This window comes from Desmodus rotundus, chromosome 6 (genome assembly GCF_022682495.2).
Source record: "Desmodus rotundus isolate HL8 chromosome 6, HLdesRot8A.1, whole genome shotgun sequence".
Classification (NCBI taxonomy): Eukaryota; Metazoa; Chordata; class Mammalia; order Chiroptera; family Phyllostomidae; genus Desmodus; species Desmodus rotundus.
This window is the reverse complement of record NC_071392.1, coordinates 71,002,427-71,063,374: the sequence shown is the minus strand read 5'-3', so window position 1 is coordinate 71,063,374 and position 60,948 is coordinate 71,002,427. Positions and strand designations below refer to the sequence as shown.

Sequence of the window (60,948 nt, the reverse complement as noted above, 5' to 3'; positions counted from 1 at the left end):
TATCCTAAATGTCTTCATTATTTTGATGATCAAGAGAATATAGTTGAAGATTATAAACATATACTAAGAGCCAAAGTATGCATGGGATGTGTTATTCCATTTACTCCTCAGAATAATTCACTGAGATAGAAATTATATTACCAAATTTTAGATAGTGGGAGAAAAGTGGGTATATAAAGAACTTGTCTAAGGTCACATAACCAGATGGGTAGTGAGTGAATCCATCATTCAAATTAGATTCAAAATGACTGTAAACCGCACTCAGAGTTCATAGATGTAGGCCAAAAATATGGAATATTGCTTGGTAGACCCCTTTCCCAATAGTGCTTCTAGGTCCCTTAAATGTGCTTGTACTTATTAAGTATTCTTTAAACAATGTTTTTTGCTTGCAAAAGACACCAACTGCATTTTTATTATCATGGCTCCAGCTTCTGCATCTAGAGCAATGTCAGCGTGGGCAAGCACGAATATTATCCTGAAGCCTTTCACAGGATTTAAATTGCTGGGGTCTGTGACGGAAGGACTTGGTGGCTGAGAGGGGCTCCATATTGGAGGAGATGCTTTTGCAATGAATTGGGAACAGCTCCCCTTTGCCTCAGTCCCTGCACCCTTGTGAGAAGCCACATCAGGAAATGTTCTTTGCTCAATGAGCCCCAGCAGGCAGCAGAAGCCCAGTTTGAACCTAATTTAGGGTGGAAACAGGAACTCTTCATTTGATGCTCTTCTGTGGGCCTGATAGCCGGGTCATATCCGAAGATGACCCTGTCTGTTGTATCGGATGATTACTTAGTAATCTGGCCTTAACTAATGGCTAGCTCAAACACTAGTGTTTGAAATCAACAATTTGATATTTATATGGATACTTTTATGTATATACTATATTTATATAAAGAATAAAATATATTAGTTCTAGTTTTAAAACACCTTAAAAATTCCAGGAAGGAAAAGGAGTGCATTGATTTTAGTTGTGGACCTGGGATCTTAGCTAAATTGAAGCTGAAGAAAGTGTTATGTTTCTATTTATGCTGAGTGACATACATAATGTCTACTTATAATACCTCTCAGTGGATTCCACAAAAGAAAAAATGTCATGTTTATCTCTTTCTTAATTGACTGCTCTAGAGACTACACAAGTCCCTTTGAACTCAATTACCTCACAACCGAATGCCCTGATAACCTGCTAAAACCATCAGGCACAGTGTTGTGAGAAAGCCAGAGAAAGAGGAAACCCCCGAGCAGCCATCAGCTGTCCTCATTTCTCCGCAGTCAGCCCCTTCGTATCCCTGATAACAATGACAGGAAAATTTCTCTGCCATCACTGCCAGGTCTGTATCAGACGCTCCTCCTTTCACATTAAATTCTCCGTCCCCCGAGACCTCTATGTGGTAACTTGCAGGGTTCAGGTGAAGGTAATCCGGAGCATTCCACATCTTCCTCGTGCATCTCCCATTGTTCCTGCAGAGGTGAAGGCTGCACATCTCAGCGGCTCTGGTCACGTTGATTATGTAGCTCCCTAAATCGGTACTCACAAACTGCTTCACCTTTGTGCAGTTGCCCTAGACATGTAGAAACAAAGGGCTTTTAGCGTTTTTTTCTGCTACTGATAGGGTTAGAGCGTTCTAGGCCCACAATACAGCAACTCTTTGGACTTGATTGAGACCTGACTGCCTGGTTCCAGATGGTGAACTCAGGCTCAGGGATTATAGCCCAGGGGACCTAAACCAGAAAGGACGAGAAGTCCAAGAGATGGGAGACAGAGAATATGCTATGGTGGAGCCAAAGAACTGAAATTGTAAATAGGTCCCAGAGTCAGCATTATGTAGCCTTGACTTCTCTCAAATTACATCCTTTTTCTTCCTCCTAGTTCCCAAGTTAACATGTGTGAAAGAAAGAAGAACAGATCTAGATTAGAAACCATGCCAGACTGCTGTTTCTCTGCCCCCTTTCAGGTCTGTGGTAGCTTTCGTGGTTGTGTTAGAACCTGAATCACCATATTCTACCAACTTATTGTTGACTGTCAATGTGTAGCCTTCTGGATTTTCCTATTAATTATGTTCAAATATCAGTTGCCCTGGGTTCTAGTTGTCTGTACACAATTGAAACAGAGAAAAGCCTGGAAGGCTGACTGGGTCTTTTATGTGTGTGGTTCCTATATGTGTTCTCAATAGAGCCACCTGGTTTTGCACTCAGCTGCCTGACCAAGCTCTTCTCGTGAGCCACGTGGGCCGGAGGGGAAATGTCACACCTGGAAAGAAAGGAATTCTCTCAGTTTCTACCCAATTCTCATTTGTGGACAGAGGAGAATTTTAACCTTATATTGTCACAAATTGTTTCACAAATGACATCTTGGTAGAAACAAGTTGAGACTGTGAAATTCTAAGAATATCAGATCATCGTGAGCTTGCCAAAAGAAATTCAATTTAACAAAAAGTGTTGAGGATACAAGTCAAGGCAAAATATGTCACACTATAGTGACATAAGCAAACAGCATCTGGAAATACAAAAGAGATTGTGATTAATATGCATTAGTAAAAACTAGGAAGACTTCTTAGAGTAATAGTATCTGAGCTGGGAGAAATTTGAAGAGACATATAAATCTTATTTTAAATGCTATTAATTTTCAGCTAGTTTCTTCATAGAGGACAAATAAATTCAATGTGAAGATGCAAGTTACCATCTGTCTACCTCTCAAAATAGGATATGACACATTTTATGTAGTGGTTGGATGCAAGGGCTCCAGAGTGAAACTGTGGATAATGCCAGCTCCACCGCTAACTAGCGTAACTAGCCGTTACTGCAGTTAGATTTCTCCTCTTCTTCCCTCAGCTGGGAATACGGATGGTGCTCCCTACAGGTCATTATGAAAAGTAAGTGAGCAAATCCAAAACAAAAAAGCACTTAGCACAATCCTAGCACATAATAAATGTTCCACAAATGTCCATGTTTTTATCATTCTCTTAATAAAAGACTGTATGTATTGAGTTCCTTCTATGTATCAGGCATTGATATGGACTTTTTTCTAAAGCTAGTTTACTGTGGAAGCCATGAGACCTCTGATTAGTGAACTCTATAGGAAAACAGAGCAAATTCTTTAAACAATATTAACTAAAGCTTCAAGGTGCTATCTTACCTTAGATGAAGTTAAATTCATGTCTCCCCAAATAACAATGCCTGCAGCTCCCAAGGCAGCACTTTCTCCAATGGTGCTGATTAGATCTTGCTAGATAGAAGAGAGTGGAGTTTATTATTCATTTGAATATAAAACAACATGCCAGGAATTAAGATTAGAGGTTGAGTTAAATCAATTAGAATAAAATTATTTTCTACTTTCTTAGAATAATGAAAATGTTGAGTGACCCAAGACTCAGAAATTACACTCTATAATATACTCTATAAGGCTCAGAAATTACACTCTATATGGGAAAACCTATTAAATATGTTTAAAGAAAAACTTAACATTTAGCCAAATAACATATTCTTTTGAAGACAGTTAGCCTGTAAATAGCCACCAAAAGTTGTTTATATATACATGATCCAGAAACAGAAATCAAACGTTTTCCTTCTCCAAATGTGAGGAATGGCTCATGCCCCTCTTAGCTCCCTTACTTTTTTGGTTTGCAACAACCCCCTGAGAACTTGGACTCTGCAGTGACTCGGAGGGTTTTGTGTCATTTGGATCCCAAGTCCAGGCAAAGGAACACAGTGTTAAAGACCTGAAGGCTCTGATTTGGTCTAGCCCTTATAGTTGGTCCCTGAAATTATTTGTGTTTGATTTCAAAGTACCTGACTCAATGAACTTTATGACTCATCAAGATGTGGTAAGGCTGCCCAAGTTTTTGTCAATACAGGTAACATAGGTGAGAATGGAATTTCAGCAGGGGGAATTTGGTTTTGTAATCCTAAAAGATGATTGTTTTAGTGTTTAAGGATTAACATGGATTGAGGCCGTTTCAGAGGAAACTAAGAGTCGAATATATGCAGTTCATTTCCTAAATTAACTTCCTACAGTAGGTTTCCTAAATAAATTTGTTAAGTTATAACACATTCCCCCACTGTTTGGGATGTTAAGCATTCACCTTTTACTCCAGGGATGAATTTCCATCAATTATATGCTAGAAAACATAATTGGGTGATTTGGTGGCAAATAAAAGCAAAATTTTAGACTGTGTTTTTGCCTGGGGCATTTTATATAAATATCAATACTTGAGAGATATTTCCTTATCTGACAATTTTATAGTCCACTCAAATTAATGGTTTTGTGAACTCAGTTTTTAAGGTTTTCTGGAAATTTTCAAAAAGGGAAGAGATTTTGGGTTAAACTAATTTCCTTTTCAGGCTCACATCCACTTCCATTTTCAATGACCAGAGTGTTTGCTGAATAGGTCAGAGCTAACATGACAGGAAGCAGAGATTTTGTGAGGCTCAAATGATACAGTGTGACTGCCCAGAATGAAGATGGGCTGGGTCCATGGCCATTTCTGGCAAAGACATAAGGGAGCAGAGCTCCTCCCTCCACTCACTTTGAAACTTCCCCGAATGCAGTGATGCCATATTCACATGATGTCACGGTGTTATCAGAGGGCCAAAATCCCCTAATGGCCTTTTACGAATTCGTATTAAGTGTATGTTACACCTTTTCAGGTATCTCAGCTCTCTCGGACATTCTATTCTGTTTATTTTTGTTACTGTTGTTTTGTTTTGTCTTGTTTTAGATTTATTTTCTTTTTCCTTTTTAGTTTTGGAGGTTTCTATTGAGCTATCCTGAAGTTCAAAAATTCTTAATCATGTGCAATCTAGTACGTTCATCAAAGACATTCTTTATTTCTGTTACAGCCTTTTTGATCTCTAACATTTCTTTCTGTTTCTTTCTTAGAATTTCCTTCTTCCTGCTTACCTTATCCATCCGTTCTTGCACGTAGCCTACTTTATCTGATAGAATCTTTACCATATTCATCATAGTTACTTTAAATTCATAGTCCGATCATTGCAACATCGCTGCCATACCTGTCTGTTTCTGCTCTGTCTCTTCAGACTGTGCTTTTTGCCTTGTCATGTTTTTCTTGTTAGCTAGACATGATTCAATTTTTCTTGATGGTCAGATAGCTCATACCAGGTTAAAGGAGCTCCTACAAATAGGCCTTTAGTTATGTGCTAGTAAAGTGGGGGGGAAATGGAAAGGTTTTATTAGGTCTGTCTTTAGTGAGACTTTGTCTCTAGACTGTGAACTTCGTAAATGCTCCTCAGTTGTTTTTTACCCTCTCTTAGGTGGGACAGGCTAGCTAGATGGGGCTAGAGTTTCGTATTTCCCTTCTTCTAAGTGGAATACTAGAGCCAGCTGGAGTTGAGTATTTCCCTTCCCCCAGGTCAGTTAGGCTCTGATAAGACCCCAGTAGGTCTGGCTCTGGTTAGTTTTTCTTGAGAGTACACTTGGTTAAGAACAGAAAGCACTGAACTCTTCAAAATGGCTCCATTTGTCACCCTGGCTTGTGTGGCTCAGTGGATTGAGTGCTGGCCTATAAACCCAAAGGTTGCTGGTTTGATTCCCAGTCAGAGCACATACCTGGGTTGCCAGCCAGGCCCCTAGGAGGGGGTGTGCTCAAGAGGCAGCCACACATTGATGTTTCTCTCCCTCTCTAAAAATAAGTAACATCTTTAAAAATATATATTTTTTAAAAGTGGTTCCATTTTTCCTCTGCCTACTAGACAACCACACCGCTACCCATGACTGAGTCCCTAGAGTTTTTAATCTCTCAGGCCTGTCCACACTGAGCATCCAGCAACTATCAATTAGAGTTCAGGTCTCCCTTCTCCATCCAGCAGTGGTGCCTCCAGAAGTTTCTCCTCCTGTCTGTCTCTCCAATTTTGAGGACAGCAATCTGCCCTGTGTCCTCACTTCTCTAAGACTCTAAGAAGAGTTGAGTTTTCAGTTTGTTTAGCTTTATAATTTTTAAGATCAAGTGGCAACTTTCAAACTTCCTACATGCTGGACTAGAAACCAGAAACCTCTCGTAAATTCCTTTGGGTTATGGCATTGTCATTACAGGGAGGAAGGAGACACAGCATTTACATTTTGTATTTATAGTTTATTGATTCATATTCAGTAAGAAAGCTACAGATGTTTGTCATGAAAGCCGTGTCTTGTGAGGTTGATATCAGGGGGCATGTTAGTTTCTTTTCAATGTGTCCTTTAGTGTCATTATCAAAGAAAGTTTATTGGGGCTGATTCAAAATGTCAAGCCTTCATGCACATGTTGCCTGGAGGTAAGGAGTAAGGAGCAGACGTTAATGCAAATTTCTGTACCAAATTAGCTCACAGTCACCCAGCAAAGAACAGAGTGCTGAATGAATCACAGAGCAGCTATGTTTGGGGACCAAAAAAGTAAGAGCACTACTCGGGGAAGTCACAGGTAAGGTGCCTCTGAAAGTAGATTGGGACTACCTGAAAGCCACATGGTGACATCACATGAAAGGAGAAATAAAGAAAAAGCAAAGCCCTGGTTGGGAAGTTCGCTTGGTTAGAGCATCATCCAAATATGCCAAGGACTGTGGGTTTGATCCCAGTTAGGGAGCATGTAAGAAGCAACCAATGAATACATAAATAAGTGGAACAACAAATAAATGATTCTTTGTTTCTCTCTCTCTCTCTCTCTCTCTCCCTTCCTCTTATTTTTCTATATCCCTTCTCTCTCTCCTATCCCCCCTCTCTCCCTTCATCTCTCTCTCCTATCTTCTCTCTCCCCCTTCCTCTCTCTCTCTCTCACTCTCTTTCTCTCTCATATCAATAAATTTAAAAAAGAGAAAGCAAAGTATCTAATAGCAACAAACCTTCCCATTGCTAGCATGGTATAGAATGGCCTTGCCCTACCCACAATCCTGGCTCAAATCAAGGTCTCATTCTCCACACTTGGGTTTCAGTCCCTGGTAAACCACAGAGCATGTAAGTAAGGTACCCACTGTGGGGAGCTGGAGCATCACTAATAAGCTTCCTTTGTGTGTTACCAGAGGGAGAGTTGATTCATTGCACACAAAAACATCTTCAAATCTACAGTCAAGAGAATTTCTTACATTTTTAAAGCAGACATCAAGTTATATCTAGGTTGTATTTATGTGTAACTAGTGTGACATGAAGTGTTATTGTCCCATATCATTCCCGCAAGCTATGCCTGCTGGAATACTGACAGAGACTCCATTTAGATATTCCCCTCCCAAATTTAAGGCTTTAATGCCTGATAAAAAGCAATAGCTTTTCCACATGTAGTAGTGTTTCACATTTTCATATATATTTTTTCATTTGACTTTCATAATACTTCTGCTGTGTAGGTAGGGCAGGTAATACTGTCCCATTTTGTTGATTAAGGAAATGAGGCACTGAGATCTGGAGAAGTTAAGAGATTTGCTACTTATTGGTAAATTATTTTTCTAATCCTAACTGCATGCGTACACACACATGCACACATTTTATAAAATGCGGACATCTTTGGAAAGTTTAGCTATGGAAGCCATTACTAGTCACTTATGGGTTTATATAAATAAATATGAGGTTTCTAAAAATTTGTGGGCAGGTATTCATAGAGGATAAAGTAAAATAGTAGTTTAACGGATGGCTTAAAACATTTGAAAATATCTTGCTGTCCAGAAGGTTTTCAGATGATACAGAATGACATTTTGGGGCTGCCAAAGAAAACTCTTTCTAAATAAGACCCATTGTTTCTTTCTTCTTTCCTTCAAGAGAACAGATGCGTCTCTGAGGCTGTAGCTCCTCATGACTTAGCTTACCCTAGGTTGGAAGAAAGTGCAGAATGTACCAGTAAAGTAATCTAGTTGAAATGAACACTTTGTCCCTTAAAGTTTATTGTCTCTTTCAAAAGTAAATTTATTATCTCTAAAAAAAGAAACTTATTTAAGTCAAACATAGAAAAGGAAAGTAAGTTTCATAAAAGAAGGTGGTATTTAACTTTCAATACCAAAGTTAACACTATTTTGTAAAGACTTAGATAATTTTTTAAAACCTTCCAGATAGTACTGATTTCCTATCATCCTCAATCATTTGTTGCTAATTTTTCTGCTTATTTTTCTGGGTAATATAAGTATCAGTTCACAATAGAGGTTTTTTCTTCCTCATCTCTTTAAGAGTGTCAAAGGCATAGCATTTACTAAATCTTCAAACATTTGTGGCATTTCTCCCTTTGAGAAGCTCTATTTTGTTTTACACTTCAATTAAAATTTTATTTTTTATTATTTTTTAATATATTTATTGATTATGCTATTACAGTTGTCACATTCCCCCCCCTCACTCCACTCCATCCTGCCCACCCCCTCCCTCCCACATTCCCCCCCTATAGTTCATGTCCATGGGACATACTTATAAGTTCTTTGGCTTCTACCTTTCCTACACTATTCTTACCCTCCCCCTGTCTATTTTCACCTATCATCTATGCTACTTGTTCTCTGTACCTTCCCCCCCTCTCCCCCTCCCACTCCCCTATTGGAAACCCTCCATGTCATCTCCATCTCTATGGTTCTGTTCCTGTTCTAGTTGTTTGCCTAGTTTGCTCTTGTTTTTGTTTTAGGTGTGGTCATTAATAACTGTGAGTTTGCTGTCATTTTTACTGTTCATCTTTTTTATCTTCTTTTTCTTGGGTAAGTCCCTTTAACATTTCATATAATAAGGGCTTGGTGATGATGAACTCCTTTAACTTGACCTTATCTGAGAAGCACTTTATCTTCCCTTCCATTCTAAATGATAGCTTTGCTGGATAGAGCAATCTTGGATGTAGATCCTTGCCTTTCATGACTTTGAATACTTCTTGCCAGTCCCTTCTTGCCTGTAAGGTCTCTTTGGAGAAATCAGCTGACAGTCTTATGGGAAGTCCTTTGTAGGTAACTGTGTCCTTTTCTCTTGCTGCTTCTAAGATTCTCTCCTTCTGCTTAATCTTAGGTAATGTAATTATGATGTGCCTTGGTGTGTTCCTCCTTGGGTCCAGCTTCTTTGGGACTCTCTGAGCTTCCTGGACTTCCTGGAAGTCTATTTCCTTTGCCAGATGAGGGACGTTCTCCTTCATAGTTTGTTCAAATAAGTTTTCAATTTTTTGCTCTTCCTCTTCTCCTTCGGGCACCCCTATAGTTCAGATGTTGGAACGTTTCAAGATGTCCTGGAGGTTCCTAAGCCTCTCCTCATTTTTCCGAATTCTTGTTTCTTCATTCTTTTCTGGTTGGATGTTTCTTTCTTCCTTCTGGTCCACACCGTTGATTTGAGTCCTAGTTTCCTTCGCATCAGTATTGGTTCCCTGTACATTTTCCTTTGTTTCTCTTAGCACAGGCTTCATTTTTTCATCTGGTTTTCGAAGAGATTCGACCAATTCGGTGAGCGTCTTGATAACTAGTGTTTTGAACTGTGCATCCGATAGGTTGGCTATCTCTTCCTCGCTTAGTTGTATTTTTTCTGGAGCTTTGAAGTGTTCTGTCATTTGGGCCTTTTTTTTTTTTTTTTTTTTGTCTTGGCGAGGCTGTTACTTAAAGGGGCCTTAGGTGTTCACCAGGGCGGGGTAACACTAGTCTGGTCACTGCGCTGTGATGCTGTACGTGGGGGAGGGGCCGAGAGGGAGCAATGGTGCCCGCTCCCCTCTCCACCGGGTTTCAGTCTTTCACTCCACTACCCACAATCAAACTGGGCCCCTCTGTGCTTGTTCCTGAGTGGGTGGGCTTGTACACGCCCTAGGCCCCTGTGGGTCTCTCCAACGAACTCTCCTGTGAGGTTGGGAGTTTCTCCTGCTGCTGCCTCAACCCCCATGGGTGTTTTCACTCAGAGGTTTGAGGCTTTATTTCCCTGCGCTGGAGCCCTGGGTTGTGTGGTCTTCTTTGCTCCCCCTCGCTGTTCCTCCCAGTTTATCTATGCGCGAATGTGGGGCCACAGGGTCTGCTAGTGGTCACACTGCCTGCCCTATTCATTCCACAATGTGCCAGGCCATGGCAATGCAAGTCCTGTCTGCCCTGGCTGCCTGTCTCTGCCCCTCCTACCGGTCTGGATGAATGTTTCTTTTTTATTTCCTTGGTGTCGGACTTCCTTGCTGTTCAATTATCTGTCAGTTATGGTTGTGCAAGGAGGCGCAGTGTGTCTACCTATGCCGCCATCTTGGTTCTCTTAAGCTCTACTTTTCTATGTGCTTGACAGATACCTACCAGTTATGGTAGAACCCGCACATGGGTGTTTCCTGAGCCTCTGTCTTTGGATACCTAACACATGGAACATCTTTATACACTTATGCACTTAATACATGCTAGAGAATTGAAACTTGTAATGGGAGACAAAGGAGAAATGTGATAAACCCATAGGACCCAGTAATGTCTTAAAACACCACTGTATCACAAATGGGAAGACATAAGCAAGTCTCAGGTCTTCTCATTATAGGAAGGTTACATATAATTACTCAAGTCCAAAGGTTAGCGTATCAATTACTTTTAAATTTTTATCTCTAGATTTTTCCATTTAGGCATCTAGAATAGCAAAGGAAGAAAAAGTGAGGGGAAATTGGGCTGAAAGTTTATCTGTTTTAAAAGTTAACCTCATGGTTTGTGTGAGGTCTTTGGCTACATGTATGACTTAAGTAAAATAAACAGAATAAAACTTTTATTGTAAGATGGTTACAAAGCCATCTACTAGTGATGAATTTATTGAATTTAGAAACTCATACCACTCTTACCGACTTTCCATTAGTTGTGGTCATAAAGTCAAGAATAAACCAGATGGCTAAATCTATAAATTCACCTACTTTTAGCAGATTTGCAGTTTCCTTATACCTTCATATTAAAAAAATAATTGTGGTTAAAAAAACACTTACATAAAATTTAGTATCTTAGCCATTTCCAGATATATAGTTCAGTAGTGATAAGTATATTCACATTGTGCCTCCTTTATATCTTTTATCAGCCTGTATTATACATTAAAAGGAAAAGATTGTTCTTTTGACATTTTAGATGGTGAGGTCAGAAGGACAAATGCCACCCATTTCACTTCCACATGTATGAGCAAACTACTCCTCTGTGATTTCAAACATCCTCTGTGATCTTCCAACCTGCTTACCACCAACTGCTTCAATAACCTTTCCAAAGGGCCACTTGTAAGGGAGCACAAAGTTGGGGGGCAGGAAGTAGTACTAGTGGCTGATGTTGCACTTTAACCTCCTCCCTCCTTATTTCATTCCTTAAAAGAATAATAATAAATAAGACAATCAAAATTCATTTTGCTTAAATGAAAATTTAATCTAACAGACCACTAATTGGGAATTCTTTCAAGAACATAATTAACAAAGAAATGTTTCTTTTAGCGATAGGCAGGAAATCTCCCTTTCTTTGGCAATGGGTATCTTACCTTGGAAAGAAAAAGTAAAGGTTCACCTCTGTAGCCTAGCCTCGTGTAGACAAACACAGGCAGAGCATGATCGCGGGATGTCATGGTGGAGATCCTCATGGATTCACGCACCTGAAATTGTGAGAAGCGCAAAATGTTTTCTCCATCTCCAAGAGATTTCCTGACGCCAATAGAAGGATATAAAGCAGTGCTGCTGTTCCAGAGCCAAAAGAGCTCATTGTTCCTCAAAACTTCCTTTTCTGGGCATGACCCAGTGTAGTTGGGGGCATAAACATTGTAATTGTGGCAATCAGGATATAAATAATAACCCCAAAGACCTTTGGGTCTGCTCTTAATTCCCAGTTCGATGGTTTCCTTCATGAAAGCTTTTGCACTTTTTTCAAAGGTTGCTTTGGCTAAACATTCAATGTCAGTAGCTGATACATTCTTCAGCATATCAGAAATAAGTTTTCTTGACTTCTGTCTGTAGACATCTTTTTTGTTCCAGTTCCTGGCCCACTGAGGTCGCCAATGTTCCCAGTCTATAACAGCAAGTCCACTGAAATCTTTAGCAGGTATATAATAACTAATATCTTGGTCAGTTTTTTTTAGATGTTCTTGCAAACTTGTGTTCTGGGGGAGACCCCCATTAATGGGAACCCCCTGTGATGTATACCACGGAAAGTATCCTAATCTGTTGATATAAAATATAGTGACATTTTGCCCCCTGGCTCTGGCAAGTGGGCTTCCAATCATCTGAAACATTTTCAAATTCAGTCTTATATTATATTTTATCAAACACTTATCGATTGGAGCATTCCAAGCAGCTATAAAAGGTTTCCTTTGATAAATTGGAAGTCGGGCAGGTTTTAGAGAAGAAATAGACTTCAGAAAGAAAAATATAAGCAGCCATGACATGAGGTGTATTGGTTGGACACAAAATTTTAATTGTCCTTCAGATAATAGTTTCATGATAAGAAAAAAATTTTATCTTCTGCTTTTTGCAATCTAGAAGACCTGTGGAGAGATTTAATTGTCTATTAGTAGTAATTTTGAAGAAAAATACTCAAATATTGGATGGATATTATTGTTACATATTTATATTTTTAAAGCATATTTTATTTAAAGACCTTAAAGAGGCCTATACATAAACTGAGCTATAGAAGCAAGTGTAGTAACCTAGTTTCAATTCAGGGGCAAGCAACACAATTCAACAAACACTTATAAAGATTCACACCCTGTATACAGAATATAAAATGGGTAAAATGTGGTCCTTGCCCTCAAAAAAGGTCATGATTAAATAAAAATGTAAAATAATGACAACTATCATTCTGGAAAACTCATCAAATCCTAGGCACTGTGGCTTAAGTACCTTGTAAATATTTATCTCATTTAATCTTGGAATAACTTTTTATTATTTCCTTAAATAAGCCAAAGGTCCAGCTGTTCTCCAGCCTTCCGTGCAGCCAGGGTGCTGATAGGTGACCGTGGGCAGGCCATTACATGCATCCCATCCTGGACTTTGAATTGAAATCTTGGGAGTCAAAGGATCTGACAGGCGGTGGTACCAGTGGTGAAGGCAAGTCCAATGCTCAGGAGTGTCAGTGCCTGCCCCGGAACCCAGAGCCGGATATCCGTGGTGTTAAAGTTAAAGGGCATCATTGTCCTCAAGGGACAGCACTTTTCTGCTGAAGTCAGGGAAGTTTTGTTTTGGTTGCTTAAAATCAGGAACTCTGATTCACAGAAGATCTTTCCCTGGAATCTGTGCCTTTTGAGTATTTCCTTTAGCAACGCAGATATCCTGTTATGCTGCATGTTATACATAATTACTATTCTATACCACCAGGTGTCACCAGCCAAACCTCATAGCATTCTCAGGCCTAGGACACTGAGGTAAACAAAAATTTGAAATAATTTATGAGGCTGAGCAGGCAGAGGCTGGGGCGGCCTGGGGACGCACGAATTGGGCTGCTGCGATGCGGGCTGGTCATGGCCCCGTCACCCCTGAAGTGCGTGGCGGGCTTGGGGAGCTGTTGACGCCGGGGGGTTCCAGATGGTGGCCACAGAGGTGGGTCTTGCATTCACCTCCTCCCAGAACCAAACTGGAAATTCAACTAAATTGGGGGTGGGGAACCACCCTGAACGACCAACTGAAGACTGACTGAGGAGGAAATTTACAACCAAGGAGCTGTAAAAGAAGCCATGTCAAGACTGGTAGGAAGGGCAGAGAAGCAAAAGGGGCTGGCCCTGGTCCCCGGACCAGTGGCTCAGGCCCCAGAGGAATATCTCAGCTTTGGGAGGTTCCCTCTGAGAGGTTCTGGGCCTAAACCCCAGCTCACGCTCCCCAGCCCAGAGCACTAGAGCTGGGAAGAGATACCCAGGAAGCATCTGGCAGTAAAAAAGTGAGGGGGGAGGGTTGTTTCTGTCTGCCAAGGAGAGGCAGAGCTGCGGGAGACACAGGCATTCTCTTAAAGGGCCAACACATAAAACTGTGTTTGCTGCTATGTACCCTGGGCCCTGAAGGAAGGAGGGCAGTATGGACTGGAGTCTCCTGAGGAGAGACTGGGGCTTGTGGCTCTGGGGAGATAGGTGGGGGGGACACCTGCCAGGATCCCAGTGCTGGGTCAGTCTCCAATAATGGCAGCAGACATCTTTTCTAGATGGAGCAGCCCCCTCCCAGGAGGGTCAGCCTGGAGGAAGGCAATTAATTACCTTCCCCTTAGGACCTTCTCTTCTTAGGGAAATTCCCACTTAGGAATTTCTCTCACCCCATGGGAGAAGCCCGTGGCATAGGCCTAGACAGGCATAGTAGTCTAGGCGAATCAGGCATTTGTGACTGGCTGTGAGGAGAGGCCATCCCCTCCCCCCACTTTCCCATGAATCTGACTGGTTCCCCCGCATTGGAGATCCCATAGAAACACCCTCCTGGCTTCTAACAAACCCAATTTCTGGGCTCCAGAGGCCCCAAATGCCTGAATACTAGGAGCTCTGCCCAGCCAAGGTCAGGGCAAAATCCAGGACAGACTCAGTAGCTCTGGGGCAGGGGCCACACCACCACCTTCACTGAAGATTGAACAGCACCTCCCCCTCATTGGAGACCCATTAGCTCCATCCTCTCCATTCTTCCAGAGGCCCTTTCAGTGACAAATTGTAGCAGGCAACTGGTGGGCTCATGGAGGCAGACAGGAGAAGATCTTGGGGTGTCTTGGGACACTTGCTGGCCCATCCTCTGGGCCCAATGCTGGTAAAAGCTAGCGTTGGAAAGCAGCTTGGTCCTTCCTAGGCATAGCCAGAACAGCAGAGGCAGCAACAAGTTGTGGATTGCTTGTAGCTTCATTAAGCAGGTTGCAGAGGGCAAGACACAGACAGTGAATCTGACATTGCCCTGAGCCAGAGTCCTTCCCTAGTGGCCCTCACCCATCAGGCCAAGTGGCCAGTGTCAGACGTCAATGGAGCAAAATCCAACAAACTCCAAAAATAGCATATCCAAAGGGAGATCAAAGTAGGCACCAAACACTACAGAGAATCCCATTTTTTTCTTTTTTTAATTTTTATTTTTTTTAATATTTTGCTTCTTTTCTATTTCTTAATTTTTTCTTCTGTTTTTTTTTCTTTTTCTTTTCTATTTGTTTTCTGGTTTTTCCTTTCTGCTTTTCTTATTCTTTCCTCCTTTTTATTTTTTAAAATTTTATATTTTATTTTTATTTTTAAATATATGGGTTTTTATATATACTATTATTTCTTATCATATATTTTTGTTTCTTTATTTTCTTTTTTGTTTTCTCTTTTCTTTTTTTGGTTGGCAGCCAGAACACAGTGATCTCACAGGCAGCTAACCTGAGGACTGATCCCACATATGAATAGGCCAACAACAATCAAGACTCAATTACAACAGGAGGGCCCTCAAAATCCAAAAAAGAAATATACTTAGAGTACTATCTCAGGAGATCAAGGAGATTGGACTACTGGGTCCCAGAGAATACCGACTACATAAGGCCACCCCACAAAGACTTGGAGTCATAGCAGATCCATCTACTGCATAGAAACAAAGAGACAGCCAACATGGGGAGACAGAAAATAGGCCCCCAATGAAAGAACAGGAGAAAACTTCAGAAAAAAAGCTAAGTGAAATAGAGGCAAGCAATTTGTCAGATGTAGAGTTCAAAGTAATGGTAACAAGGATGCTCAAGAAACTTGGGGAGGACTAAAGCAGCATGAAAATAGATATAGAAACCATGAAAAAGGACCATTCAGGAAGGAAGAATATCTGACATCAAGAATACACTGGAAGAAATAAAAATAAGTTTGGATGAAGTAGAAAATTGAATCAGCAATTTGAAAGACAATGTAGAAAAAAACAACCAAGCAAAAAGAAAAAGATTTAAAGTGAATGAGAATAGTTTAAGGTAACTCTAGGACAATGTCAAGCATACCAACATTTGTATCATACATGTACCAGAAGAAGAGAGAGAGCAAGGGATTAGAAACCTACTTGACGAAATAAACATTAAAAATGTTCCTGCCCTGGTAAAGGAAATAGACATACAAGTCTAGGAAATACAGAGAATACCAAAAAAGATGAACCCACAAAGGCCAGTACCAAGACACATTATAATTAAAATGCCAAAGGTTAAAGACCAAGAATCTTAACAGCAGTAAGAGAAAAGCAGTTAGTTGTCCGCAAGGGAGCTCTCATAAGACTGGGAGCTGATTTCTCAACAAAACCTTTTTAGGATTGAAGGAATTAGCACAAAATATTTAAGGTGATTAAAATCAAGGACATACAACCAAGATTACTCTAATCAGCAAAGCTATCATTTAAAATTTAAGGAGTGGTAAAAGAGCTTCCCAGAAAATAAAAGGCTAAAGGAGTTCATCACCACCAAACCACTACTATAAGAAGTATTAAAGGGACTTTTTTAAGATGAAGGACAAAAACATAAATATGAATAATAAAAGGGAAACAACTGCATGCCTATCAATAATCACTTTAAATGTAAATGGATTAAATGTTTCAATCAAAAGACATAAGGTGGCTGAATGGATAAGAAAATAAGGTTCATAGACACACTGTCTAAAATAGACCCATCTCAGAACAAAAGAAACAAAGACTGAAAGTAAAGGGATGGGAAAAAAATATTTTATGCAAATGAAAAGAAAAAAAGCTGTGGGAGCAATACTTATATCAGACAAAAAAAGAATTTAAAACAAAGGTTATAGTAAGAGACAAAGAAGAACACTACATAATGATAAAAGGAGCAATCAAACAAAGGATATAACTCTCGTAAACATTTATGTACTCAATATAGGAGCACTTAAATATGTAAATCAAATTTTGATAGGCATAAAGCAGAGACTGACAGTAATAAAGTCATAGCAAAAGATTTTAATGCCCCCATTGACATCAATGGATAGATCTTCCTAACAGAAAATCAACAAGAAAACAGTGGTCTTAGATGACTCACTAGATCAGATGGATTTAATTGTTATCTTCAGAGCATTTTACCCCAAAACAGCAGAACATACATGTTTTTCAGTGCACATGGAACATTTTCTAGGATAGATGACATTAGGACACAAAACTAGTCTCAATAAATTTAAAAGATTGAAATCATATCAAGCATCTTCTTTGACCATAATTGTATAAAACTAGAAATCAATCACAAGAATAAAACTGAAAAACACTCAAAGACATAAAGGCTAACCAGCATGTTACTAAACAATGTATGGGTTAAGAATGAGGTCAAGAAAGGTATCTAAAGAAACCATGAGACAAATAAAAATGAGAACACAATAACCCAAAATCTGTGGGATACAGGAAAAACTGTCATAAGAGGGAAATTCCTAGCATTTCAGGCCTACCTCAAAACATCTCAAATATATAACACAACTTTACACTTACATAAACTAGAAAAACAATAACAAATAAAGCCCAAAGTGTGTAGAAGGAAGGAAATAATAATCATCAGAGCAGAAATAAATGAAATAGTCTTTTTTAAAAAACTACAAAACATCAATGAACCAAGAACTGGTTCATTGATTTGAAAATATAAACAAGATTGATGAAATTTTAACCAGACTCATCTAGAAATAAAGAAAGAGGACCTAAATAAATAAAATCAAAACTGAAAGAGAAGTAACAAATGACACCAAAGAAATACAGAGGATGGTAAGAAAATATTACAAGTAACTATATGCCAACAAACTGAAAAACCTAGAAGAACTGGATAAATTTCTAGAAGCATACAATCTTCCAAAACTGAATTAGAAAGAATCCGAGGATCTGAATAGATAGATTATATCTAGTGAAATTAAAGCATTATCAAGAAATCCCAGCAAGTGAAAGTCCTGAACCAGATGGCTTCACAGGCAAACTTTTCCAAACATTCAAAGAAGAACTAATACCTGTTATTTTCAAAATATTCCAAAAAATTCAAGAGGAGGGAAGACCTCCAAGCCATTATACAAGGCCAGCATTATCCTAATTTGAAAACCCCAGATAAAGGCACTACAAAGAATAAAAATTATAGGCCAATATCCCTAATGAACATAGATGCTAAAATGCTCAACAAAATATTAGAAAACTGGATTTAGCAATACATCAAAAAGATCATACACCATGATCAAGTGGGATTTATTTTGGGGATGCCAGGTTGGTAAAGATCTGCAATCAATAAATATTTTACACAGCAGAAACAAAATGAAGGATAAAAACCATGTAATCATATCAATAGATGCAGAAAAAGCATTTGAAAAAATCCAGCACCCGTTTATGATAAAAACTCTCAGCAAAGTGGGAATAGAGGGAACATAACCCAGTGTAATAAAAGCCATATATGACAAACCAACAACCAACATCATACTCAATGTGCAAAAACTACAAGATTGAGAACAAGACAGGATGTCTGCTTTCACCACTCAACATAGTATTGGAAGTCCTAGCCATAGCAGTGAAACAAGAAGAAGAAATGAAAGGCATCCAAATTGGAAAGGTGAGGTAAAACTGTTTTTATTTGCAGGTGACATGATACTGAATATAGAGAACCATAAATAACTGACAAAAAAGTAATAACTAATAAGAGAATTCAATAAAATACTTAGAGACAAAATAAATATCCAGAAAGTAGTTCATTTTTATACACCAATAATTAACTATCAGACAGGGAAACTAAAGATCTCATTTGCAATTGCATCAAAAAAAACAGCCCTAGGATAAATTTAATCAAGGATGTAAATGACCTGTAGTTAGAATATTATAAGACACTGATGAAAGACATTTAGGAAGATACAAATAAGTGGAAGTATATACCATTCTCATGAATGATTAACATCATTGAAATGTCCATATTAGCCAAAGCAATCTATTGATTTAATGCGATTCCTATCAAGATACCAATGATGTATTTAACAAAACTAGAACAAATTTTCCAAAAATTTATATAGAACCACATAAGACCCCAAATAGCCACAGCAATCTTAAGAAACACAAATTTGGAGAAATCACATTATCTGATATTAAACTACATAGTACAAGGACATAGTAATCAAAAACAGACATATAGATCAATGGAACAGAATAGAAAGCCCCAAAATAAACCCATGCCTTTATGGTCAATTAATAAATGACAAAGGAGGCAAAAACATACAATGGGGTAAAGATAGTCTGTTCAATAAATGGTTTTGGGAAAATTGAACAGATATGTGCAAACAAATGAAACTAGACCAACTTCTTACACTATGCACAGGAACAAACTCCAAATGAATAAAAGAATTAAATGTTAGACTTGAAACCATAAAACACCCTAGAAGAAAACAAGGGCAATAAAATCTCGAACATTTTCATAGCAACATTTTCCCTTGCCTTGGGCAAGGGAAATGAAAAAATAAACAAATGGTACTACATTAAACTAAAAAGGTTTTGCACAGCAAAGGAAACCACCAACAAAATGAAAAGACAATCCACTAAATAAGAGAAAATATTCACCAATGATACATCTGATAAGGGATTAATATCCAAAATTTATAAAGAATTTATAAAACTCATTCCCTGGCTGCTGCGGCAGTTGATTGACTGACGGTTTGTGAACCAAAGAGTTGCTGGTTCAATTCCCAGTCAGGGCACATGCTTGGATTGCGGGCCAGGTCCCTGGTAGAGGGCACATAAGAGGCAACCACACATTGATGTTTCTCTCCCTCTCTTTCCTCCTTTCCCCTCTCTCTAAAAATAAATAAAATCTTTAAAAAAAAGAATTTCTAAAACTCAACACCAAAAAACCAAACAATCCAGTTTTAAAATGTGCAAAGTAACTGAATAGACACTACTCCAAAGAGGACAAACAGGTGGCCAATAGACACATGAATAAATGCTCAAAACCACGAATTAGAGAAATGCAAATTTAAACTGCAATGAGATATCACCTCACACCTGTCAGAATGGCTATCATCAGTAAATTAACAAACAGGTGCAGGAAAAGATGTGGAGAAAAGGGAACCATCACGCACTGTTGGTGGGAATGCAGATTGGTTCAGCCTCTGTGGAAAGTAATATGGAGTTACTTCAAAAAATAAAATATGGAGCTACGTTATGACCCAGCTATTCCACTTCTGAGAATATATAGAAAAACCTGAAACACTCCTCTGTTCATTGCAGCATTATTTACAATAGCCAAGATTTGAAAGCAACCCAAGTGCCCATGAGTAGATGAGTGGATAAAAAAAACATAGCACATTTATACAATGGAATACTACTCAGCCATAAGATAGAAGAAACTCTTACCCTTTGCAACAGCATGGATAGACCTGGAGATCATCATGCTAAGTTAAAGCCAGTCAGAGAAAGACACCTACCATATGATTTCATTCATATGTGGAATATAATAAAAAAATAAACTAACAAAATAGAAACAGACTCATAGATGCAGATAACAAACTGAGGGTTGCCAGGTTGGGGGGCGAGGAGGTTGTGGGTCTAAGTAAAAATGTGAAGGGATTAAGAAGTATAAATTGGCAGTTACAAAACAGCCATGGGGACGTGAAGTACAGCATAGGGAATACAGTCAATAATATAATAATTATGGTGTCAGATGGGTACTACAATTATTGAAGGGATCACTTCATAAATACTTGATTGTCTGATCACCATGCTGTTCACCTGAAACTAATATAAAATATTGAATGTCAACTGTAATGTAAAAACTTAACTTGTTTAAAAAATAATACAATAAGTTGTAAAACTTTATTCAATCCTAAGCAAATGCTTGTACAAAATTATTAGTTTTTAAGAGCTATGGAGGTAAATATTTTCTTCATTCACTGAATAAATACCTGTACTCTTACACAACATAAAATGAAAAAGTTGACTCTACATAGTAACATGAAATACATTACCCTGGAGCAATAAATTATAGAGAACAGTATTTTTAAGGGGATATAATTTTATGAATACAGTAGGAATTGTGGTTCTCAAAACTCTCAAGGTGAGAAAATGAATATGCATATGTTTTCATTAATAGAAAAAACTTGTTTAAAAAGTTAAAATGTAGTCATGTTAGAGAAGGCTATACATGTGTACAGGTGTACAAAAGAAATCTATTCTACCAAAATACTTCCTGCTTTTGGATTTACTCAGAATATAGCTTACACTGGTTATTGTTTGCCCTTTGTTCAGCCCCTTCTACACTGCTACAGAATGTCCTCATTCATTTATTACAGTTACCAAGTGATTCTTTTCTCCTATCCCTGCATGTTATTATTCCCCTAATTCCATTTAATGGGAGATGCAAATTCCATTGGAGGTGACAGACAGAGCTACTGATAAAATGTGAGCATACACAAAGAGTACAGGTAAAATAAATAAGTAAAATTACATGCCTATGTCTTTTATCTTTTTTCTGTGCTTCTCAAGTGTCTACTTCCCACACAGGCAGGTGACAGTGCTGGGCACCCTCTTTCCCTCTCTTAATTCAACATGGCTTGCTGGGCAAAGATTCCCTCACTTGGCATCTCCCAGACATCTTTTCCAGACCCACCCCCCATACCAGGCAATTATTAGCTGTCTGCTTCTCCTACTCTCCTTCCTTCACCTGGAACCTTCCCAGGCCTCCCTTTCCCCAAAGTTCTTTAGAATTTTGCTTTAGAATTCCTCTAGATCTCTTTCTCTCACCCCATCCATGCCATCAAACTTCCCCCTGCTGAGCTTTACCTATATCTTGACTAGCTGTTACAGCCTAGCAACCTGTGCAATTACCACACATAACCATGAACTAAGTGAGACAGAAGGCTTCTAGAATCCCAGGTGTTCCTATTAAAGGGCCTATACAAGGACATACTTGCTGACAGACTCACTCACTCTGAGCTCCAGTGGTGAAGCAGTAGCTTGAAAAGCCCAAGGGACAGACAGGGAAGGCCTGAATGTCTGGCTTCAGGATGAGAGCAAGGAAGAGGGCAGCTTTCTCCCAGACAGAAAAGCTAGCAGAAGCCATTGTGCCTTTTGCTGAGCCCTCCCCCTGCAGGTGCAGGCAGGTGCCATATTTGGGTCTCCATCAATCTGGCAAAACTGTTTGCCTGGCCCTGGTGTATCCTTGAGACCCTGGCCCACCCAACTTTCAAGCCCTCCCAAGCAGTTACAGTGGCTTTTCCAAACTGTCTGACTTAGCTCCTGCTGCAGACTTCCCACATACCTCTCAAAGGTTCACACATCCCAAACAAGCAGCTTCTAGTTTTGGCATGCCCCGTATCTCTTGCTAAGTGACCCCGAGTCTGGCACTAGTGTCAGCCAGCCTTGGTTCACAGCTCAGCCTCTCCCAGGCACCTCCAAACCCAGCACAAGTGGGAACCATCTGCAGATTACTTTATAGATAATACCAAAAGTCCCTGGACAGAGCAAAGACAGTGGCTTCTGAACTTGGCCTGTACCAGAGCCCCTCCCAAGAGGTCCAAGAATCAATACACCTAGTAGCCAGCTTCAGACATCACCAGAGCACCACCCAACCACCTCCACAAGTGACATACCCAAAGGGCAGATTCAGCAGGCATCAGAGCCCCACTAAAGGGAATCCTCCTTCACGGGGTCAGCTCCTCCCCTGTAGTCAGAGCCAGTGCTCACAACCAGTTGGCCTGAGGGTCAATCCCTCCCACATGCTTGCCAAAGGCAATCAAGGCTCATCTACATTAGGAGGTCACATACAACCCACACAAGAGATATACCTGGAGCACCCAGCTCGGGTTTCTAGGGAGACTGCTCCACTGGGCTCCACAGGACACCTATGTAAGGTTATTCTACTAAGACTGAAATACATAGCAGCTCTACCTAATACAGAGAAACAAACACAGAAAAGCAGCCAAAATAGGGATACAAATAAACATGTTCCAATTGAAAGAACAGAACAAAACTCCAGAAAAACAACTAAACAAAATGGAGACAAGCAATCTACCAGATTCAGAGTTAAAAACATTGGTTATAAGATGCTTAATGAATTCAGTGAGAACTTTAACAAAGAGGTAAGAAACATAAAAAAGGAGATAGAGAGCATACACAAAGACCAGTTAGAAATACAGGACACAATAGCTGAAGTGAAGAACACATCAGAGGAAATCAACAGTAGATTAGATGAAGCAGATGACTGAATCAGCTATTTGGAAGACAACATAGCAGTAAATATCCAATCCAAACAGTACAGTTTTAAAAATAATTTTAAAAATGGGGATTGTTTAAAGGGTCTCTGGGGCAACATCAAGCATACCAACCTTGACATCCTTTACTCCTTAGGAGTACCTGAAGGAGAAGACAGAGAACAAAAAATGAGAACTTATTTAAAGAAATAATCATGGAAAACTGACCTGCCCTAGTGAAAGAAATAGACATACAAATCCAGAAAGTGCAGAGAGTCTCAAACAAGATGAACCCGCAGAGGCCCACACAAAAATATATCATAACTAAAGTGTCAAAGGTTAAAGACAAAGAGAAAATCTTAAAAGCAGCAAAAGAAAAGCAGTTAGTTATCTACAAGAAAACTCCCATAAAACTATCAGCTAATTTCTTAACAGAAACATTTCAATATAGGAGGGATTGGCACAAAATATTCAAAGTGATGAAAAGCAAGGACCTACATCCAAGATTACTCTAACCAGCAAGGCTATTGTTTAAAATTGAAAGAGAGACGAAGAGCTTCCCAAACAAGAAAGAGCTAAAGGAGTTCCTCACCACTAAATTAGTACTATAAAAAATATTAAAGGAACTTCTTTAAGAAGAAGGAAAAAAACATAAATATGAATAATAAAATGGCAATAATTGCATATCAATAATCACTTTAAATGTAAATGGATTAAATACACCAATCAAAAGACATAGGGTGACTGAATGGATAGGAAAACAAGACCCATACTAGAAGCAACTCACTTCAGATCAAAAGATACACACAGACTGAAAAGAAAGGGATGGAAAAGATTTTGTGAAAATGGAAACAAAAAAAGCTGTAGTAGCAATACTTATATGAGACAAAATAGTCTTTAAAACAAAGGCTATAACAAGAGACTAAGAAGGACCTAGCAATTCCACTTCTGGGTATTTACTGGAAGAAACCCAAAGCACTAATTCAAAAAGACAGACATATACATCCCTATGTTCATTGCACATTATTTACAATAGCCAAGATATGAAAGCAACCTAAGTATCCATATCCATTAATAGGTGAATGGATAAAGAAGAGATGTGTATATGTGTGTGTGTGTGTATACATATGTATATATATATGTATACATACATACATATATACGTATGTATATACATATGTATATACATACGTATATATGTATGTATGTATAGGTATACACACACATATATATATACATACACACACACAATGGAATGTTACTCAGCCATAAAAAAAGAATCTTGCCGTGTACTACAAAATGGATGAATTAGAGGGTATTATGCTAAGTGAAATAAATCAGACAAAGAAAGACAAATGCCATATCATTTATATCTAAAAAACAAAACAAATGCACAAAACAGAAACAAACTCATAGATGCAGAGAATGTTTTGATGGTTGTAAATGGGAGGGGGATTGGAGGAATGGGTGAAAATGGGGAAAGGGATTAGGATGTGCAAATTGCCAGCTATAAAAATATTCACAGGGATGTAAAGTACAGCTTAGGGAATATAATAAATAATACTGTAATAACTATATATGGTTTCAGATGGGTAGCAAGTAGACTCATCAAGGGGATCATAAGTTATACAAATGTCTATTCACTATGTTATACACCTGAAACTAATATAATATTGTATTATATTGACTGTAATTTAAAAATTTAAAAATACAAAATAAATAAATAAATAAATTGAGTAAAAAAATGCATTTTAAGAAATGCAATCTTAAAGAAAATATAACAGCCTTTATGTAAGAGTATACACTTAATCTTTGTCAAAAAGTACTACTCCTTAAAGACGTAATTTCTTACAACCAAGATCAACAGCTTTCTTGGAAAAGCACACAAAGTCTTAGGACTATGTTTGAATAAAATGTTCTCTCTGTCAACTTGTTTTTAACTGAGCTTCTTAAAATATCATTAAGTTGATTTAAATCTTTAGCTTTCTAATTAACATTTTTGAACTGTGAAGCAATCTTTGGTCTGTAAAACATTACTTAAGTCTTTTCAATGTTCATAGCCAAGAGCACCCCCTCGTCCCAAAATATGACCCAAGACATTGACCAGAAGAGCTGGGGTGCCAGGCAGGGTGAGCAGACAGAAACCAGGAATGGGGCACTGAGAATGAACCTGAGGACTGGAATATTCTTTGATTTGGTTCTCCAGATCCTAGATCTTAATGTCAGAGAACAAGAATGAAGTAGAAAACAGGCACTTTAAGAGATCGAAGGTTTTGGCCGGATCACATTGTTTTGTTTCCAGTTAACATGACTTAATTTACAATTCTGCCTCAGTCTTTACAGGAATTGCTTGGAAACCAGCTTTGCAAATCACACCTATCTCTCTGTGCAAGCACACACATTTTAGCAAGGTACAAAATTTGAGCAAGGTGAAATGTACAGGAACTGACTCCAAACTGTCTGTAATGAAGGAAAAGTAAAAACCTATGGTGCATTCCTGGTGAAAAAAGAAGATTAGAAATTTCTATATGAATTACAAATGCACAAATCCTTTCACCTAGAAATTCTGCTTCTATGTTATTCAGTGAAGCATTGCCTATAATTACTAAGATTGGAAACAAATGTCCATCATTAAGGCAATGGTTAAATAAATCATGGACTTCCATGCAATGGAATACTATGCAGCTGTAACAAAGAAGAGATTACCTCTACATATTGATATGGATATTCACCAGATATAATTATTCTTTGACATACATTTATTTTTATATGTCTGCACATATGCTTAAAATTTTTTGAAAGCAAGAGTATATAGAATGCTGCCATTATTTTTCTGAAAAGGGGATATATACATATATATGTAATTTGCATATTGAGGAATGTCTCCCAAGAATTGATTACATCGCCCTCGGGAAAGAGATCAGGTGGCTGAGGGAGAGGAATGGGTAGGGGCTGGGCAAGATTTCTTTGAGAGGCAAGGTCTGTTGGAATTTTGCACTATGTTGATGTGGTAGCTATTAAAAACTGTTTCTTTAATTAAAAAACTAATAAAGTTCTTTGGAAACAAAAGAAGATACACATTGATTCTGACTGTAGAAGATCATGTATAGCTTCATAAAGAAATTAACATCTTTGAATTTTATTACAAAGATCATTTTTATAATGTTATTTGAGGAGATAGTATGCTCTTTTGCAATCTGGCAAGAAAAAGCCCTTTTTGGGAAATAAGAAGGGCTTGTGTGTGTGTGTGTATATATTTGCTGTAAACACTATTAGGCAGAGGTTTAAGTTACCACTCTCATCTGAAATGTGGATATTAAGAGCTAATTATAAATTGATTAATTATGTATGGTAAAGGAAAACTAACAGTGGGGAAGAAGATAGGCTTGAAGAATCAATTAGTGCTCTGGCTGGTGTGGCTCAGTGGATTGAGCGCTGGCCTGCAAACCAAAGGGTGGCTGGTTCGATCCCCGGTTAGGGCATATGCCTGGGTTGCGGGCCAGGTCCCCAGTGAGGGGGGCACGTGACAGGCAACTGCATATTGATGTTTCTCTCCCCCTCTTCCCCTCTGTCTAAAAATAAATAGATAATATTTTTTAAAAAAGAATCAATTAGTATTATTATGCACCACAAAATGCAGTGCACAACACCAGTACAGTATTTATTACAAGTGGAAAACTATGTTTTAGAGTAATAAGCCTTCTCTGATTGTAAACTATGTCAAACTCCAGTTATGACAATAAAAGTATTTGAAGGGATTGGATATGAAAAGACATTTCAGTTGGCCTTTCTTATTTCCTTGACTATATATTAGTCCTCGTGATTTACTCAACCTAATTTTAAATAACTCAGGAAGCTGGATTTTACCTATTCAACATCAGATCATTGTTTTAAATTTTCTTAAGCACTTCCATTCCATTATATTTTATCCAATAATACTTTCGATGAGGATTAACTTCTGACCTCTTTTTTAAATTCTTCAATGTATATGACATTATTTTTATTTGTTTTTATTACTCTTCAAACATTCCTCTTATAAATCCTATTTTAAATCTTCTTGCTTTCTTTCAGTTCTGTTCAGTTACCCTAGTGCATTTACAACACAAAACAAGAAAATCTCAGTGCAATGTAACAGAAGGCAGTATGGAGAAGAGGTTAAAATCTTAGACTCTAGAGCCAGTTACCATTCTCAGCACACTAGAACATTTTCATTGCCTTATCCATTCCATTTTTATTTTTATTGTTTTAATTTGCCTTTCCAGCATATCACAATGCTGTCCTTGGTGGGGAGGATTGATGAGGGTATGAGGATAAATAACAGCAGTATTTTGTGTATCCAAACCCAGTACTATCATCTGTTCTTTACCTATGAGCTGGAGTCCCAGCTTTTAAAAATTATACTTATGAACTAGAACTTAAATTTGAATTTAAAAATTTATGAATATGGGATGAAATCTTGCCCACCCCTCCTTCCACCATGTCTCTCTGCAACTCTGTAGGCTTCTGGCTGACTTTTTCACACAGGACAGTTTTTCTAACCAAGATGACATGCCCTCTGAGGTGAACTACATTTTGGACATCGCATCACCATGGCCTGAACTCCTTCCTGGTATTCAATTGATTCATACCTGAGTTTTCAGCGCTCTTTGCCATTACAACTCATGTTTCCTACCTTAAATAACCCTGTCAGCCTTCAGAGATGGATTTGACTGTAAGCTGTCAAATCCATCAAAATTATGCAATCTCAAAAGACTGTTCCACATGAAGTAAGAGCTGGTGAAATTATGTTTGAATGTATTTTTCTTCACAGCTTTGGGTCTGTGAACCAAAATGGGGCTTTGTAATGAGCCTGACGAGCTGCCAGGTGCCACATGGCAGGCCTGACCAGCTCAGAGTCAGAGAGTGACCACACAGGATGGTCTGACCACAAATTCCTAACTGGGCAGGTCATGGCAGGTATTCACTTTCCAGGCCTGTATCTTTCTTAGCAAAGGTCAGTAAGTGAGCTCCATTCACTGTTCTTCTGCATCAAGGCTAACATGCCCTTGAAACGTCAGAGTAATTTTCTTTTCCTACCCCTCAAAGACACAATCGCCAGCACCAGTGCTTAAGACCACCAGAGCACGAGACCACTGGCACGAGGCCACAGAACCCTCACTGTTATCTTGTTCCCTGAATACGGTCGCTGTGTGCTGCAAATGTTAGTTATTAACTTTCTTACGCCCCCCAATATAAAAGAAGCATGTGTTTCTCCATTTTGCCTTTTATGCAGTCCTAGAGATCTCCCTGCTTTGCCTTCTCCTGCCCCCTATCTACCACCAATGGATTTCACGTAACCCACCTTACAGCTTCTCCTTCGATTATAGCATCTAAAGTAAGCGGTAAAAAATGCCTTTCTCCAGAACATTTGTCCCAATCCATTGAAATTTTGCTTCCAGGCATGTCCTCAGAATGTTGGCTGAAGTGAGCTCATAAAACTTTTCTATAGGCTGGACAGTCTTTCCTCAGCAGATCTTATGTGATTAGCTACATAGACAGACATATCTCCTCCTAAGCCCTTAGGCTGGTTGAATAATGAGGTTCTTGATGTTGCAGCTGACTGTGCCAATTAGACCAGTCCCCACCAGGCTTTAGTAACAAATGGTACATATCATCATGCAAGTAAATTATGCTTTGTTATAATAAATTGTTGAAACACCAAATATAGTAGCTAACTAACCAATAATTTGCATGCATTTTTAAAGGATAATTAGAAAATTTGTTGTCTACTGTGGTTGCCTACAATATGAGAACTGTGTTGCATTTAGATATTAGTAAAGAAAGTTGAGTTTCTGCAGTAGTTATAGTAACATATACTAACCATAAGTGTGAAGTAAATACTTATTCATACAAAGAATCCTTAATTCCTTAAAAATTAGCCTCAGCTGGTGTGGCTCAGCAGATTGAGTGCCAGCCTGTGAACCACAGGGTTGCTGGTTCGATTCCCAGTCAGGGCACATGCCTAGGTTTCGGGCCAGGTCCCTGGTGGGGGTGTGCATGAGAAACAACCACACATTGATGTTTCTCTCCCTCTCTATCTCCCTCCCTTTTACTTTTACTGTCTAAAAGTAAATAAATAAAATTTATGTCCTGGCTGGTGTGGCTCAGTTGGTTGGAGTGTCATCCCATAACTAAAAGGTTGAGGTTTTGATTCCCAGTCAGGACACATACCTAGGTTGAGGGTTCAAACCCTGGTCTGGGTGCATATGGGAGGCACCCAGTAGATGTTTTTCTCTCTCATCAATATTTCTCTCTCTTCCTTCCTCTCTCCCTGACTTTCTTTCTAAAAGCAATGAAAAAACTGTCCTTGGTTGAGAATTTAAAAATTTACTTGTTCAAGACCATTAATTGCATGCAGGCTAATTTTATAAACCATATAACTTGAAAATATTTTGAAATAGATTTTAATTTCCAAATGTAACCTTGAGAGTGTCTCTTAATACAATAAGGAAAGTCAGAAATGTTCCAGTCACTAAGGCTGCAATCAGTTTGTTCTGGAATGTTTATGATAAAGTTAGAGCAATTGCAGCCTTCGGTAATAACCAATTATTGAACCACCCAATATAATGCATCAAAGAAATAGTATTCCTTGAAGAGTAGGATTTGTTTTTTTCAAATATGGTTGATAAGAGGGGACATGGGATTCATTCATTTGGATCTATTAAAAAATTTGGACCTACGCTTAGGTGAAAAGACAACTAGAGATTATTCCTAAGAGAAATTCACAGCACTTGCAATTCCATTACACATAGAAGAATTCAAGGATTGTGCTAAACTAAGTAGACTAAGGTTTTAACAAATAAGTAATTATGAAGATGCTGTAAGTATAAATATAACTTTAATTACTGAATTTCCTAAAGCTTTCCCCAAGAAAGAATCAAGTTCACATAGAGTTCTTTATTAAGAAAATATGTTATATGTTATGATTCTCAAAAAAAAAAGAATATGAACCCTGAATCTCTGTACATGAATTTGTATAACTTGTTATATTTTTCTTTTTTTAACTTTCTCCATTTAACACCTTTTCAACTCTTTGCTTGTGACTCTACTTAAATGTTAAGAAACTATGAATACTTCAACAAGAGATATTCTTTCCATCATCAAACTGAGTTTTATTTCATTTATTTCATCCTTTATTTCAAGGATGAAATAAATTATATACCAAACTTTCTTAGATATTTCTACAATAACAATATATGAGGAATTTAAGTATCTCAATTAACAAACATTCTAGATTAGAGTTAGTTACTTAGGAGCTGGCAATAAAGGAGTTAGACATGTCAAGTTTTATTGTCTAAATTATCTTATTCAATTTATAACTTTTTAAATCTTTCACTTTATCTTTGGTATATATAACCACTACAGTAGACAGATTTTTTTTTCTCCATCATTAGGAAGTTTCTTGACTTCAAGATTTTCTCTCTCCAATAGATTACATAATTTAAGATTTTATCTTTATTGTATTCATTGGGAATTTTCTTTTCTGGAAAATATAAATCTATCTACCTAGCTATCTATCTATATCTATATGTACAGATCTTCCCAATTACTAAGAGATTTTCTTATCTGTAAATATTCAGCTTTTTGTTAGCATTTGGAAAGAAAATTAAAAATCTATTTTATGACCAAAAGAATATCCATTTCCAGAAAGGATCCAGGTTTCCTAAAATCTACAATATTTGTTCCAAGTAACAGTCCTCTAATACTGCCCATTATGGTATGAGAATTATGGACCACATCTTTAAGAAAACCTTTATTCAAGATTATGCAAAAATAAAATCTTTATCCAATAAGGACACACACTTACACTCTAAAGATAATTATTAATGTCTATAAGTTACCTTATGGAATTCTTCACAACTATAATTTATTTTAAAAAAATTAAGGTTGTGGCTGTTTTATAAAGCCATATATGTTCCTATGGCTGATTTATACTTTGTTTACTGCTTCATGGAATACATTATGATGCTACTCCCAGTTAAGTGTTAGGTTATGATAACATACTGAAACCACACTATTTAGAGAAATTGTGCCTGTATCGGAGAGGTAAATAACCTTGAACAGTCATTAAAGTGAGAATCATTTTCAAATATAAATTTATAATAAATAAAAATAACCAAAATTTAATATAACTATCAGTAACAAATATATTTTTGAGAATGATAGGTTCATAAAAGCAAGCTCACATTTTGAAAGTATTGTATTTGAAAAGTTAAAAGTGTTAGGCCCAAAAAGAAATTGTGGTGTTTTAAGAAATTTAACAAAGTTATTTATTTCTAATGCCCCCTAACCAAGAATAGTTCAAAAACAGTCCTTAAAATTTTTCAAACAGAACGAAAGTGTATTTTACCTTTGCTTTTGTTTGCTGCTGGTCCTTCAGTCACCTGGTACAAAGCAGAGGTTGAAAGGCAAAGGATGCCTTGTGGTGGTTCAGAGAAACGTGTCATTACAGGGGTGACTCAGTCCTCCAAGCTAAACTGGAGGCTTGCATTAAATCTCTTTATAACCAGGCAGACTCTCTTAAAAGTATATTGGTGCAAGTGACCATTGCCTTCTGAAAACACCCAATTTAAAGTCACTGACTTAAGAAGGAAGAAAGAAAGCTTTGATTAAGACTTTAGTGGGAAAACTGAGAGGTAAAGAAAATGGTATATTTAAAAGATTTCCACATCAAAGAGAAAAGGCGGTTAAGTGTTTTGTGTACTATAATCTATATTATTTTATTTTTTTATGCTCCAGATGGAATCTTGTCAAGATACTTCAGCCCTTTAGCAGTTTACAGTTCATCCTTTCATTCAACAAGAGTCTTGTTGAGTGAGTTCACCCAAACAAATGCAGGGAGTAGACCCCAATGACAGTTTTTTAATCCTTCTGGTCTTTTATAAATACAAATGGATGACCAAGGATCACCAAACAGTTGAAACAAACAATATGAAATAAAAAAATTAATAAAAGGAACAATTGATTCCAGAGAAAATGGAACAGAATAAAATATGTAACAACAGTAAAAATAGCTAATTGACATTCTCAGCGAGATTCAAGAAGCTTTTGAATCCACAAGCCAAGATAAAGCTACTATGAAGAAAAGCAATCACATTTCATACAGAGAGAGAAAGAATTCTTTGGAATTCATAAGAGTGTCAGAAAATGAGCCCTAGTGTTGAAGCCTATAGCATTCAATATGCATTCCTCTTGCCCCTGTAACTGGGTATCCTGGGGTCACTTGTGTTATGTGGGAATTCTCAGTCCCTGGGATACGAACAGCTGTAACACAATGGTTGTCTTCTTTAGCTCCCATGTTATTGTGTATGCCGTGTCCCATATGACCTTCTTACAAATTCTCTAATTTGCTATAAACTATTGATGTCTCAAGGCCATTGTAGCAATATCTTACCACAATAGATGCTCTGTTATTATTCGATTTAAATGTATATATTTGATTTGACCCATTTTTCTCCAGAAATTTCCCTTCAATTACTATTTTTAGGTTACCTTCAGTCAGACTCTTAGTTCAAATATAGTTAATTACCTGGCTCCCCACTCCCCTCACTCTTCCTTCTGCATCAGCTACACTGACCTTCTTGATGTCCTGAAACACCCCAAACCTGGTCTCACTCAAAGACTTTTGCATTTGTTTCTGCTTGTTCCAAGAATGCACTTCTCAATTATATTTGTGTCCTGGCCCTCCTGCCTTCAGGTTATCTCATTCGGGAGGCCTTGGCTGAAAACCCTATGTAAAATTTCCAGTGCTCTCCCTCCCACATTCCCTAGTCCCTTTAACCTCATTATTGCTCTCCGCAGCACTAATCACCATTTGATATATATGTTTTATTTATTTATTTATTTATTTATTTATTTATTTTGTTGTTCAGTTTCCACAAAAATGTAAGCTCTCCAAGTACGGAGACTTTGGTATGTTCATGTCTTTATCCCTAGTGTCTAGCATGAGGCAAGCACCTAAAAAATAACTGCTACATCAATGAATGGAGTCAATGATTATCTTTTTTTAACTTTAAAATCAAAAAATATTTTAAAAGTAGATTGAAATTGAAAAAATATCAACATCTTCTACTCTTCTGTAGTTCAAGGAAAATTTGACATTATATTGTAGTGGGGGGGTAAAAAAAATCAACAGAATTACAGATAAGGTCATGCTTAGAAAAACTGATGATTAAAGTGAGCCATAGGAGCCTCATCCTTCCCTCTCTAAAGATCCGAAGAGCCCTGCTGGCAAGCCCCTGAGCCAGCTGTAACAGCAGTGATACACAAAGCCATTCCTCATGCTCTTTATTGTCTTCACTTCACTGAATGGAGAAATCATGAATACGAAGCTCTTACTGAGGACATTTTTCTTACTGCTGCTTTCAGGCAAAGGCAGGTAGGAGGAGGACTCAGGTGTTTGTGAACACATCTTTCATTATTGTTGCATAGACTTTGACTCAGCTGCAGATGTCACATGAACAGCAAAGTGGCCTGATGGCCCTTGCACAGATCTTTGCACAGACAAGCAGGTCTCCTGGAGGAAAAGAGAGATATTTAGATTACCCTCAAAATGTGATTCCATTATCCACATGGTATTAATGTCTAAAGTTTTATATTTAGTAAGGTTGAGGAAGAACATTTCAGTGGATTAATCACCTAAATGAGAGTTAACTAAGCCCTTATAAAGTCACAAAAGTGACGATCCATATTTTTGGTTAGGAATGGTGTAAGCAGCCAATATTTTCAGAAGGTGATTCGCATTTTCCCACAAGATACTATTCTTAGTCTAAAGTGATATTTGTAGTAACACTTTGAAAAGAAAATCATTAATATGAGATAGGTTTTTTTAATTTTAATTTTAATTGTGAATATTTTTCAACACCGATACTTAGTATATGTTAATATTAGGTCAGATTTTTCTGTAAACTGCCAAGTTATCCCATTCCTTTCCCTGCCTCTGCAGAAATAACAGCTCTCCTGAAGTTGGTGGGTGGTTTTTGCATCCATGTTTTTGTAACTTTATAACATATATATGCAATTATGAGCAATATGTACTATTTTGTATTTTTAAACATTTATATAAATTCATGTTATTTGGGATATTTTATTGTGCTTTTTAAATTCAACATCTTGAGACATATTGATACATGTGGCTCTTCTTTTTTTAGTTTTGGCTGGGGTTCAGTATGTCATAATACACCATTTTTTATCTATATATTCCATACTTTATTTACCCATCAATCAGATTGTAGGAGGTAGACTATAAAAGATCATTATTTACAACCAAATGCCCAAGTCACTTGTACCAACATAAAAGGTCCAATGAGAGTAAGTAAGGTTGTCTTCCCATAAGCCTGACATCAGATGTCACTGATGTGTCACTACTTTGGGCTTTAACACTTGGACACATTTCCAACTATTGCTGGTCATACTGTGCTGCAAGGATGGGCTAGCCTAACTGAAATAACATGATCAGCTAACCCAGAAGACTCTGGCTAGAATCATGTTAATTCCTGCCTTGACCCATATAAGAAAGACTATAGGAAAATCTTAGTAGATTTATTAATAACATAAATTGAGTGTTCTATTAGTACTTCAATTATTTTTATCAATATTAACACTAATGCACAATTAAACACCAATTCATTTAAAACAGTGAGTATCTTCTCAATGAGAGAAAGCCCCAGGACTGTGAATATATCTAGTAAGGATTTAGGGAGTTCAAATGGAAAGTCAAGGCAGAATAAAGCTCCCAATGACAGGCAGTTGAACCAGGTACCACTCTTGGCAAGCAGTAACAAGTTCTGAAAACTCTAAGTATGTAATATTTTTGTTCTAGGCACTTTCAGTCTAGGCCAGTCTCATACTTTTTAAGGAACAAATGCTATTTTTAGGGTAAGACTCCTTGTCTGAGGCATCTGAGGGGGTTTCTAGGATAGATGGAATAAAATAAAAACAAGTAAACCATAGGAAGGAAGGAAGGAAGGAAGAAAGGAAGGAAGGAAGGAAGGAAGGAAGGAAGGAAGGAAGGAAGGAAGGAAGGAAGGAAAAAGATTGCGGGGAAACTGTAATCAAAGAAAGCATAGAATACAGTTAAACACATTTAAGTTCAGCTTGGACAGACTGTTCTACCTAGCCCTCTTCCTTGAAATACCTCCTTCACTTAGTTGTCAGGACACCACACTCTCCTGGTTTTCCTGCTTCACCAAATGTTCCTTCCTGGTCTCCTTTACAAGCTCATCTTCCTGACCTCTGAACACTACAGTTCCCTAGACTGAATTCTTAGATCTCTTCTCTTCTCTAGCTCTACTCAATCTGGATAAACCCATCCCATCCCATTGCTTTAAATAGAACTCCCAAATGCATATTCCCAGACTTTATCCCTGAACTGACTATACCCACCTAACCTATTTGACATCTCTACCTGATGTCTCACAAGCATTTCAAATATAACATACTCCAGTCTAATCTCCTGACCCTCTTCCCAGCCTAAAACTCCAGCAACATCCCCCATTCAGTATGCCAACTCCCTCTTTCCAATGCCTCAGGAACATAATCTTGAAGGTCAAAGTCGCATGGGGAATGAGGGTGGCTCTAACCAAACCTCAGTGGACCCTCATGCAAAAAATGCCACTACATGGCAGCCATGTGGGAAGACCTTTAAGAGACAAAATAATTATAAATACCACTAAATAAATAAAAATTACAGTGACCACATTGCCACCTTCCAACCCAGTCACCTACACACATCCTTGAAGCAAATAAACAAAGAAATTGACCATACCCTTTTCCCCCACACCTGATACCCAAGCTTAGGGTGTGAGAAGAGGCGAAAATTTTTAACCTGGATCATAATAAGCAACACTTGAATGGCACTTATTATATATCAACTTTATATGTATTAGTAATTTCATTCACATAATAAACTTATTAGAATGATAGTATGATTCTCCCCATTTTAATGAAAAAGAAATTGTAGAGTCAAGACTTGCTCGAGGTTGCATGGCTGGTGGGTGAAAAACTGAGCATTGGAACCCAAATAGTCCAGCTCCTGGCCTCCTCCTCTTAACGACTCCATCACCAGTATGTGTCATGCCATGCGAGAGAGAGGTCACTGTTTTTGTGTTCTATGAAGCTGGGTGTTTTAACACCTGAATATTGGACTATTTGTTAATAACTGGAAGTGAGGAAAACTGCGGTATCAGAATTTCATTTAGGCAGTGCTGCAGGCAACCAACAGGACATGTTCAAAGTCAGTTGTGAAAAAATAATAGTTATTTAGTGTGTTCACTACTATCAAGAGTAGATTATTGTTAGTAAGCCTTTGTGTACATATATTTTTTTCTCCCATGAGCATTTCTATCATAGGTAATAAAAAATAAAGAATCATTTTGAAGGAGTCCCTCCTCCTTAGTGTGGATGAAATAATATTTACTTTTTAAATTTAGTATTTTTTTCTTTGGCATGTATGTATTACAGTCGACCCTTGAACAACAGCAGTTAAGGGCACTAACCACCTATGAAGTTGAAATCTGAGTATAATTTAGTTCGGCCCTCCACATACGTGCATTCCCAACCACAGATCAGAATTACAATACATCATTTAACCTCCCAAATCCCTGCCTGGATTTCAGTGCTTTTATTTAGATGCAGAAAGTGAGACTCAGAGAGGTTAATTAACTTTCCAAGATCTCACCCCAAGAATGTAAACACTGAATTCCCACTTAGGCTGTCTGATCAGAAAGTGTGTGCTCTTTCCACCCCAGGTGCAGAGTAGGTGCTCCGTGTTAGTCCCTGTACTCTTTGAACTTAATTAAAGTCAAGTGAGCAGATGAACAGCAACCATTCATCTGTGATGTGAAAAATTAAAACAAGGACAATATCTAGAATATATTCAAGATGCCATCAGAGAAATCACTACTCATCTTTGAAGCAAAATATTCACGTCCTCCCCACAATATCATTCCTGCTGCCCCCAGTTGCGGCACTCTCTCCAACTGTATGTACTAAGTAAGTCCTCCTAGAAAAGAGAAGTATCACAAGTAGTTTCTTCCACATTTAGTCATTGACAATTCGATAAGACTCCACCCATCAACTGTGGTAAAGTACATACTGATAATGTTACCTTTGTTTCTGAAACAAAAAACTAGAGCAGAATTGGAAAAGGTAATTCTGCTTTGGATACTTACATTTATTTAATAAATATTTATAATGTTCCAGGCAGTATTCTAGACACTGAGAATATAAAAGTGAAGTAAATTTCAGTTCCTGTCTTTGTGTGAGTGCTTCAGTGTGATGGCTGAGAAAGACTTACAAACAAGTAATTTCAGTATCATAAATTAAGTTCTATATTAGAGAAAATGTTTGATGCCACAGGGAAAAGTCTGGGAAGGCTTCAGATAGGTCTTTGGAAATAAGTATAAATTCATAAGACAGGCTAGACAGAACAGAGTTTCATGTCCAGTAGGAAGAATTAGGGGAGAGTTCATATATGGGAATAAGCATGATCCACCCAGAGAACTGCCAGTAACTGTTGAGGTAACGGGGATTTGGGGAGAAACAAAGGCATCTGAATCTTTGTATTTAAGCAGGATCTAAATACAAAGAGTCTTTTACACTATTTTAAAGCATTAAAATTTAGCAACAAAAACATTTTAGTACTAGAAAGTACAAAAAATTGCAACTTTGATAGATATTTTTGGCTATCACATGAAATGTATACTGGAAGGAGAAGTCAACATGGTAGGAAGGGGCACCAGTTAGGATAGGATGGAAACTGTTCCACGAGAAATGATGAGGGCCTCAGGAAAGGCGATGCCAGTCCCTGCAAAGCAGAAGGGACAAATTAAAGAGTTCTGTGGAAATTAAGATGGATTAATCTAAATTACCTATTGAACAATGGAAGGAGAAAGGAGGCCTCTAAGTGACTCACAAGTTGGGTGACTAAGTAAATTATAATTTACCAAGATGAGAAACTGAGGATATAATGTTCACGAGTACAGACCAAAAGCTAAGAAGCAGGAAATAGGAAGAAATAAAAGACAGAATGGGTGACTGGCGGAGCCATCTGCTTTCTGTCCTTTCCTTCAAGGTGGGGAAAATCACAAATCCAATGCAAAGGCGGAGTGTTGAAAGGTTAGACTGGGAAAATGACTATGCCCCAGCAAAGCTTCCCTGCACTCTAGGAAGTCTCCAGTAAGATCAGTGCTTGTGTTCTACTACTTGTCTACAAGTACTGAAACACTTCAATATAGTAATACTTAGGTAATTCTACAGGTTTTGGTGAGTAGGATGTGTGGGTTATTGGTTTTTGAAGTAGACCTCAGAAGTAACAGCCCATAATTTAACTTCAAAAGCATAGTAGTACAAAACAATGGGAAAGTTATAGATAAGATTTTTATTAAAATGTGCTTCATCTCATTCTCTCATCTTCTATGATGACAAACTATCTGACTGCATGGATTGTTACTGCCTTCTACTGTCAGTAATGTTAATAACATGTAATGTCTGATACAGTATAAGCACTCAACAAATAATTTTTAAATTAATAAGTATACCTAATCTTTTTCCCAAAAGGATTTGGGAAAGTGACATGATTTGAGAGATCTGTTCCTTGAAGAATGATATATTCAGAAGACTTCGGTACGTATGACTGATGTCTTCAAATACTTGGAGCGCTGGTTTTTGAAAGAAGGATTAGACCTATTTTATGTTGCACCAGAAGGTAGAATTACAACCAGTGACATGAAGTTATCCAGAGGCAGAGTAGACTCAACATACTGTAGATGCAACATAACAAAAATATTGTTGGTTAGTAATTTACCCAAGCTCTATTTTGCATGTTTCCAATTTGGAAAGTTGCTTCTACTCTTTCACATTTAATAGCTCATTCTGAAATTTCTCCCTGGTTACTGATCTAATTTAAGCTCAACAAATATTCTGCAGGAAACCCCTTTAAATGCTGAGTCTGTAAGTAACATCATCTAAAAACTCTAGCATTTGTTAGTGAGGTTTTGGCTTGACATTCAAGGAAATGTATACTTTTATTAACAGAATTCTAGTATTAAGGGAAAATAAGCATCTTAAAATATTTTTCACAAACTTTATATATTTACATTTTTGTGTGTAAATGATTGTACATTTTCATACCTGTGATAAAACTTCAATAATGTGCAGATAAAATGGTCTGGGGGAAAAAACGGGCAAAACGTGGTCATGTCTAGCCTTTTGAGCAATTCTCGTGGCTTCTCTAACTCAATAATGAACAAATTCTCCAAAGCAATTTAAACTTGAATTCAGTATTTTATGCAAATATATTGAAGTATAAAGTGCCTGCTTTTTACCCATAGCCGCTGCAGGTGGTCATGGCAGAAAATCTCATTACTTGGGCAATTAGCTGTGTAGATCTGTGGATTTATCCTGTAATCCCAATTGTAGCAGTCTGGATAGAAATAAAGGCCCCATCAATGTTGTGGCCTCGTTTCTAAAGCCACTGTGAGAGTAGTGTTCACAAAAGTTCCAGAATTTTCAAACTCCTGTTGGGCAAGTGTTTTCACTTGTGTTTCTGACCAGTCAGGATGGTGGTTTCTAGTGAAGGCTGAGGAGTAGTTTATATATATTTGTCTATTATTCCAGTATAATAATATGCTATTACATTACTCTACTAGAATATAATAATAAATAATAAACAATATATAATTCTATTATTCTATTATATTATTCTATTCTACTATCAATAATATAATGTTATGTATTATTGTAATACATAACAATATATAATATATTATTCTATTATTCTATTATATTATTCTATTGCCCCAATTTTTAAAATTACTTCCTTGTTGTTCATTTAAAGTTGTCTGCATTTTCTCCCCATCTCTCCCCCCAACTCCAGCCAAACCCACCTCCCTCCCTTGCTTCCACCCTCCCCTTTGGTTTTGACCATGTGTCCTTTATAGTAGTTCCTAGAAACCCTTCTCCCCACTGACCCCTCTCTCCTCCCCTCTGGCTATCGTTAGATTGTTCTTAATTTCAATGTCTCTGGTTATATTTTGTTTGCATTTTTCTTTTGTTAATTCCCCCAATTTTTATCCCCACGTGGTTTCCGGCTTTCCTAGTCAATCACAGCAAGAGAACTGGATCTCCACCAAGGGACGACTTTTGCAACGTCTGTCAGCAGTGGTTTTCCTACCGTGCTTAGAAAGGCTCCTATTCCGCAGTATCCCTCCATTAAAGGATTTTCTGTCTTGAAAGAAATAAGGATAATACCCTAATTCATGTGGATAAAACATGGCAATTGTTGATCTCTGAGTTCTAAAGGATTTGCTACAATGTTAAATAATTGAGGATTCAAATCCACGTTAAAGAAATGTTGACACTGCCTTGTTGGGGCAGCCCAGAAAATGCTGAAAGACCTGTTCTTGATCCCTGGAGGTGCTGCTGGCTTGAGGGCTGAGTGAGTGAACGTGACTAAGAGCAGCAGCACTCCTAACGCCACCACCACCACAGACGACACAGATATAGTTTTCACCGTTACAGCTGTCTCCTTCAACACAAGAGGAGGAAGAAAACTAATCGTGTTGGAGTTAAATGTCCCATTAGTTTTATAGAACACAATGAATAGCAAATAAACTCGCGGTGCTGTTTAATCTGTTCTTTATGTGGCAGACCTAATTTTTAAAGACATTTGAGAGATATATGGATGTCTAAGCCTAATTTATAGTTGCAACTGAACAAGGGGAGAAAATGAGGCTTTTCTTAAAAACTGGAAATGTGAAAGAAAAATTCAGTAAATAAAAACCTAAGTAAAATTTTTTACACAAGTCCACAGATATGCAAACTCTACCTGCTAACTGTTCTGGCTTTTGTTTTTATAATTCTGTCTACATGGACCTAAACCATCCTATACTGACAAGTCCTTGCTTGTAAAGGGAACTTAAAAAAGTAGGAATGGATTGCCATATCTCCTAATTGAGTACTAAAAAAGTAATTTCAGGAACATATCCCGTTGAAAATGAGCAGATATTGGCATTTGAACAAATATTAAATAGAACAGGAAAATAACAAACGGTACTAACATTGAGTAATACCTAGCTTGCTATTTGAAAATTACTGGCCTCAAAGGTTTGTTTCTTCATTTGTCTTTAAAAGACAGTACTTACCCTTGGAATTAGCACAGGTTGAAATAGAAAACAGATAGCTATGATATTTACCTGCTGTTGATTATGAATTTTGGTGCTATCATCTTTTCTCAGGTACATACATAAGCCTAAACACATATTTGTTCTTTAACTCCATGATTTTCCCATGAAAAAAAATTTCTACTGTATTTTCACCTTAATCCCAAATGAAACTTAGCTCTGTAATTATGTCCCTTCTAAATAGTCAGTTGAGCCAAAAGCTGCCAAAGAATCTTCCCAGAAAGCAAAGATTGTCTAATCATCGATGCATTGCGGCCAACAAGATCTCACCCTGAAAGCAGTACTGTCCAAGTTATATGTTGAAACAATTTTATTATGTCCATGTTTTTTTAAATAAAAGGATCACAGATTTTTCTCTGATGTAGTAAACTCAGTGTCTTTTTAGGAGTATACATTATTTTTTATGTTGTTCTTGCTGTCTTTATTCAATATATTAAATCAGGAGAAGACACCAACCAAAATCATATGTTAACTCTTGCAACATAGGACGCCAAGCTTGTGCTGAAACTTGAGTAGGTCCCAGGTTTTCTGTACATTAAATTTTTAAGTAAACAACTGTGAATGATAATTTACTCTTTTAAATTCATTAGACATTATTGAGGCAATTGACCTCATGAGGAATTTGCATTATGTCATGAGACGAACCTCTAAGTCACCAGAGATGGTACACTCCCTTCACTCTTCTCCAACCACGAGATCTTAATGTGATTCCCACCCCACCCCTAAATAAGAGCAAACCTTTTTCTTGTCTTTGTCAGGCATTCAGGGAAAACATTAAGAGCACCCACTATCCATCGGTATTACTCTTTACCTCCCTCTTGTCATGACAGCATGTGCGGCATATGGACATACATGTATAATAAGTTTGACACCCTTGAAAAGAACCCTTGTTAAATGTCATATTACATCATCTGTTTAGAGACAAACATGCTAAAAATCCAAAATATTGCATTCTAATAAAACCCAGTTACAAGTTACCTTTTCTAGAAGACTTTAATCATGTTTTTATGTATTTTTCTCATGACAAATGGGTTTCCAACAGATGTATGCCAGAGGAAAAAGAAAAGAGTTAACTTTTTATTAAGCTTTGAATTTACTTTTGTAAAGCCAGTGAGTGACGTGTGAAAATCTGGTATTGAGAGTAGGGATCTAGAGATGAGTGCAGCTGTGAAGGATTTGGTGTGATGTTCACGTTAATCTCGGGGCACGTGCTCCCATAAACTGGGTTGTCCAATACCTTGCAAATGGAAAGGCGGTGGTCTGAAACAGCGATAAGGAGACACCTGCTCCTTCCCTCTCCGAAGGGAGGTGACAGGTGAGAGAGAAAATAACCATCAATTAAGCAGGCCGCAGGGGGAAAGGTCCTGAAGATGGACAGTAGAGATAATTGTGCAACAATGTGAATATACTTAATGCTTCTGGGGTGTAGATTTTTAAATGATTAAAATGATAATGTTATCTTTATTTTACCACGAATTTTAAAAACTTTAACAAGAGTGCTGCAGGGGAAGCAGAGAACAGCCAGTTTTCTGTTATAGCAAACAGAAGTTTAAACAGACTTTCTAAAGAGACTGTTCAGAAAGGAGATGTATGATCTAGGGTATTTTCTTGATTGAAGATTTTAACTACAGAGGACATAATGGGCGGGTTTGCCAGGTCAGGGAGTGAAGGGAATTTGGCTCTATGAGAGGGTAGAGAGACGAAAACACATGTGATAAAAATAACCTGGGAGTTTGGGCTTTCTGCTTTAAAGTCACAATGGAATGAGTTCTGATGGATTCTTTTTTAAATTTTATGTTTCAATTACGGTTTACATTCGTATTATTTCATTTTAGTTTCAGGTGTACAGCATAGGGCTTAAAATGTCATATAATTTACAAAGGCATCCCCCAGTATTTCAAGTACCCACCTGGCACAACGCATAGTTTTCCTGATACTGCTGACTCTACTAAAGGGAGGTAAATAATCAGTTCTAGTTATAACTTCCTACTTCTCATTGATATCTTAGATATTTTATAATGAGAAGTATTAGGGAGAGAGGACGTCATTTTGCCAAGAGCACTCAGAGTTCTGTTAACCCTGTTTTCAATTCTGTCAAGGACAGTGTCAAAGGTGAGAAAGATGTGGTTCTACCACGCTTTTCATTATACACTTGTTCAAATGGACTTGTGAACCAGTTAAGATGGTTCTAAAGATATGTGTGTATGTGTGTGGATATACATATTACATACATGTAAGTTCAAATTCATGTGTAATCAGGAATTTCATTCTTTCCAGTCAATATAGCAAAGCTTGTGATTTCTCCCAGAGAGAGATATTTTTTACATATCGTGAAGATCCAGTAAGAAAATCGCACTGGAGTTTAAAGCTTTAAACCAGCGAAGGTTTCTGTCTGTGCCGTGCAGCCTCTCACCACGTGTTGCGGGGCACTGCGGGCACACATGAGACTTGCTCTCAAGGGAGGTCTTGTTTACATGAAAGTTGGAGCCCCACTGAGAGCAGCCAGTATTAGTCAATCTTTTTACCTGCCGCTTATTTATGGTTTCGATTTTCTAAGAGGGAGAGGAAGAAATAGTAGGTTTCTAAAAAGAAAGGGATCTATTGATTAAAGCAGATTTGTTCAGTGGAGCATTTTGCTCAAATTCACCCATATTTCCAGTATCTAATGAAATGACAAGCCATGTCAAATTCAAATTATTTAAATTTCCCTACAAAAAAGGAACAATAAAATTATTTTTAAAAGCTCATAAGATTTGTAATTTCTCCATAAATAGTAGGAAAATCGCTATTTATCATGTAGGCTTGGAATTGGGGGAAAAGAAAGTACATGAACTGTTACAGAGAAACTGAGGCATATTAAACATTTTTAAAGTATATTGGAGCAAAAATTGAGTCAAATTGGGCTGTACCAAAACAGAAGTGGTTAGGAGCACTCTGCTGACAGGCACTAAAGAGAGACAAGGCAGTAGCAAAGTAAAGAAATTATTGATTGGCTATAGCTTAAAGCCTAGCAGCCTATTTCAATTTTTGTAGTCTTGAGGCATTTACAGGCTTACATTTCGGTTTGTTTACATAAACTGCTGCAGGATTAGAACCACCTCAGTGTAATGACCTCTTTGTTTAATTAATTTAACAACATTGATACTACCCCTCCCCTCCCCCCCCAAAAAAAGGTCCAGGAGCAGAAGTAACTCTAGAGCAACCATAGGATCAACAAATAAAGGACTTCTATGCAACAGCTGGGCTACTCTAGTCCTGTCCATTCCGTAAATACAGGAGTACCTGGCTGAGGATTTCACATCTAGCTGAAACCTTGTACTGCTCCCTAAAAAGTGGTAGACTCAAAGTCCCAACCCTCTAATCACCTGGTTGGTTCTCCTGGCAACTAGCCCCCAATCCTGAGAGGCAGTCCAAAACTCACCTCATTAACCTAACAAAAGACACCTTTACCACTCATATCATAGGAAATTCATAGGGTTTTAGGAGTTCTGTACTGGATCAAATATATATTTCTCATTATAAATCACAAAATCTCAGGTCAATACATGCGTTGGATTTCTATGTCTTCCTAGTTCATTGCTATTTATATTTTATATAATATCCCCTCTTCACTTTCTAAATATAGTAGTCCTTCCCTACCTGTGGTTTTGTTTTCTGTGGTCTCAATGCCCATGGCCAACCAAGGTCTAAAAATATTAAATGGAGACCTCCAGAAACAAACAATTCATAAGTTTTAAATTGCATGCCGTTCTGACTAGTGTGATGAAATCTCCCACCATCCTGCTCCATCCTGCCTGGCACATAAGCTACCCACTTTCCCAAAATCTCCCCTCTGTATAAGTTCCCTGCCCATTAGTCACTTAGTAGGTTAACACATCCACTGTTGTGGTATAGCAGTGCTTGAGTTCGAGTAACTCTATTTTGCTTAATTAATAATGGTCACAAAGCACTACAGTAGTAACATAGGCAATTCAGATATGCCAAAGACTAGCTGTAAAGTGCTTACTTTAAGTGAAAAAGTGAAAGTTCTAGACTTCAAAAGAAAAGAAAAAAATCATATGCACTGAGGTTGCTAAAGTCTGAAGTAAGAACAATCAATTAATGAAATTGTGAAGGTAAAATAGTGAAGAAGGGTGAGTACAGTACAACAAAATATTTTCAGAGACCACATTCCCATAACTTTTTTCACAATGCATTGTTATAATTATTCTATTTATTATTAGTTATTATTGTTAATCTCTCACTATACCTAATTTAGAAATCAAGCTTTAGGTATGTTAGTATAGGAAAAAGCATAGTACATATAGGGTTCACTACTTACTACCTGTGGTTTCAGGCTTTCACTGAGGATCTTGAAACATACAAGAATACCTTGCAGATGAGGGGGGACTACCATGTATCTTTCCCAAATCTTTTACTTCATACCTATCTGTGTGATTTGATTAAAAATGTATCTCTTGTAGCATCATATAGTTCAGCCTTGCTTTGTAAATCCAGTCTGACCATTTCTGCCTTTTAACTGGTATATTTAGTCTGTATGCATATAATGTAATTATTAATGTAGTTGACTTTAAGATGCTGACATTACTACTTATTTTCATTTTATATCTTCTTTTTGTTGTTGTTAACCTATTCTGCTTTTCTTACCTTTTTGGGATTAATTAAATATTTTGTTGTTGTACCACTTTATCTCATCCACTGGCTTCTTAGTTACACTTCCTTTTTTGTTGTTGTTCATTTTAATTTATCCCAAAAAATATAGAAAAGAATACAGGAACAAAAATAAACAATGAGACCCTGTTCAGACTACACTGGAGAAGGGCAGTGGAAGAATACTCCCAGCATTCATAGCAAGAAACCTTGATCAGTTGTCCAACAGAGGAGAGAATATGAACGAGCCTCTGCCACTTCTTAACATGGATGATCCCACATGAAATGTTTTCTATAATCCAAACCCCTAGGAACATGTTGGTATATTCAGTAAAGACATTCCACCAAAATATATTTGGAAAATTCATAAAGCTTAAAATGACCAAGTTGTATGAATTTATGCTAAAAAAATAGTAATATACACAAAGATTTAACTCTAATGATGTTCATCTTTGACTGCTTGTAAAAGTGAAAAAATGGAAGCCATATTCATAATCAAGAATAGGGAACTGATTTAAATATTTATACTCTGCCCATATATTAGATTATTATGCTGTAATTCAAATGCTGTGGAGGTCCTTCATAGATATAAAAAATTATTTGTGACTTATTATTAAGTAAAATAAAAGCAGGTTATTAAAAATTAGCATAGTATTACCCCACTTGAATTTTTGAAATGCATACACTACAGGGGAAAAGTCTGATATTATAATAATACCAAACTGTTCACAGTAGTTAGCTCTGATGTTAATTTTTTTTCTTTTTTCTCTTTTTTAAGCATATTTTATTGATTATGCTATTACAGTCGTCCCAATTTTTCTCCCTTTGTCCCCCTCCTCCCGCTAACCCTCTTTCTTTCCAGCAACCCCCACCCCCCAGTGCTTAGATCATGTCCATGGGTTGTGTGTGTAAGTTCTTTGACTTCTCCATTTCTTTTGCTATTCTTAACTTCCTGTCTATTTTGTCCTCACCAATTATGCTTCTTAGTCCCTGAACCATTTTCCCATTCTTTCCCTGCCCCCTCCCAGCTGATAACACTCCAAATGATCTCCATACCTATGATTCTGTTCCTGGTCTGGTTGTTTGATTAACTGTTTTTTTGTATTTTTTTTTTTAGATTTAGTTGTTGATAGTTGTGAATTTGTTGCCTTTTTAATGTTCATAGTTTTGACCTTTTTTTAAAATGAGTCCCGTTAACATCTCTTGTATTAATGGCTTGGTGGTGATTAAATCCTTTAGCTTTATCTTGTCTGGGAAGCACTTTATATGCCCTTCCATTCTAAATGATAGATTTGCTGGATAGAGTAATCTAGGTTGTAGGTCCTTGCTTTTCATCACTTTGAATACTTCTTGGCAGTCCCTTCCAGCCTGCAAAGGTTTGTTGTTGTTTTTTTTTTTTTTTTTTTTTTTGAGAAATCAGCTTGTTACAGAGCAGAGGGGGGGGGGTGGTTCACGATAAATTATTACAGAAAGGATTCCCCCCTTTCTGTCTCTGGAGGTTCCTTCCCCCCACGCCCACCTGCTAGGTTCGAAATGCCCGCCGCCAGAGGAAAGACGTCTCTCAATGCCAGAGGCTGGTGAAAAGGAAAGGAATTGTTTATTTAAAAGTTACACAGACTTAGAGTAATGGCTTAATGTCTTCAATAAGATACTAAAGTCCTCTAGAATACCCACAGATGCACAGTCCTTCCCTCTCCCTGTGCCCAGTCCTGGGTACCATGTCTCAGGAAAAGATGTAGAAGTCCGTGATTCAGGCTCCCGGCACCATCAGTTGTGTGGCTGCTGCAATCTCCAGTTAATCCAAAGCCATGTGGCACCTTCTCATGGCCCAGCAGCAAGAGTCCTCTCTCCCCTTTCTCTATGGCTGCAAAGTCTCTCCTGCTGCCTAAGCCGCGTGGCAAGAAGAAGCACTCCAAAACCTCGTGGTCCTCTTTACTCTCCTTCAGAACCGCGTGGTCCTTTTCCCCATTTACTTTGGAGCCGCGTGGTCTCCTCCTTCTCCCCCAAAACCTTGTGGTCCTCCCTACTACTTTGAAGCCGCGTGGTCTCTCCTCTCTCTATGGCTGCCGGGCCTAGGTTTTAAATCCCAGTGCCCATCTTTCTTTGCAGCCCCATTTCTGACTCCTCCTACAGTCAGCTACACCTGCCAGCATCCCTGTATTCTTCCAGCTTTACTGGGCTGCCATAGTAAGTCTGGGCAGGTGTGGCCCCATGGCATGGAGCCAATCATCTCCACGCTCTCACGCAGGCCCTGTAACCAGGGGGAGTTACTTCCCAGTCCCATCCTGGGTGGAATTTGGTCCCATCCCCCTGGCTCAAAGCATGGCCACAGCTACTTAACACATCCATGAAACCAGTTAAAGGTTATAGATATGTTAAATGACTGTGCCAGGGGTTAGCTGCAAAGCTCTTGCTACCTAAAACAGCTCTGAATGGCCCTGTTCCATGTGTCCCATCCCCCTTGGCTCAGGCCTGTGGGGATGAGGACATCCTATATACATTTTTCTAATGTTTCCTGGACACCCCGAGTCCTGGACCCCATTACAAATCCCTTCTTGGGGCCCTCCTCTTGGCTGCACCCTGCTTCAAGCTGATAATCTTATGGGAACTCCTTTATAGGTAACCCTCTGCTTTTCTCTTGCTGCTTTTATGATTCTCTCTTTATCTTTACCCTTTGGCATTTTAATTATGGTATACCTTGGTGTGGTCCCCCTTGAGTCCAATTTGTTTGGTACTCCCTATGCTTCCTGGACTTGTACGTCTATTTACTTTGCCAAATTAGGGTAGTTTTTCTTCATTATTTTTTCAAATAAGTTTTCAATTTCTTGATCTTCCCTTTCTCCTCTGGCCTCCCCATGATTTGGATGTTGGCATGTTTAGAGATGTTTCACAGGTTCCCAGACCTATCCGAGTTTTTTTCAATTCTTGTTTCTTCTTTTTGTTCTGGTTGAATGCTTATCTCTTCTTTATGTTCCAAATTGTTGGTTTGAATCCTATCTTCCTTCCCTTCTCTGTTGGTTTCCTGTGGATTATTCTTTATTTCACTTAGCGTAACCTTCATTTCTCCCTTTATTTTTTTTCCATACTCAGTGAGTTCTCTGAGCATCCTGATAACCAACATTTTGAACTCTGCATCTGATAGATTGGCTATCTCCATTTTGCTTAGTTCTTTTTCTGGGGTTTTGTTCTGTTCTCTCATTTGGGCCATATTTCTTTGTCCCTTCAATTTGGCAGCCTCCCTGTGTTTGTTTCTGTGTATTACGTAGAGCTGCTTTTACTCTCTATCTTAGTAGCATGACCTATGTAGAAAAGGCACCTGTAAATTTTGCAGGGCGGAGTCTTAGTTAATTGCCAGGGCAGGGCAACACACTTCACTGTTTTGTGGCTGTGTGGGAGGTCTCAGAGAGGGGACAATGCCAATGCCTGGCTTGTGGCAGTTCATCTGGCACTTGTCCTCTTTCCAGTCACTTCACTCCCTTCCCACGTGCAACTGGTACCCTTCCACCTGCTGCCCTGGTGGTGAATCGAAGTGGGTGGTTTTGCATATGTTCTAAGGCTGTATGTTCTGGCCTTTTAAGCAGTGAAAATCCAGCTGTTTCTTATGCTGCCCCAACCCCCACTGATTTTTACAGCCAGAGATAATAGGGATCTATCTTCCTGATGCTGGAACTCTCGGCTGTGCAATCTGGCCTGCAGCTGGGATTTCTCACTCCCAAGGTATCCCTCCCTTTCATTCCACCACCACTGCTGCCTTTCCATACCACACTGCCTCTCCACTCATCTCCATGACTCCACCCCTCCTAACCTCCTGGATAAATGTGTCTTCTTTAAATCCTTGGCTGTCGGACTTCCATACAGCTCAATATTCTGACAGTTGTGGGTGTTATTAGTTTTGGGATCTGGTTGTAATTCTTCTATGGTTGTTCAAGGAGGCAAAGCATGTCTACCTACACCTCTGTCTATACTGGAAGAGTTATACTGCTTTTTATTATGTTGCTAGTGGTTATTCTAGGACTATCAACATGATTACTTAATTTATCAATATCTATTCACTGTGGCTATTGTTGCTATTCACATTTCACACCCGACACTTTCTGCCTCTCGTTTTTTAAGTTTCACTTTATATTTTATCCTTCATACTTGACAAATGTAATAACCTTATAATAGTATACTTTCATTTATTTACTCTCTTTCTTTCACTAATATAAGAATTAGAAAAGAGAAAGTGAAACTGCCATTTTTAGAGAACATCACTTACATAGAAAACTCAAAAGAGCCTTGAAATATTATTTGAAGTAATAGGAGAGTTTAACAGGTAGCTAGATACAAGATTAATATCTAAAAGCCAGATGTATTTCTATTCACTAGCAGCAAACAACTAGAAAGAATTATTTAAAAGAAATTTCAAAACTTGTATAAGACCACTGCAAAGGAAGTTTATTAATGTTTATTAAAATATAAGGGACCCAAATAAATGGACTTCTCTGTTCTCCACATTGTCAGTTACCCCACAGCACTGCTTCCGCTGATTCATGCTGTCTTCATCTTCCCAAAGTCTGAGGCAAGAGATTAAGGTCTCTTGTCTCTGAGACGCTGCTTAGGAAACTCACCCTCACCTCTGGAAGTGAGACTGGATTACATTAATAATTTGTAAAATTATTATGCTTAAGGCAAAACATTCTAAATGCTTGGTAAGAATCCACTGATATAAAGAGAGCAATGTCTCAGCTAAATCAAGTACCTTAGTAAATTCCAGCTGCTATAACAAAGTGCCATAGACTGCATGGCTTATAAACAACAAATTTATTTCTCACAGTTCTTCAGGCTGGGAGGTCCAAGATCAGGATGCCAGCAGGGTCAGGGCCCTCTTCCAGGTTGCAGACCCCCGTCTTCTTCATCTGCTTGTTGTGTCCTCACAGGGAGAAAAAGGGGAAGAAAAACCCCTCTGGGGTCTGTTTCACAAGGGCACTAATCCCATTCATGAGGGCTTCACCCTCATGACCTCATCACCTCCCAAAGTCTCTACCTCCTAATACCATATTCCCACCTCCTAATTCTTACTCCCAATATATGAATTTGGGGGAGGGACACAAACATTCAGTCCATTGAACCAAGGTTTATAGAGACCCTAACACTTTGATTTATTTAACAAACATTGACAGTTTACCATATTCACAGCACTGTGCTTGAATGTCCCCTATGCCTAAGAAGTTCAAAGTGTAATGTGTATAGGGGGGTATGTGTATCCATCTGTGTATGCATATACACACACATCTATGTGTGAGTGCACAGAATGGGTAAGGGATGTGGGGCAAGTATATATCCTAATTAAAATACCAGACAAAAGGGCATAGTGCTGATTTTTTTCTGTTTTTAAAAAGAAGCTGTTCTTTAAATAAATTTAGTCAATGATAAGTGCACTAAATACAGAACAATATAAAGAAAAATTAAAATTAATTATATTCTGATTGCCCAAAAAGTAATATTTTTCTGTGAGCCATAAGGGTATTTCTTTGCGTGCACATCCAGTTTGTAGGCATCAGAGCAGAGACACTGCTCCACTCAAGGGGGCATCAGGCAGTCCAGACACCTAGGCTCCTTGACAACCTCCTGGAGCAGCCCCCTACATTGGAGAATGTTCAGGGACACTAGAAGAGAAGTCTAGACCACCTCCTGATTTTCATGGGACCCAGGGAGAAAGTGTGAATCTTCTGGCTCCCTGAGGGAGATTGGGCTGAAAAGGGGTTACAAAAGAAGGGTAGTATTCTTCACCGGTAGGGAGGTTGGGCTCTGGCATCCAAAGATAACAGGAACAGGTAACAGTACACTGTGAGACTGGGCTTGGCCATCTCCTGACCCCTCTGTGGCAACTCCTTTCGAGAGCCTGCATGCTCAGGATAAAAGAGAGCTGTGATGTAGAATAAAGCACTATCTTTCCTACTGCCATAGATACCTACAATTTCCACATGGAATTGAGAGAAATAGCAAGCTTTCCAGCTGCGTGGGGTGAGGGGTGGTTAAGAGGATTGTATTCAGTGGGTAGATTGGTAGTCACACAGAAAAGGGCTGGGACAAAACCCTTTAGCAAACTGTGACAATGGGTCACGAAGGTAAAGCAGTAGACACGTGGGCCGAAGGGATGAAAAGTTCTCATTAAATGAGAATATTCTGTCTTCTTCTAGGACTCCTCAAAGGAAAAATTGGAGATGGCAATTAAGTCAAAAGACAGATTTCCTGCTAATCACATGTGAGGGGTCTCGCCTGGGGTCTGTAGTATTGTAACCCATATGAAGCACTTATCCTCGATGGCAGGTAAAGTCAGGCAACGTATGTGCATAACCACACTCACCACACATTTCCTTAGAAAAACGGAGTCATGTCATATATGCATTTATTACTGTGCTTTATTCACATCAGGTGGTGGTGGCTTGTGAGGATAATCAGCTCAGTTACAGAGGGCGGACAGCTACATTTTTTTTTAACATAAATACTATAGTAAGTGGGAGTAATTTGTGAAGTATATATAAGGATAAGACAGGCATATAATAACCTACACATTATAAGGAGTAAAATCTGATACCCAGATATAGCCAGAATGTCATGTGAGTTCAAAATGTGAAGACATTAAACATGAGTAATAAAATCTGGCTAAGCTTTGAGCTGCAGGTGGTATTTAAGGCTTGAAGTATAAGCAGAATTTGAACAGGCTGAAATTGCAAATGGATTCCAGATGGGCTGAATGGCAACAGGAAAGATATGAGAAAAAAGACAAAGGGCCTGTCCAAATGGTAAAAGACTTTGCCTTTTGAGGGGTAGATATACCAAGATGGAAATGCCTAGCAGACAATTAGGGATTTTTCTAGAAATGTGGAGTTGGGAATCTGTGTTGGGGGATGGATGGTTGACACAAAGGAGAAAAATACCTATAGAGAAAAAATGAGAGAGACCTGAAGAGAGAATTTTGAGAACCACTTCTAATTTAAGGACAAAAAATATCCAAAAACAAAAAGAAAAACAAAAGTCATTGAGAGAATTAGAACAATATAGTGTACCTAAAGATAAGGGACCACAAGCATTTAAGGAAGAGGTTGAGCTGTGAAAGATGAGAACTAAGACAAGACAACTTACCAGAGACAATAAGATGCTGAATAATGACTTTCAGTAGAGCAATCTCAAAATACAAAGGGGTTTCTGAGTAAATCAGTTCAGTGAAGGCAGCATTCTTTAGGCTCCAGTGCAGTCTCTGTGCCCTGTTTATATCTCTCTCCAAAGCTTCTTCGCCCAGAGTGGAAGGAGGATTCCTCCTCATGAACGGATGCCAGGATGGTTCAGGCCCCCAACTTCAAATACTCAACTAGATTTACCCTTAAGAAGGTAAAAGAACAGACTGATACTAGCTTAAAATCATAGTAAATAATCAGTGTGGATTTTGATGTCTTTTAGTTCTGAAATACTAGGAGGGTCCGTTTTGACAGACTTAAGAGATGGGGCGATGCTGGCGATTACAACATATGCAGTCGTAGATGTTCCATAACCAAAAAAATATACTTGAAATGATTCTGAATCTTTCATGAGTATTCATTAAACCATATTTTCCGAGCAATTGAAAAACAGGTATTTGTTAATATTTACTTTTGCTTTTAGTATCTTTTGTTTCTGTCTTGAAAATTAAAGATTCACTACCATAGAAAGGACTATAATGTGCTCAAAAATAACATATATTTTAGCTGTACTCTTTTATAAGGAAGTCTTAAAAAAAGAAAAAATGAAACAAAAATTTCCCAAAGTGGGCTTCAAAATTTGGGTTAGATTTTAATATATAAATTAAAAATAAATGTAACTCAAGAATATACAAAATAAAATAGATCCAACTTGATTTATTATCTAATTAATAGATGTTTATTATCTAATTATTATCTAATAAAGGCACTACATTAGTGGATGCAAAAACACAAAAGTTCAATTTAAATTTAATTAAAAAGAGGATTCTCAGAAAAGTCATCTTTAGATAATACATAAAAATGAGAAGAAGGCTTTCCTTTAAAAGAAAATCATTCTATCTGAATATTATGAAAACATTTACAGTAGAGGGAGCTACAGTGAACAGAAAAATATGTTTAAATTTAATTTTCCAAAAGTCCATATGGACATTTAAAATTAGAATTATCAAACAAAAAAATGATTGTTTTACATAATATCAGACATTTCTACAACAAGCATCTAGGGAAATCTTTATTTTTGAAAGTATCAAGCATTATATTGGTTGCTTTGGAGATTACATGCTCAGTTTCTTCTCCCAATTTTACCAATCAGCAAAGCTACCTGATCCCCGAGGGAAAAATAGAAGACGCAGAGAAAAGATAACTATAGATGCTTCTTCCATACTAGTCTGTAAATTCCTTCCCCTCCAGGACACAAAAACTGTGGGGGAAAGAATGTGTTCTCTTATCATTTGTCTATAGGAAAACCAGACATTCTGGTTTTCTGGGGACAGTCAAGATTTGCATGCATGTCCTCAGGGGATTATTAGTAGAGCAACTTTAACTCTCAGAGCTGTCCCAATTTAGACAATAAGTTATATGGACACCCTACATATGTAGCAATCGTCCTATGCAGACTCTGGAAAAGTGTAATACCAAAAACAGAAATTTAAAAGACTATACTTTCAGGAATCATTTCTCTAGTTTGTTACTGGAGAAGTTTCTCTGAATGTAGAGCACACTAGAAACCATGAAGAGAAGGAAGCAGAGTTCTTCTCTCCTGAGCATGAAGCTGGTTCTTGGAGTTGCTACTGCAGCTGCCATTTTCATTGGTGTTTGGTTTTGTCCTAATTTGGGAGAGCAAGTGGGAGAGCACATGATCTGAGTTAAAAAAAAAAAAAAGAGAGAGAGAAAGAGAGAGAGTGAAAAGAAAGAAAAAAATTCATATTTCTATTTAGCCTACAAAATGGAGAAATACGAAATTTCAAAATATACAGGGTGTGTCAAAAGTAGGTTTATAGTTGTTCATATGTAAAATAACACAATGTTAATAAATAATAATACAAGGATGAACTCTGTTTCTCATACTTATAACTGTAAACCTACTTTTGCCAAATGCTTTATATTTATAAATCAAACATGCAATAAAATTGGTGATGTCAAGTAGATATAATACGTTTATTTATTAACATTGTGGACAAAAAATGGGCCACACACTAAACCTGAAGAGCTCAGGAGAGGCCTGTGTGGCAGCCTTACAAACTCAGAGACAGAAAGGAACCACATAGGATGGTCTGAACATTAAAATTCCTAATTAAAAGCAGTTTGTGGAAGGTAGTCATGTCCTAGGCCTGCAGCTTTCTTGACTAACTTCAATCTTTATGTTAAGTGAGCTTGTCTGTTGTCTTTTGCATCTAAGATATCTTTGAAATGTCAGCATAATCTCCTTTTCTAGAACCCCCGGGGCACACACACCTAATGACAACACAGAGCATTTATTGTTATTTTGTTTGTCTACTACACTCTCTAAGTGCTGTAAATGCTAATTATCAACTATCCTGTACCTGGTAAAAAAGAAATATGTGTCCTCCTTTTCCTCCTTATTCAATCTCAGAGATTTTCTCCACTTTGTTTTCTCCCTAATGTACCACCAATAAATTTCATGTAACTGAAGCAGGGTGCAGCCGAGAGGAGGGCCCCAAGAAGGGATTTGTAATGGGGTCCAGAGCTCCAGGTGTCCAGGAAATATTAGAAAAATATATATAGGATGTCCTCACCCCCACAAGCCTGAGCCAGGGGGGATGGGACACGGAACAGGGCCATTCAGGGCTGTTTTGGGTAGCAAGAGCTTTGCAGCTAACCCCTGGCACAGTCATTTAACATATCTATAACCTTTAAGTGGTTTCATAGATATGTTAAATAGCTGTGGCCCTGCTTTGAGCCAGGGGGATGGAAGCGAATTCCACCCAAGATGGGACTGGGAAGCAACTCCCCCTGGTTACAGGGCCTGGTTACAGGGCCTGGTTACAGGGCCTGGTTACAGGGCCTGGTTACAGGGCCTGCATGAGAGCGTGGAGATGATTGGCTCCACACCATGGGGCCACACCTGCCTGGACTTACAATGGCAGCCCAGTAAAGCTGGAAGAATATAGGGATGCTGGCACGTGTAACTGACTGTAGGAGGAGTCAGTAATGGGGCTGCAAAGGAAGATGGGCACTGGGATTCAAACCTAGGCGCAGCAGCCATAGAGAAGAGAGAACCACGAGGTTCTGAGGGGAAAGGAAGAGGGTCATGTGGTTCTGATGAAGTGAATAGGGAAAGAAGAGGACCACGTGGTCCTGAAGGAGAAAGAAAGGAGGACCATGTGGTTCTGAGGGAAAGGAAGAGGGCCAGGAGGTTCTGAAGTAAATAGGGGCAGGGCACACGGTTCTGGAGTGAATAGGGAGGACCATGTGGTTTTGGAATGCTTCTTTTTGCCACGCGGCTTAGGCAGCAGGAGAGACTTTGCCGGGAAGAAAAGGGGAGAAAGGACTCTTGCTGGTGGGCCATGAGAAGGCACCTCATGGCTTTGGATTAACTGGAGATTGCAGCAGCCACACAGCTGATGGTGCCGGGAGCCTGAACCACGGACTTCTACTTGTTTTCCTGAGATATGGTACCCCAGACTGGGCACAGGGAGAGGGAAGGACTGTGCATCTGTGGGTATTCTAGAGGACTTTAGTATCTTATTGAAGACATTAAGCCATTACTCTAAGTCTGTGTAACTTTTAAATAAACAATTCCTTTCCTTTTCACCAGCCTCTGGCATTGAGAGACGTCTTTCCTCTGGCGGCGGGCATTTCGAACCTAGCAGGTGGGCGTGGTGGGGAGGAACCTCCAGAGACAGAAAGGGGGGAATCCTTTCTGTAATAATTTATCGTGAACCACCCCCCGCCTGCTCTGTAACATAACCCCCTTACATCTCCTTTAATTCTAACGTATAAATTAAGCTGTAAAACTGCCATTGTGTGGAACATTTTCTCAATGAGATGTTGCTTCCCAGCAGTTGTTGTCAACTTGGCTCAAATAAACTCATAAAAATTCTCTACAGATTTTGGATGTTTCTTACATTGCCAACTCTATTCTTTATATATGAGAGCTAGTTTAAACTTAGTAATAAGAGTAGGGTTTTATTTTTTTTTAATTTAACTGCAGAATTGTTAATCATCCTCAATAAACCAATTTGTATTTTTTTGCTCTTTCTCCCCATGACAGGGAAGGGCTTTATATAATCTGTCATTCAATCTAACAAATACACTATAATATTTAATCTATATCTGAGTGAATATTGAAGTCTATAAATGGAAACAGACCAAAATTCCTTTCCTAGATTAATAATTCCCAACGTTAGGCCCACCCCACTCAATTCTGCTTAAAATAAGAAAATAACATTTTTTTAAATTTTAGTAAGTTTAATAAAATCGCTTAAAGTGCCTCAGTATGGAAACCAGAAGTGATGAGAAATAATATGGTCCATGCCTAAATTGATTTTATTCTCATTAGCTAATAATACTTAAGGAAAAGAGTGGTAGGTAAAGGAAAATTAGTGAAGCCTGTTCTTCAAGGAATTTACAATATATTAATTGAAATAGATATAAATAACAATGTTGCATAATAAATTATATTTCAAAATAACCTTGAGACTTAATATGGATGAGTATTACACAAGAATAAGTTAAAATGCAGAGGAGTGATTGCATCCTAATTAGTTCATAGCAGATAATAGGCTTATTAGATTTTTTAAGTACCAAAGAAAAAGAAACGTCTATTTTTATTTTATAATGAATTCATGTACCAAAAAAAAGTTCAGAAAAAAGTCATATTAAAATCGAAGTCAAAGAAAGACCTAAATTAAAAGGTAAGACATTATTTTTAGGAAAAAACTATGTCTGACAAAAAGAACAAGAACAACAACAAAAAAAAAACGGAGCTAAAACGAATAAGTGAAAAATGTAACAAAGGATTCATAATTGCCTTTCAAAGTATTTTAAGTTCTAGAAAACCAAGCCATCTGATAAAAGAGTTGGGAGTTGAAAACAGTGGCTAAAAAGAGGCTATGAAAATAAATATTTTTCTCTGTATTGCTTTTTAACAGGGAAATGTGCGGTGGAGAAACAATGACTTCACATAAGGCTGTGGGGAAAACAGAAGAGAATGCACTGAATGTGAATAAGGCAGAGGGAAATAGCATCACTTTAATTGGTACATGGCAGACGGCATGTGTGCGTCCGCCAGAGCTTCAGATAGTGAGAAGGAGGATGACATTTTCCTCTCCACTCTCCGGCTTCCTCTCACTTAAGAACTCCCAGCTCGAACATAGAGCATATACCCAGAGAGAGAGACAAATGCAGTGATTTATTCCCTTCACCCTCACTTTCTCGCTCCGCTCTTCTGCCCATAATTCCCACTAGTTCAAAAAGGAGTACGTTTTGCCCCAGAGAGGGCCTGGCTCTCCCAGCAAGGAGTGACAGCTCTCTATCACTGAAGAAATGTTTAGCTGAGTTCTACCGAGCTTACAAAATTCCTTATTGCATTACAGTGTCTTGAGTAAACAGAAGTTTGCAAATTTAAATAGGAATACTGGTACTTCAAACCTACTGTAAGTAGTTCCTTCAGAAGCTGATGTCTTCGGGAAATGTAAAGAAGTAGCACCATCTGCTGGTGAGAATGAAAGGAAAATTTAAAGAATTATTTCTTGAGAAGTGTGTAATTGTGGGCACTTTAAAAATTATAATTGTCATAGATATAGTCAAGTTTCCAAATAAAAGCTTTTTCAGAGCTTAGGCAAAAAGACCTAAGAAATGAAATTTTTCTCAGAAAACAGAGACAAATAGAGCATGTATGACTTTTCACGCTACCATATCTAATTGATAGCCGCGCACATGAAACCCAGGTGAATTCGGCAGGTGACCTTTGGTAATGATGCCAGAGTTATTTACATCCTGGAGACTATTATCAAAGAACTGACTGTCTTGGTAATTTGAGAAAGTTTACACAGGCAAGGCCAAGGCCCTGAGTACAAGCTTCCAATTCACTTATTATTTAGTAAACAGCCAGCAGGGGGCCAAACCTTCATCACACCAATTTATTAGCCAGTGTTGACATAACAAAAGAAATGTCCAAACCTGTATGCAGAGAATTTTTTTGAGTTTATTTGAGCCAAAATGACAACATATGCTGGGAAGTAAAATCTCAACAGATTTTGAAAATGCTCCAGGGAATGGCAGTTTTGCAGCTTATTTTATATTAGAATTAAAGGACACTTAAGTAGGTTTACAGGTGACCCATTGGTGGCAAGTTAAGGAGGCAAGAGAGAGCATAGCAGAAAAATCTGTAGGATCAGACAAAAGGCAAAGTGGAGACACACATACTTCCTTTATATTGGGGGGCAGGGTATGAGATAGTTAATAATTAACATTTACATCTCAGAGATGGTATTCAGGGAACAAGATAACAATAAGGGTTGTGTGGTCTCCTGCTCTGGTGGCAGTTGTGCCTTTGAAGGGTAGGGGAAGAAATTAACTCTGACATTTCAAAGGTATGTTATTCTAGATACATTAGAACAGACAGATCTCACTTAAGGTAAAGATTTACGTACCTTTGCTAAAGGAGCTATAGGCCTGGGACAAGACTACCCGCCACGGCCTGCCCATGTAGGAATTTATGATCAGACCATCCTGTGTGGTTACTTTCCATCTGTGAGTTTGTTGAACCTGCCATGTGGCTCCCCTGAGCTTGTCAGATTAATTGTATAGCCTCCTTTTCTTTCACACTATCAGAAATCAATGGTGAGATCTTTTGACAAAGGCAAGAAAAATGGGTTTTCTGCTTTTCAGCATAAGTATCTGTGCCCCAGTTACCTAACTGAGATGTTCTTGGGACATGAAGATTGCTTCCTTGAAAAATTAAATTTGAAGTTCAATTTGGCCGTTTTTGAAAGGTTAACTTAGTGACCCAGAACAGCAATGTGATGAACCTGTTCTGCAATCCCACCCTGACAGTTGTATCCCAGCTTGATCTGTGATGGGCAGCAGCAATGAGAGAATGATAGACATGGAAGGTATAAGAACAGTCAAAGTAAATAGATCTTGAGACCTCTTACAACATGTTCTGAACCCATTTATCATCCAGACTCATTCAGCCAGGCTTCTGTAAGGGATTCTTTTCCCCCCTGGGTAATAAAACCATATTTATTTGATATTGTGCTAGTCAGTAGGTTTATGTAGTCAATAAAGATGACTTAGCCCAAAAGTTGAGAGCCCGGACTTTTGAAGCAGATTACTTGATTCTTTTTCTGAGATCCCATTACCCTCACCACCCCCATTTCCCATTCCTCTCACTCTGAGCAACCACTGTAAAAATCATTGTAAAAAAGTTAGCTTGGCATAAAGATAAAACGTGTTTTATAGTCAACTGTCTAACAAATACATCAAGTTTTTTTTAAAGCAAAAAAGATAAAACACAAGTATTACATTTACTGAGAGCTTATTGTGTGGCAGACACTAGTTGCTTTGAGAAATATTTTAGACCAGGTCAAGGCTGAAACATAACTTGATGTCCTCTGAATGCCCCTAATATCACAACTTCCTGTCACAGAATGTTCCAGGGACTTTGCAACCCTCATGGAATGCTCTGAAAGACCACAACAGGCACCAGACACATACCTAGCGTGGGCCCAGGATATCTGTAGAAGAGACATGAAACCTGGTCCGCATATCGTGTTCAGGCGTCTACAACCAGAGTAGCAGACTGGGAGTTCCTGAAGGAGGCTGGCTTCGGACGGCACCTTAGAACCTGTGAGAAGATATGGAAGGTCAGGCCTGAGCTGGTTATTGATTTTTTGATTATTGAATATTGCCTGAATGTCTGTGGGAGGAGTGGATTATTGATTATTGCTTGAATGTCAGAGGGAGTAGTGGTAGCAGGAGGCCACACTTGAACTTCCCTGACATTGAACCCTGCCCCCTCAGCTTGAGTGTGCTACAAAAGAATAATGAGACCTATGTGACAGATCTGTCCCTAGGGGACTAACTGTTGCAATATCTCAGATCATGAGACTCTGAAGGAGATTTCCTACTGGCCAGAAAGAGAGAAGCATGA

General features: G+C 38.2%; 1 protein-coding gene and 1 non-coding gene across 2 annotated transcripts; one reads left to right on the top strand and one right to left on the bottom strand.

Annotated features, from left to right (window-relative positions):
- Positions 1-826: 826 nt before the first annotated feature.
- On the bottom strand, positions 827-31,436 carry HYAL4 (hyaluronidase 4). The gene is made up of 4 exons (XM_024555155.2): positions 31,347-31,436; positions 11,369-12,364; positions 3,131-3,220; positions 827-1,556 (listed from the first exon to the last, which is right to left on the bottom strand). Exons 2-4 carry the CDS (start codon positions 12,317-12,319, stop codon positions 1,155-1,157), a joined length of 1,443 nt encoding a protein of 480 aa, XP_024410923.2. The 5' UTR covers positions 12,320-12,364; positions 31,347-31,436; the 3' UTR covers positions 827-1,154.
- A 23,045-nt stretch (positions 31,437-54,481) lies between these two features.
- Positions 54,482-54,695, top strand: LOC112299946 (small nucleolar RNA U3). Its single transcript, XR_002974326.1, has one exon. It is a non-coding gene; the product is annotated as a small nucleolar RNA U3 (small nucleolar RNA).
- The last annotated feature ends 6,253 nt before the right edge of the window (positions 54,696-60,948 follow it).

Coding starts and splice junctions, on each gene's coding strand:
- HYAL4 (XM_024555155.2), bottom strand. CDS start 12,319: ATGAAACTATTATCTGAAGGACAATTAAAATTTTGTGTCCAACCAATA. Junction 3,221..11,368: donor CTTTACTTTTTCTTTCCAAG/GTAAGATACCCA, acceptor TCTTCTATCTAG/CAAGATCTAATCAGCACCAT. Junction 1,557..3,130: donor TGAATTTAACTTCATCTAAG/GTAAGATAGCAC, acceptor CTACATGTCTAG/GGCAACTGCACAAAGGTGAA.